The sequence below is a fragment of the Stylophora pistillata genome, chromosome 7, assembly GCF_964205215.1.
Source record: "Stylophora pistillata chromosome 7, jaStyPist1.2, whole genome shotgun sequence".
In the NCBI taxonomy this organism is placed as follows: domain Eukaryota; kingdom Metazoa; phylum Cnidaria; class Anthozoa; order Scleractinia; family Pocilloporidae; genus Stylophora; species Stylophora pistillata.
Genome location: NC_142525.1, coordinates 24,353,217 through 24,423,216, shown reverse-complemented (window position 1 = coordinate 24,423,216; position 70,000 = coordinate 24,353,217). Strand labels below are relative to the sequence as shown.

Below are 70,000 nucleotides of genomic sequence, written 5' to 3'. Positions count from 1 at the left end.
AAACATGTACAGTCGGTGTGTAGAATGATATAAGGAATACATGGTGTACCAATTATACTGTCCTGTTTGCTTATTACTTTACGTTTGAAGAAACCAATACAATAAATAGTTGCTTTCCTTGAGGATTTGGATTGGGAGGACTGACTTTCTTGATTAGCCTTTAGTAAGCCATTTTGTTCCTCTCCTGTGGAAACGAAAAAGGTAAGCTGTTCATAAAGTAAAAAAGTAGAGTAAAGTAAAATTTATTGACTGTGTTTCCACAGAGTGGCTCTTCATCTGTCACTAACTAAATACATTATAGGATCAACTAAAACCTATTTTATATTTACAGTCATAAATTTGAAATAGCTAAACATTCCAGTGTCTATACACTTAAAACTTAAACTAATTTAAAATTACTAAATGCGTGCGTTCGCACTGTTATTTAAGCATTTCAAAAAACGCGACGTAAAAAATATGCAAATCATCACAGGTTTCCAGTTCCTTTGGTAGATTATTAAATAAAACGGCCGAGGTGTCTTGAAAAGTCCCCTTTTCTAAAGGAACCTATAGTCTAATACAGTCTGATGAGCGCAGCTCTCTACGTATAGGGAATCGTTGTAACTTCAAATATGTTGGCGACTGTTTAAAATAAAGCGCTTTAAAGGTCAATTTCAGCAAATGCTTCATGTGCAGCTGTATCAACTAGCAGTGAACATTCACAGGTGAACCATAGAAACATCGATATTTGCCAAGAAATGAAATGAAAAATGACGAGTTACCTATAGGGGAGAGTTGTGTATTGGTATTCTGTTTAATTCGTTTTTTGGTAAGCTTCTAGTGCCTCCGTTCTTCCCACTGTAAGGAAACTAGGAGGTAAGTGAGGCGGGAGCCTTAGAGGAGTATCGTGTGAATTTCTCCTTCATCACAGCCCTCGACAACAAAACCTGAAATCAATAAATTCTTCTGCACTTGGCGATAACAGTGTCTCTGGTTGGTAAGGAACCTTTTATGAGCACTCTTCTAAAATTTGAGGCGACCATACCCTCCAGAATTGACCGATTATGCGTAAAACAACTTTCCTCGAAGTGAGCTGAACACAAGGACGTGTACTTCTTCACAGGCTTGCCGAAATCAACTCAATATTTCTGCACAAAGCGAACCCACTGTGCTCTGACTACCGAATCAACGTGAAACTGGTGCATCGTAATTTCCTCTGTGTGTGAATTATTCCCACAGCTCGTTTGAATCGGTGCGCCAGCGACGCAGCGTCTTCCTCCTTTCGGTTTCTTTCCCTTTTCCGCCATATTTGATGTTGCATTGATGTACACAATGTGACGTCACGTTACGATATCACGAGTGATTTTGGCCGCGCGATGACCGGGACAAATTTGAAGGCAAACCACATGTATTTTGAAAGCAAAATGAATGCTTTTTAGATTTTTCCAGCACTTTTAAGGCTTCGAAACGTTTTCTGTAGATATCCAACTACAAGAAACAAGAGAAAAAAAATTATTGTCATATGCACTTTAAGGGAGAAGTAAGGGAAGAAATGAAATGGAAAAGTTAAAACAATTCAACGTTTTTAAATTCTGATAGATATAAAACACAGTCCAGCTGATTGAGTATGCAGATGGCCTTTCGGTTAGTCGCAGGAGCAACGCAAGGTTAGCTAATTAATTATGAAAAAATACAGGAAATGGGGTTTTCCCAGGCGGACCCAATACTCCCAGCAAATGAAACATTTTGACCCGTTATTTTCACGCACTTGTTAACTTACGCTATTTAGCATTTGTGCCAAGTTTGAGCCAATCAGTGGTTTTCTCGCTCTTAAGAAGCTTTCTTACGCAATCAAAATTAGTTGAAATTTTACCATTAGTAGAATACTATTGCCATAAAGTCTTCTGCCCGTTGACTTGAGTTCGAGTTCTTCGAAAATCTCCATTCGGTTTTAAAGAAATACCTTAACTACATGAAACCGACTTGAGGACTATTTGATCAAAGAACCACAGTGGTTTGGGTAAGCTATCATACTTGAGATATTCACCTGCTAAGGGAACAACATAATCCCTGTCTTCAATACTTTTCATTCTTGTCTCCAGTTTTGAAAGGACATTGCCCTCGCGTGTAGCGTCCAGGCCCCGTATTTCCCTCTCTACTTCAGCGTAATAGTTCGGAAGGGCTAACGACTTTTCCTTGTCCATTGATCGTGCCTCTGAAATCACCTTAAAGGCCTGAAACATTCGGAAATATAAAATGGGTTAAGAAGCAAAGAAGTACACTTAGACTAACTGTTATATTTATACTAGAACAGAAGAAAGAGAATATTACCGCTGGGCAATTCACAATAAATTCAGAAAGGTTAACGTGGGCTTGTTTAAATGTAGTGCCGAGTTTCAGGGGGTATTATATTAGTTCCATTTCTTATTTCTATTCGCAACTGAGAAACGATAAATTTATGCTGTGTAGCTCGAACTGTGAGCCGAGTGTTTGATGCCGTCGGCGTGAGTACAGAAATATGAGCTCAAGTATGTAACTTGATATGACAAGGCCCATCGAAGCATAGTTTACAACACTTGGATTAGGCAAACGTGCATCCGCCTGATACGAAAACCCAAAATTCCATAGAATGGGAACGTATTCATTTCCCGTCCAAATGCTGGTGCTGGCTGACCTTTGAGGGTTAAAGGTAAAGTAAACAATTAATATGCAGCACCGGGAAACAGTGTGACTACGTGCTAGTTCCGTGTAACATTCCAAGCGATCCGAATAAATCGTGAACAAGCGTTGAACGAGCGACGATGTCCCGAACCAATCAGAAGCATGAGGCGAGGAATATCGGGTAAAACGCTACTGCAAAATGTACCGTGAACCGATGAAATGACGCCTGTGATTAGTGCTACTACAGGTAGGAATGGGGTAAATTTGGCCCACCATACCTCTTACACAAGAACGGTGATATATCTCTTTTACTGTATTTTTTAAGCAGATATTGTTAGGAAACATTTAAGGAAAACTGTTCGATACCATTTTTCTGTGGCTTACACGAATTTTTAAAAACACTATGTCCTGATCCTAGATATTTCTTCCGGGATTTGTCACGGTGGACAGAGCGCTTGTCACTTGGTTTACTATCGTCGAGGATACGTAAGTTTCAAAACTTCAGAGAGCGACCTATTTGTATACATGGGTGCAACACGTTGTCGAAGATTGTTTTTTATTTAGTTATTCGTTCATTTTTGTTGCTTAGATTCCACACGCCGGCTTTCCTACAGTCGGCTTGTGTTCTAAGTGCGGAATACTGCAAGGAGTCTTTTATTCACCAACATTGAAACAAGTCGTTGGACGATACAAAAAGTGAAATGAAGTACTGTTTTGGTTTACCCAATTTATTAACCGCTAAAAATTCACGTGAATTAGTGGTGCTGTCACGTTTCACGTAAGTCTTTTACCGGAACGTTTTTTATCCTGATTTTGTGTTCATACCATATGCTCAGTAGGAAAATAGTTTAACCAGTCTTATTAGTATTTGCTTAAATACCATTTTTAGCCAATGAGTGAAAATAGGACTTTTTTTGCCATTTGAAAATCAAACACTGATGTTGACTAGAAAATTGATATGACGGTCTTTTCAAATGAAATTATTCTTTCGTGTTTACATAGCTAAACCGATTCACAAAACTCTAACAACTGACCTGAAACTGCAGTTTGTCGTTAACATAAAAATCTTGGTACTAAATGTCTGTTGTGAATGACTCCAAACTTTGAGGAAGTAATATGTTGAAATTCAGTAACAAAGTGGTTTCAGTTGTATTAAAATAAGAATAGGAGCCTAGTAGTTTAATGTTATAACCGAAATATGATAAGTAGTATGTTTTCCAAGTAATACCCAGAATTATTCAGACCTTAGCATTTGAAGACTTCCTGTAAGTAACTTCTAAATTCTCTTCATAATGCTTCAGATAAGCACTGATATTTAAACTTGGTAGCAATACAAGTGTATTAGGCCTTTATTTGGTAGACTGTAACTCCTTTCTAGTTACTTGTTTGATTTTGGTTAATTCATCACAATACTGATATACATGAAATACACTCTTGATTAGCTGAAGACAGCTAGGTGCCTTTTTCGTGTATCACTACTGCAAAAGTAATAGCTCAAGTACAAAGCTAAACTAGGCTCAGCAACAATTCGCCATTTTCACGTTGAGCGGGGAATAAGTCGAGTCATTAGGCGCAAGGCACGCTGGGGCGACTTTAGGGGACGCGTTTCAAGATGGCGGCGAAGAAGGACAGCGATGGTGACACAATGACGCTTACTGAACAAGATATTCCTGGAGCAGAGCTCCCGAAGCCCCCTGAAAATTGCACTCTGGCAATATTAAAACGTTGGTTGACCTGCAGAGGAGCGAAAGTTTCGGGTAAAAGGAACGAATTGATGAAAAGGTCAGCATTTTTTCGAACTACTATATATGCCGAAAATGTAGTGAATTCTAGTACAAAACTCTCTTTCATTTTCAGAGTAAACGATTTCATATGCTCTGGTTTGGATTCCAAAAACCTCATCGATCCTGATGGTGGCATAAATATTCGAAACAAGCGCAAAAAACTTGGATCACAAGAGGAGCAAGAGACAACTCTTATTGACTTTCCCAGCAAGGAATTTGTTGTAGGAATCAACTCGAAGCTGAATGTTGGCTATCCCCAAATTTGGAAGTTTTGATCGACGATGTGAAGTTTAAAAAACAATTATCAGTTGAAAAACCAATCGTCAAGGGATACAATTTTTATAAATCAGGAAAAGTGGAAGCAATTTATACTAAACAGGAGGGTGAACTGTTTTACGTCAAAGACCAAGTAAAGTCATCTTATGACAAGGAAGCTGACAAGAAAAAAAACATGTACACTGTCAAAATGATCATAAATGCAAGTTCACAAGTTAAACAAGCTGTCTGCCCATGCCCCTAAGGAAATGATGGACGATGCAATCACCTAGCTGCTACTTTATTTGCTTAGGAAGACGCATGTAAGAAAGTTGCTAGCACAACCACAGAAAATGAAAGATGTTTGGGTTGTTTGTCCTCCAATCATATGTTGAAGGAATGCCCGAAAAAGAAAACATGTACGGTTGCCAACTGCACCAGGAAACATCCAACAATTCTTCATACGCTCGAGAATAGGCATGGCTGTGGTTCCAGTCAAAGTTTGGTTTAAATCCACGGGTCCCCCTGTGATTATCTACGCATTTTTGGACAGCGGTAGCTCCTCCTAATTTTGCACAGAATCTTTGATGAGACAGCTAGGGGTCAATGGTACTCGAACTCAGATTTCCCTAACAACTTTGGAAAAGAAAGACAGTCTTATTGACAGCTTCGTTGTGAAAGGTCTTGTCATCTCGGATTTGGACGAAAATGTGTTTATCGAGGTGCCAGCACTTTATACGAGACCAGAAATACCCGTTTTAAAAGAGGACATACCCACTCAGGGTGACACTGACCAGTGGCCACACTTATGTGGAGTATGCCTACCCGAAGTTGATGCCGACATAGGTCTCCTCGTAGCCTGTGATGTTCCTACAGTCTTTGATCTTTTGAAAGTGAAGCACAGTCAAAACGGCGGTCCCTATGCTTCCCGAAAAAGTATGGGATGGGTGGTTAACGGTCCTTTAGGGCGTTTTCGCAAGGGTTCACGCGCTGCCAGTTTCCTTATCAAGGCTTACCCTGAATTTCATCAGATGGTGAAGAATTTTTACGACAGTGGTTTCAGTGAATCCAGCGCTGACGACAAACCTGAAATGTCACAAGAACAGCATCGTTTCCTCAGCGGTTTGGAGCGTACCATAGTCTTGAGAGATGGTCACTATGAAATGGCGCTACCTTTGAAAGATCACATAGCACCAGCCCCGAACAACAAACCGCAGGTCAAACAACACGCTCACTCGCTAACGAGGAAACTTCAGCGTAACAAGGACTTGTACAACGACTACAAGTGATTCATGGCAGATATTATTGGCAAGGGCTAAGCTCGATAGGTTGCAGCGGATCTCCAGGACCCCAGTTGCATGAAATGGTACATTCCGTATCATGGAGTTTACCATCAGCACAAGCCCGTCAAAATACGCGTTGTCTTCGACTGCTCGGCTAAATATCAAGGCACGTCTCTCAACGACCTGCTGCTCAAGGGCCCGGATTTGACGAACAATCTATTTTGAGTCCTAACGAGATTCGATAGGAGAGGAACGCGCTCATGGCGGACATCGAATCGATGTTTTACCAAATCAGGGTATCTGAGGCGAACTGTTCCTATCTTCGCTTCCTCTGGTGGCCCGATGGCAACTTGGAGAGTAGCCTCGAGGAGTACCAAATGGTTGTACACCTGTTCGGTGCAGCCTCGTCTCCATCATGTTCGAACTTTGCCTTGCGCAAGACAGCTGAAGACAATAGCCAATATTTCCCAGAGGCAGTTCTGAGCATGGTTAAAAACAAATTTTACGTAGATGATTGTCTCACGGCCCTGCCTTCAGTCAAAGAGGCTTCACAGTACGCGAGAGACCTACGGCTACTACTCTCCAAAGGCGGGTTTAGGCTGGCAAAGTGGATCAGCACTAGTCGCAGGGTTCTCGAAACAATCCCCGAAGCCGAGTGCGCTAAAGAAGTGAAAAGTCTTGACCTTAGTAAGGATGACCTGCCAGTCGAGAGAGCTCTCGGTTTTAAATGGTGCGTGGAGACAGACACCTTTGGATTCAAAGCGGATATTAAGCTTAAACCGCCCACACGGCAAGGAATTATTTCGATTGTCGGTTCTGTTTGCGACCCGCTCGACCTCGCCGCACCCTTCGTGTTACCGGCCAAACGGTTGCTTCAGGACCTATGTCGAGTCAAGCTAGATTGAGATGATCTAATTTAGTAGCATCTCAGTCATTCATATTGAATTTGGTAGCAGCTTTGCTGAGAAAATGATTGAGATAAAAGACTTCAACTTATTTTTCATAATTTCCCAATACTGATTGTCTTTAGTAATTCTTTCTATGCTCATCCCAGCACTTGTATAGACTATAAAGTCACACCAAGTTAATTCTGTAACTCCTAATTGACCTTGAACCTGTACATTAAAAGAGTTAATTAAATATTCATTCACATACCTATTGAAGTGTAAAATATATAAAATTATTTACATACACTTAGTCGCGAGAATGCTGTTATTAACAAAATAAATAAAGAATGAAATAAACATACAAGGGTAACATTTGCAAATAGTAATTCTTCAGCCTGGGTGGCTTATTTTGGTCTATTAATCACTTCTTATTTTAGATTGTAAATGTTATTTCTGCAACGTTTATTTTTCATTTGAGATTGTCTTTGCAATTAGGTGTTAGATCTATAATCAATATTAAGAAAAGGTTTGATAAATTATAGATAAACAATGATGTAATACCTGTGCATAATAATGGTGATTCTTCGAAGTGTGGGCTTTCCATCTACTTCTTCTAAATAAACAGAATCCTGGATCTGAGCATGCACCTAATGGAGACACTGAGAACTTAGATGCAGGGCACTTTATCTCCACTAGACCACATTGTTTAGTGCATTTATTGTCAATGACCAAACCATCAGGTGAAGCTCCCAAGAAAGGCACCTCTAAACAAACTATGAAACCAGACTTGAATACTTTAATGGTTGCCTAATATAGGAAACAGGTACTTCTCCAACAATGCTATTGGCTCGTATTTGTTGCCATGAACTGTGTATCTTGACTTGGCATCGAAAGATTTACCCGATTTCGAGATGTGCAGGGCGATTTCAGCTCGACTAAACATAGGTAGCCTTGATATCTTCGTTTACCATCCATCTAAAGGAGATTTCACAGCAGTAGTAGAGAATTCGTCGCGATATCACTGTTGTATACTTCAATTTTGTCCAGATCGACTATATTCCTGTCATGGCCCGAACTTATATATTCTTCGACCCTAGAGTAAAACGAATATCTGGATTAAGAAGAGGGATTAAATAAAGCAAAGAATCACAAATACAATTTATTCAGAGTATTTTAACTATACCGAAACAGCCGAATAAGATCTCTCACCTTTTCACGACTTGTGCCTTCGTTTCAAGTTTTAAGTCCCTTGCACGAATCTACACGGCACTGAAAACAGAATCTAAGTTCCTCCATCTTAAGCTGAGAGAGTATTCTACCAGCCAGAGAAGCCCCGGAAATAACATATTCTCTTAGAACAACCGTGGAATCCATATTTTTAACCCTAAGGAAAAGGACTTAACCTGAGCGAATACTGACTAACCTCGACATCACGTTTTTCGTCACCAGTCTATGCACGCGGACCGAGCTCGCCGCCATTTTTCGAATCGGTCTATAAGATAGCAATTGAAGAATCTATTGTGAAATTTGAAAATAGTTTTTAGCTCAGTGAAGACAAAAAAAGTATAACCAATACGTTCAGCGAGTCAATTAGTCTGATCATGAAAATTGAAGAAGGAAGCTAGTTTCAGTTGATGATGGGTTTGACTTTCAGACCGGAGTTTCCCCAGAAAGCGGCAATTATGAAATAAATTTTACTGAAGCCTTAATTCTGGAGGTAAATAAAATGCAAGTAGTGCGAAAAAATACGACCACGTCCTTTCGACACAAAGGTATCTTAGGGCACTTACGGCCACTTACAGCACGGACTGTCTGTGTACATCATCATCCTGACGAGTGTCTACAACTGCAAAAGGAAAGTCTATCTCAGTGAAGATAAATCAAAATGAAGCAAGGTAAATTCACCTTTACGCTTTAAGTTTCAATCGTATTCTTTAGCTAACGTCACGTTTTTTTTTGAATCAGTGGTTTAGAGAACAGATTTTTGTCTCGCGTCTGAAATGCAGTCCAAGTTATTCGTTATCGTTCTTTGATTATTGAACTTTAATTTTCAGTTTCAGTGGTAGATAAATTTGCAAACCGTTGAATAATGAAACGCATTTAAAATGTAGATCAAATTGTCAGCTTAGCTCCTCCTTATTTCTTCGCTTTACTCAGTATTTGCACTTAAACTTGTAGCAAATGTCGGAAGTGTAGTCAAATTCATTCTTATTTTCTTAGTGAATTTCTGGAAAATTGGCATTGTGTTTGACGATAATTTTGCGTTTCAAATATTTGCAGTTGCCATGAAAAGAAAAATATTCAAATTTGTCATTAAAAAAAATCGATGGTAAGATACATGAAACAATTAATTGATGGTCAAATTTTGCACGAAAATGTCATACAAATAAATCCAAATTTTGCTAACGCTGCAATTTAACAACAACGGGAAGAAATGAAAAAGAATTCAAACTAAAGGTTGTCAAGGTACTGAGATCAACAGAGAACTGTGGGCTTCAGTGCTATATCGTGGGGAAATGTGTGGAATGCTTTTTGGAAGTCAATGTGGACGACACCGACGACCTTTCTGTTGTCGAGCTGTTTTCCAGGTTTCGGTCAGGTAGATCAATAGTTCCCCAGCTGATCTGCCTTGTCGAAAACCCCACTGTTTGTCATTCAGTTGCCCGATGTCTATGATGAAGCCGTCTAGACCCTGAAACACTAGTCCCTCTAGAAATTTGCTTGGTAGACTCAGCATTTGGAGAGGCCTGTAATTTCCTCTGTCTGATTTGTTTCCCTTCTTGTGTTTGGTAAGCATTCTAGGTACTTTCCACAGGGATGGGATAGTGGACTGCACTATCAGATAGTGGACTGCACTGCAGAGGCCTTACTAATGAGGTGCAGGTCTCGTGGGGCAATCTAGTCTGAGCCACAGGCTTTTTTTGGGTTGATAGACGTGATATGTCTAACGAGGTCTGTTTTGTTCGGACTAACTCCGGAGAGGGTGGGAGTGATTCTGTAGATATGTTCTACGTCCCGACAATTTGGTATTGGGTTTAACTGCGAGGGCCAGGTTTGGTCCTACTGCCGCATAATAGTCGTTCATGGTCTCAGCCTTATTTTTATCGTCAAGAACCATGTGGCCCTGATCATCAGCAAGGGGCTAATCCTTGCTACAAGCTTCCAGAAGTCTTTGCTGCTTTCTGTGTTGTTCAATTCTTGTCTCCAGCAGTTAGCCTCTGCTTCTCTAAGAAGCTTAGTAACTTCGTCCATAGTTAAATGAAACGTTTCTCAGCTTCTAGCTAGTTTCTAGCTCCCTAGCTATGCAAAACTCTAGTGAAATCTTCTCAGGTCAAATCTTTAGCCTCTTGAGTCTGAATTTTAAATTATTTTACGAGATAACAATAGTTCTGGAAAGGCAATGGATGAAAACACAGTCATAAAAAAAAAAAAACTTCTTGGTGAAAAACGAAGAGGGAAATATCAATATGGCCGATGGAGAAGTGCTCCTAACCGAAGTCCCAATGCTGAGAGACTGAAAACCAATGGACAGCTGAATCCTCCTGTGGATAGGATCGTGTGGGCATTACGATAAAAATATTAGATAAAATCTTACTTTGATGATGCTCCTTCCGAAGCCAAGTTAATTAGACGTGTGTTGTCGATTCGTTCTGAAGAATGGCTAACGCTTGAAAAGTCAGCTTTAGAACCTCTTTATGGTGGCCAGTTCAAACTATTAACTCAGCCTATGAAACCAAATTATCTTGTTATGCCCCCACTGACGCAGCAACACAGTTTCCACAGTGCCCTCCATAAGCGCATCAGGGATCCAGGGTTATCAATTGTCGGCACAGTTTGACTCATTTGCCTTAAATACACAAGAACAAAGGCAGGGCTGCTTATCTAGACAACTACCCTGTAAATCGTTCAATCTGCTTGTTTGACACCAATTTTTCCTAACATGACTTCATTCTTGTTTAAAAAGAAAATGCAAGCATCAAGTATTTTCTTTATTAAAGAAAATTTGCTTTTTATCAGGTTTTTGTGGCTACTGCGTCCGATAGGAGGGGAAGCCACATATGTTGTCAAATGGGTGACTGAGTGAGTTATTTGTTGCCATTTAATCATTGGTTGAATGTCAATTAGACAATGTATTCTTGAATCATCTTTCTCTTGTGGAATAGGGTACTCATAAATATGTGGGATGCAGCGTTTGGCCTTGTAGTTTAGTTTTATGCATGAAAGCAGCACAGCAACGATTGTATAAAGTTCTACTGAGAACCCTGTCAACTGTTTTAATGACCTACCATTGCAGAAAAAGAGCTTGCCTTCTTATCACCCAAACTACGGTACCTTCCACCCGTCAAAGTTTGAAAATCATTCTCTAAAGAGAATTAAGCCTTGACTCTAAAGAGAGTCAAAGCTTAATTTGATAAAAACTGCGGTCTTTCTTGATTTATGCTCACAATATTCATAGTTTCTGGTCCGAACTGTTCTTCTCGTTTCTATCTCCCTTCAGAGAAACAATACCATAGAAGATAATTGATAACCTGAAAATCCTTTTAGAATCTGGAGAAAGGTCTTCACTTATTTTTCATACTGTACATTTTGGCGTGACACGCGTTACTATAGTCATGTAATCAGCTAGTCACACGAACTGTCGTGCCTCGTGGCCCCAGAGTTGTTACAAAAACACAAACCTGAACTGGACGTTAAAAAGTCTTGTTGTAGTTTTAACCTGTAGCTCTGTGATTTTATCGTTATCGCAACTCTACATACATTGCAAAAGGGAAAGCAAATGTTGATGATGAAGTTGTAGCGCACTGTCCTAACTTAATGGAGACTGTGGTTGAAAGAGAAGTGGTGAGGATATTGAACGAGGTGATAGCTGTTAATTAGAAAAAGGGAAGGCAGAGTGAGTGAGACAGTCATGGCTGCATTTACAGAAAAGGGGAATCATATCATACTGAAATAGGAGTATCTTCTTGGAGGCCTGTTATTTTAAGAAAATGCATTAATTCAAAAAATGTACCTCATGCAATTTAACATAATCCCAGGGGCCGTCCACGATTTCTATAGTTACAATAGATTCTGGATAAGCAAACTTCTTATCAGTTAACAGATAATTAATTTATACAGGTACAGTATTCACAGTGTGAAATGTCTCCGGGATCACAATCTTCAAAAAATTAACGAAAGTCAGGTCTATTCGAATTCCTGATCAAAGATAAGAGGAAAAATTTAACGGAGTAACTAAGAGAGCAAGCCTTGAGAACTCGAGATCGGTCACTCCAACGTTTTCCCTAAAAGTACTAAATGCAAATCTTGGAGGAAAATCATTGCCATATCTGGGGGGAGGATAAAGAATAGGGGACTGAAAAATTGATGCTACATTCTTTTAAACGTTTACACCCTAATATCGTATGCATATTTTCCATACTATTCTCTATACATTCCCTTAGGAACTGATGAAAATTTATTTAACAAACAAGAGCATCTTTAGTTAGTGATCATTCTAGCTCTTTATTATTGTGACCTACATGTGTGATACAGGGGCGGGGGGATGTGTGGAGAAATTAAACGCTAGTCAAACTGAGAGTTAAGGGAAAATAGGGTCTAGAAAAAGTTGATCCCACCTAGAAGACTTTTTTCCTCGGGAGTTCGAACAGTACTGCCATTTTGTCTAGTTTGCCTTGCATTAGCTACCTTTGAAGTTTCCCTTTCTTATAACTTTCGTGGTTAGAAACACGCCATCTTGGATATTACGTCAGCTAAGACGGAGCAATAGTCAAACTTTGTTCGACGCTTTGTCCTTGATGACCTGTTTGACCCTTGTGAGAACAATTTCTAATAGTTAGAATAGGGTGAATTGTCTTGTGATTGAATGTCAAAATGCATACTAAATTTAAAGGAAAAGGTGTAAGCTTCCACAAGCTACGGAAAATGAAATATTAAAGAAAGTTTAACTGGCAAAAATAGCCCGCGAGGACGGCTTGCCAACCGCTGCAAAACCTCAAAATTGCCAAAACAAAGACTTCCAGCGAGATACGCAGGCATGTAAGTCTCCTGTTGACCTTCGCCTCGAGCTGAAAGCTCTGCTTACCTTTTCCATATTCAAAACAAATTTCAGTTATTTATTCAATACAATTTCAAACCATTTTAATGTCAGCGGGTAAACTGAAGCTCGAAATGGTAATACACCATGTGTGGTAAATTCTCAGTCCTCGCCACCCTTCAAGTTCGCTAGCGGATACGGACCCACAAATGCTGAGACAAACAAAATTTAATGCGTAACAATTAACTTCTGCCTTTTGTCTGCGTTAATTTTGGCAACTAAATGTTTCTAATCAATTTTTTTAGTGTTTACGCAAACGAAGAATAGTCCTCGAATCTATAATTCCTAACTTGTTGCGCGCCAACCGGGGCTTTTCTTATTTCTCAATGGCTCGTGTTCAGTTATAAACCGAAGCTGGGTTCCTGAAACTGCAAAAATAATTCGTTTCATTTTGAGCCGGGTAGCAATGTGAAATGAATTCATCGCGGGAACTGCAGTCTTCTTTAGTAAAATAACGATCAATCCAGAGCTAGGATTTATTATGGGAAAAGAAACCTTTGCCAATGAAGCTGAGTCGGTGTCCTGGTACATTTAATTCTTAGGATCATACATTCTCGTTTCCCGCAGGTTCCGCTTGAAAGTTGCCGCAAGAAAACCACTCATGATTTCCAAGACGTGAGCGACTTCTTGAAACTCATTTTCCTGACTGTCTCTCTCTTTGTGTCTATGCTTCGTTTGAAACATAAATGGGTTTATTACACCCATCTCAGCATGTATATAAATTAGCATGCTTGACTATAGTTACGTCATAGTTTCATCATAACAAAGATGGTGGATTTCAATTTGAAAATGTCGATTTTGGATGTTCGTAACCAAAACGCTTTTAGCTCAAATGAATAGCCAGTTAGTACAATACAAGCAAGAGACTTTTGATATAAGTAAACTTTTTCTGGACAAAGAGAATAAGGTCTATGAGTCTTTTAGACAGATATGAAGTATTTATCCCATGGGTCTACAATCTACAATATCTAATGTTTTGCACGGAATTATTTTAAGTTACATAATATCCCTAAGGACATTTTTCTATAAAAATGAACATGCGTTTCGAAAATTGTAACGGGAACACAATGTTCAAGAAAGGGAAAGGAATACAGAATTGTAAGTACAATTAGCTCAAGAACATTACGGCACAGTGCCGGAAAAGTAATCAGTGTAATTTCTTTATTTCAGTTTGACTTCACATGTTCATAAGAAAGAAGGAGTGCAGAAATAAATTTGGAAAATTTCCCGAGCTGTTAAGGTCTGAATACAAGTTCAATACATCTAATCTTTATTATTCCTTGCTGATGGTGACCTATGAACAATTAACTACCGAAATGACGCCTTGAAACCACACAAAATATCTAATCTTTATATTTCCATGCCGATAGTGAGCCTATCGTCAAGTAACCGTTGAAACTTGCTTTGAATCTAAGTGAACACATTGACCTTATTAACGCTTTCATTCGAAAAGAAACTGAATAAGAAAGCGAATGAATTTTTCTCCGTTAGTGCTATGTAAATAGAAAAAAGAAAGAGTATAGGTGGGAAGAATCCCCTTTTCTTTTAATCTACCATGAGAAAAAAAAGAAAAAAAAAACTCGACCAGGATGCCATGTTCAATGACAAAAAAATATATAACTTTAAATTCTGTTTGGACAATTTATATTAGAGACAAGAAGAAAGGAAAATTAGTATGTGTAATCAAATGGCGACGAGTGAAATTAGGAAATAATTTCACGCGCGTGTTTCATCAGAATTTTGACAAAACGCAGGTGAAATTATTTCCTAATTTCACGAGAAAACCATATGATTACCTTTTGATATCGTGGGTGACAAATTACGTCTTGTTTACATACGGAGGCGTAGAATCCGGCTCGAGTACTTTATCAGCTGCTCGGAAAGAATCATCTCCAGATTTTTCTCAAGGCTATTTTCGTCACACCTCTTCTCAAAAACTCGCACCCAGTTGCATTGTGCTCTTTCGCGTATTTAAGTTTTCGGCCACTTTTTTTAATTTCGTAACTTTTTCAAGGGTCACCTTCTAAAATCTCGACGCCATCTTGGCTCTGATCGAGATACAAGAGATGTTACCATGGCAATTTTGTAATTTCACAAGTGAAATTAAAAATCAACGCTGAAATTTCGCGCCAAAATTAAGAAGTAATTTGTCACCTATGATAATAGAAAATTAATTGCAATATGAATTTCTTTGTTCCACGCTCTAAAAGAAAAACCGATTTGCCTCAAGTTACACTGGCTACATGGAGTTACTTTCCTCTCCCTCGCCATTGACTTGCAAAAGGTTGTAAATGACCAGTCTTTATGGTTATTATTATAAACTTATACTACTGAATCGACCAATTGTTTTGTAATTTTCCGTGTCATCATAATTATAATCGGCATTGTGTAAACACACTTTCCTCATCAACTTTCGCGTAGGCGAAATACTCAGGGACATTAATATCCTGCTGAAGACATGTTTCGCTGTCATCTTTCGCTCGTTTGCGCCATTTCTGTGTCAACTCGAAACAATGGCATTTGCGCAACATTTCTGAGAGGGCCGTTTGATGCTTACTTTTCAAAGTTCTTTTTCGATTTTTGTTGTTGTTGTTGTTGAAGTACTAGTTATAAGTTTAAATTGATAAAGTTCATTTTGTTTTTGAGGTTGATGGGGTATTGCCGTAAGAAGGAAAGCGTTTTATCGCGAAACTTAGTGCGGTTTATATTATTTGTTCCAGGCATAAACGTTTTCTTATAGATTATCTTAAAGATAAAACTGTCCAATGAATTACGTAAATACAATAATAACGCAGGTGAAAGGATGTTATAAGTAAGTTAATAGCGGAAGCAAAACTCGAAATAGCATTTTTTTTTTTAATTTGAATTGCGTGGCAAGATGTTAACCTGCCGCCTTCAGCTGACGTATAGGTTTTGATGCTTATATGCGTTTATATTCCCTTTTGAAATTTCTTCCGTGGTAAAAAAGCAAGATTTCTAGAATTTTAATAAAGAAAAATTATACAGCATGATCGCAGTAACTTGACATGTGTATGGCACATTGTTTGCAGAGATATCTTGTCAAAATAAAAATTACCATTAGAAGCATTCAAACAGCTGATCCCTACTTAATTTGAATTGCGTGGCAAGACGTTAACCAGCCGCCTTCAGCTGACGTCTAGGTTTTGATGCTTATATGCGTTTATATTCCCTTTTGAAAGTTCCTCCGTGGTAAAAAGGCAAGATCTCTAGAATTTTAATAAAGACAAATTATACAGCTCGACCGCAGTAGCTTGACATGTGTATGGCACATCGTTTGCAGAGACATCTTGTCAAAATAAAAATTACCATTAAAAGCATTCAAACAGCTGATCCCTACTTGTCCCTAAATGAGGACAAGACAGGCAGTCTTCAAGAGAAAAAGGCCCATGGGTCTTTTCGCCAGAGATATGAACTATTCATCCTATGGGGTCTACAATATCTAACCTTTATAACTCCTTGCCGATGGTAAACTGTCAACAATTAACCCTCGAAATGACCCCTTCATCCCACGTGGTTTTCAATACCTAATCTTTATATTTTCTTGTCTTGAAGACAAGCAGTCTCTCAGAGAAAACTCAAAATCACACTCAATTCTTTATTTTTGAACATTTAGAAAAAGGGCTATGAGTCTTTTCGACAGATATGAAGTATTTATCCCATGGCTCTTCAATATCTAATCTTCATTATTCCTTGCCGATGGTGACCTGTCAACAATTAACCGTCGAAATGACGCCTTCATCCCGCTTGGTTTTCTATACCTAATCTTTATATTCCCATGCCGATAGTGAGCCTATCGTTAAGTAATCGCTGAAACTTGTTTCGAATGTAATTCAATATATCGGGTTTGATGACGCTTTCATTTGAAAAGGTCTTGAATGAAAAACCAAATGAATTTTTCTCAGTTAGTGCTATGGAAGAAGAAACAAACAAAAACAGAAAAGATGGGATGAATCCCCTTTTCTTTTAGTCTACCAGGAAAATAAAAAACTCTTTACTAGGATGCCATGTTAATGGCAAAGAAATACATTTTGAATATGGAATTTAAATTCCGTTTCGATAGCTTATATAAGAAACAAGAAAAAGGGAAAATCAATAAAATTAATTGAAATATGAATTGCTTTGTTCCACGCGATAAAAGAAAAAACGGTTTGCCTCAAATTACACTCGTTATATGAGGTTAGTTGTTTATAATCTCCTCTCGCACGCCATTGAATTGCGAAAGGTGGTAAATGACCATTCTTTATGGTTATTATTATAAACTTATATTAGTCAATCGACCAATTGTTTTGTAATTTTCCGTGCCATCATAATCATAATCGGCATTATGTAAACATACTTTCTTGGTCGACTGCATGGGCTACAAAAAGAAAAAGAGTCTTTTTTGTTCGAAAATTTTCGTTGTCTTTTGTTATAATCGATCAAGTTTGTACTTGAGTGAATCAGGGACACTAATCTCCTGCTGAAGACATGTTTCGCTGACATCATTCGCTCGTTTACGAAATTTCTGTGTCAACACTAAACAGATGCATTTGCATAAAACTTCTGAGAGGGCTGTTTGCTGCTGACAAAGTTCTTTTTCGATGTTGTTGTTAAAGGTGTTAATTAGAAGCTTAAATTAATCAAATGTATTCTGCTGTTTGAATTGGCACGTGTAGCTTTTCTTTGCCGTTAGTAACTTTTCTCTACCATTTTTTCGTATCATCCACCTGTGCACTTGATACGCTTTTCCGTGTGGGGTGTGTCAATAAGGTAACATTATAGGCACCGTTAGTTTCACTATTAGTTAGCAAACCTATGCTTGCGCCAATTTTTTTTTTTTTTTACGTCTCTTTTTCGTAATGGAGGTCGATTGTGTATTGCCGCCAAGAAAGTGCTGCACTGATGCGAAACTCGGTGTAGCTTATATTATTTGTTCCAGGCATAAACGTTTTCTTATTGATTGTTTTAATGATAACGCCGTCCAATGAATTACGTGAATACGACATGAAGCAGGTGACAGGATGTTATAAGTAAGTTAATAGCGGAAGAAAGACTCGAAATGATAGCATTTTGTTCAATGTGAATTGCGTGGCAAGATGTTAATCGGCTGCTTTTAGCTGACATGTAGGTTTTGATGTTTATTTTCCTTTAAATTTCCTTTTGAAAGTTCCTCCCTAATAAAGAGGGAAGATTTATAGAATTTTAAAAAAGGTAAATCATGTAGCATGATCGCAATAGCTTGACATATGTATGGCACATTGTTTATAGAGATATCTTGTCAAAATAAAGATTACCAGTAAAAAGCATTCAAATAGCTGATCCCTTCTTGCGAAGCGTTCAAGCACACTAACTATTTTTTTAATTAAAAGTACCATTTTTTCATGTCCCATTAGTTGATGTCTCATCCTCCTTCCTTCCTAAAAAAAAAAATCAGTGCCAAATGGCTGATTCATTTACTCCCGGTAACATCAAGAGTCATAAAGCCATGTTACCTCAACTTTGACCAAATTGAAAAATTACACCAATGATTAAAAATTCATAATTATCAAGCAAGCCACAAAAGCTAAGGCAACTGACGAGTGATATTTGATAACTGGTAAATTCTAGGGAGTTCGGTTTTCACAGCTATCTGCATACTCATGATGAAAAAATGTAAGTCATTATTTTTCAGAATCATTTTTTCCAAGAAGCAGAAGACGACAGGCAGGTAAACATAACAAATAAATGATATGCACCAACACAGTTGCAAGTCTTATTGTATACGTAGTACTGTATGAAAAGTGAAAAGCAACAAAGTTTGCTAAGACAGATAGAAAAACAGTATCCATACCGTACTGAACTTGTCCTCGTGCTGAATGCATCGTTATGAGAGTAGATCCATAACATACATGATGCTTTGTACACGAGCGAAAAAAAATTTAAATACTGTGTAATTTCTCGCTAACCTCAAACCACGACAAATGATAATATATCACAACTCATGTTAAGTACTCTGTAGCTCAGTTTTGTTCGTTATGTGACTGGGTATTTTAACTCCCACGAGACGGCTGCTGGGTTTTGGATATAATTTTCGCACGTTTTGCAAAGCACAATTTCCCAGCCCTTTCGATAAAATTATATTGCCAGTCACAGTCCCACCAGTTCAGTAATACTATAATAACACACATGACTTGCACAATTATTAAACATCTCAATTTTTTTCCAGATCTCCCTTCGTTTTGCGATTTTTTTTTTTTTTTTTTTGCGCTTTCCATTTGAGAAGCTGTTACCAGAGTTTAGGGAGAGCTGACAACTTGATGTTTGTGTACTGGCTTTAAAAGTTTTCTCCAGCCTGTAGGAAAACCTACTCCAGGTTTCACAGTACTCGCGTTTTTGGAAATAAAATGGAACTCCCTAGAGTCTCGATCTCTCCTAGCGTTCCATGGTATTCAAGGTATTCTGGTCGACAGCCAGATCATAAACGAAACAAAGAAACATTTTTTAACTATAATCTTTGAGACCTCCAGGAAAATTGAAAGTTAATGTTAATTCTATGAGGTAACTGACAGTTTGACGAGAGTTGTGGTAAATTTGTATTCTTCTACGAGTGGTATCTGTGGAAAAACGTTCGCCTTTTTCCTCCTAGCGAAAATAACCTAACTACAACATATACACCCACGACGTGAGACAGATCAATTTTAATGAAGGCTTTTTTTTGGCATAGCTTCTTTGTCACCTGCTTTATTAACTCGCTTCGTGGTTTTGGTGCTGTTATGTCATTAATTCGTCAGTCGGCAGTTTCGTCGAAATCTTAATTGAAATGTAGGTGGGTTGCTCCAGGTGCTTTGTTTCGTAATCATTGAATTGTAATTGTACTTAAATGGTATAAACTGGTGCACTCTGCTCCTGAACAGTCATATCCTGAAGATTCACCTGAACTGGAACTCACTGAAAACTGGTTAACTTCCCCCTTACGCAGACGGAATTGACAAGACGCTGCGCAGAATCAATCAGATATGCTGGAAAACCTCGCTAAGGTTTCAATCATATTCTCAATTAATCCCTTTCTTTTTCTATTTAAACACTCAGTTCTTGTAAATATTTTATTTTTGCCTCTCAGTTCGGTGGTTTGAGAGTCTTTGCCATTGTGCTGCTTGTGATAGCAACCCCAGAAGGAAGACAAATTTACGACAGAGCTAAAGCCGAAGAGGCGAAACGTGGCATTAAAACCTTCACACGAGACGTTGTAGAAGATTACAACCCTGAAATCCACCAAGAACATGATGACAAGAAACACGACGAAGATTCTGCGTTTAAAAGGAAATTATTACTCAAAGGTTATACTTGTTCGGTTTTAAACGAAGCCACAAAATTTTTCTCAGAACCCGTAGATAAAGAAAAAATTTGTAAGTCACATGGTGGTTGCATTTGCATGATTGACTCATACGGAGATTGCCAGGGGTGTTCTATAGCTAATGAGAGTGGACTACTCATTTGAAAAAAAAAGCGTAAAAAGCTCTGTTTATTTAAGGATCTAAAACGTTTAATGTGCTTGCCATGAGCAAAACGTACTTAATAAAGGTTTAAGTTCCTAAGGTATCCCGATTGGTTTGAGTACAAAGAGTTTGTATTAGGTTTGCAGGCATGAATGCACAACTGAAAGGCTATTACACTGATTGCAGCACAGAAGAGTGTTTTTTTTTCTTATTTCACCAACGCTTGGAAAAAATATTTTGCGTCGATGTGAGCCATTTTGCCTGAGTTTGAACTATAAATCGTCATTTGATATTTAAGCTATGTCCTGGCGAGCACCTTTGTAGATGTACTGCCATTATCAATTAAACTACTGATGCACAAACACATACAACGGTTTGTGAGAAAAATACTTTGGAAAGAAACGTATTAATTGGAGTCCCCAAAGTTGAGTACATGATTTCTCCGTTCGACACCTGTGCGACTACTCCTATACCCTCTTCACTTCAGAATCAGAACATTTTTAAGACTCTTCTTGAAATTATCTTCGTTTTACTATCTAAGACCAATTATCTACCCCCAGGATAAAAATTATTTTCATCAACTCAATGACCGTCGATAACGATCTCAGGGCAATTGGCTAACCTATGCTCACCCTGTGCACACATTAGAGAAAAAAAAGAACGAGTTAACACTTGCACAGAAATATAGTTGTACACCAAATCAATATTCGCAACCAAGTTAAACTTCATCACAGCAAACAGTTTTTGCTAATAATTACAATGCAATACTGCACTTCACGTTGTGACCGCCTTCTATTGAAACCCAATTTGTTCGGTATTAGTTAGTTTAGGTGCCCAGTTACTGCATTTTTCTACATATGTTCTAATGCGCAACTAAGTTTTTATTGAAATAAATGTTCTTGTTGAGTGTTGCTTGCTGTAATTAAATTGATGTAGGCTCGATCGTAATTTACGAATTAGGTGGTGACCTTAAAACATTTGATCAATTTTTTCTCCCAAATTTCCTTTTCGATTGACTTCGGATAGTCTATGTAACTCCTGTTTTGTAGTTCCTTCGGCAGTTTATTTCTGTCAACATCATCAAGTTTGATGACAACTAAGCTATCATCATTTTTTTCCATGAGTCGGTGGAGGGCGTAATCCAGCTCAGATCCGCAGTAGGTACTATTGAAAAAGTTAGCGGAAACAACAGCCACCGTTTTCTTGCATTTATAAACGCTGTCAACCATATTTTGCCGAATAGGTATTCCTAGAGTGAAATCTCTGTAGTGTACGCAGCACTTTAACCCATGTTTTTCCTCAAGAGTTGGAAGAAGGGTCTTTACCACCCATTCGGAGTCGTGGGAACTGTATATAACAAATGCGTCGAACTCAAATTTCAGATCTGAAAAGTTAATAAACTTTCGTAACTATTTGTGACTTGGAGTGTGCGAAGCATGCAACAAGTCTTCAGTTCCTTAGTTCACACGCAGTAGATAATACAAAGGGTTTAAATCACCTTGAGCTAGGCATGCGTTGGTTTAGTTTGGTGCAGTCTTTTTTATTATGATTTGGATATAGTTGGTGTAGTTATGTGTAGTTCAATGAGGTTTGGACTAGCACACCAACTAAGCCAAACTACAGCAACTACCAATTTGATCTGTTGGGTTAGTTTGGTGTGTGTTTTTAATTTTTTTTCTTATTTTGATAAAGTTGGTGTAGCTTGGTGTAGCTCCTTGTAGTTTGGGTTTAGTTGGTATACTACTCCAAAGTACACCAACTAAGCCAAACCACAGCAACTACACCAAAATACACCAAATCAAACTAACTACACTGAACTTTACCAATTATACCAATATCAATAACACATCAAATATCCCACACTACAGCAACTAGACAATCACACCAAATTCAAACACCGAAATTACTTTGCTCCCAGATTGTGTAGAACGTAGTCTATATTCGTGACGGTAATCATGGATCTATTAGCAAAGATCTTAGAAATCGAACTCTAGTTAAATAATGACTTTTTGGTCGTTGGTGGTGATAAAAAAAAATAAAAAAAATAAATAAACACGAAGGAGTCTTCCAAAGCCGAGCTTGTTTGAGTTGGGTTTAATCTGTCGGTCAACCCGGAGTAACCATTTGTCGGGGAAATGTAAACACATTAAACGACACAACACAAATTTCTCACCTGTCAGAGGATTGGCTAGACTGGTAGGTCGGTACATTTTGCGTCGGCGGCAGTACACAATTGCCAATAACAAAGCCATAGCAAATACACACGACGTAACTAAGGCAGCTATGAGGACCGGGGTGGTCCCGTTATCTAAAGGGGTCAAAATTATAGTCTGAAAGTTAAAACATTGGTAGATACAAGCCATGGACAGCAATTCCAGTTCAGAGAATGACTTTGTATAATCTTCAATTTTAGTTTAAAAGCTTACCAGTTTTACTTTGGTCTGAAGGCTCTGTCAGCTCTGTCGGGGCTGTAACGAAATATTGCATTCCGGTATGCAATTAAAGCCGAAACTGGCAATTTTTATGGCATTTTTACAATAACCTTCCGTTCTCGGATTAGCTTGACACCGATTTTCCAGTTAGATATTTTGGATAAAAGCTCCTAATTAAAATCTATATTTCTATGCTATCCCTATTGTAAGGTCATGATGTGGAAAGAAATAACGATAAAAGCATCCTTATCTTTTGGTTATGATTTTAGGTGTCTTAAGTCTTTACCGATTAATTGTTAGAATGTTAGAATGATTCACGAGAATTCTCAAGCTCACCTTGTCGCAAAATAGTTGTGGTAGCTAAATACAAACAATGAAAACCGACAGTTAATAATTCGAAATTCATCCTTTTTTACTTAGTTTTCCTTGAAATCACTTTCCTTGTGTTATCTGGATTGGTGTATTGGATGCTTGTCGCACCCAAATGAAATAATTGTTAAACCTCAAAATTTCTCACATGTTCATTTGAAGAACCTTAGGTAAATGATATTTTACCGCAGTTTTGCCAATAACAAAGCCATAGCAAATACACACGACGTAACTAAGGCAGCTATGAGGACCGGGATGGACCCGTTATCTAAAAGGGTCAAAAAGATAGTCTGACAGTTAAAACATTGGTAGATACAAGCCATGGACAACAATTCCGGTTCAGAGAATGACTTCGTGTAATCTTAAATTTTAATTTAAAAGCTTACCAGTTTGACTTTGGTCTGAAGGCTCTGTGAGCTCTGTTGGGGCTGCAACGAAATATTGCATTCAGGTATGTTGTTAAAGCCGAAACTGGCAATTTTTGATGGCATTTCTACAATAACCTTCCGTTCTCGGATTAGCTTGACACCGATTTTCCAGTTAGATATTTTGGATAAAGGCGTCTAAAATTTTTCTATATTTTTATGCTATCTTTATTGTAAGGTCATGATATGTAAAGAATTTGTCAGAAATAGCGTTAAAAGCATCGTTATCTTTTGGTTATGATTTAAGATGTCTTTAAAAAGTCTTTACCGATTAATTGTTAGAATGTTAGAGTGATTCCCGAGAATTCTCAAGCTCACCTTGTCGCAAAATAGTTGTGGTAGCTAAATACAAACAATGAAAACCGACAGTTAATAATTCGAAATTCGCCCTTTTTTACTTGGTTATCCTTGAAATCACTTTCCTTGTGTTATCTGGATTGGTGTATTGGATGCTTGTCGTACCCAAATGAAATAATTGTTAAACCTCAAAATTTCTCATATGTTCATCTGAAGAACCTTAGGTAAATGATTTTTTACCGCAGTTGGCAGTAAATGTCGCAATCTGATTGGTCAATTTGCCGTTGTCGTTAAGAGTACAGACGACGTCGCTCGCATAACGTGTCACGCAACGTGTCACGCACTGAGAGAATCGTGTTTATTTAACGTCGATATTGCGGACTCACTCGGCTGCGCATCGTAAGCCCACAACATTTTGGCCACTGTAATAGAGAATATCGTTGTTGATAAATATTTTTAACTTCACACAACTTCTCAACATAGCACCTGCTTGTACAAGAATTAATAAATTGATAAATTCAACTGAGTTAACTTGAATAAAGGCTGATAGTTTCGAAAGAAACTGTTTGGGGCTGCGTCGGTGGGAATAACGAAATAATTTGGATATATCAACAAAGTTGAAATGGTAAATTGGCCACCGTAACGATTACAAAAGCTGACGTTTCCAGCGTTAGCCCTTCGTCGGAGCGAATAGAAGAATTGTGGGTTGTGTGTGCTTTTAAAGGCAGAAAATGGAGCTACGTTATTGGTGGGAACATGGCAACGAGAAAAACAAGAATAAATTAGTGGAATGAAAAGCGTTCGTTGATCCCTGTGTGATTTAGACTGCCGGTTTAAAAGATGAGCTTTTGTTCAAGATTTTTACGGCTTTCCGTGCTACCTAAGCGTAAGGAAAGACCGCAGACTGCCATATGTTGCTTAGAATGATTAGGTAAATTAAAATGTCTAGCGACTGGTTTCGATGTGTCCCTGTTATTTCTTTCCACGTCTCGAAGTTGTTCTCGGAACCGGTCAGCTAGTCTTCTGCCTGTTTCGCCGATGTATATCTTTTTGCAATAAGTGCAAGTTATGAAATAGATTACATTGGCGGAGGTGCACGTGAAGTGATCGGTGATCTTAATGGATCGTTTAGTTCCCGACATTTTATCAGTGTTGTGAATGAAAGGACACGTTTTGCATCGTGCACGAGCGCAGTTAAAAGTGTCTGGTTGGTTATTAGTCTGAAAAGAACTTCTGACCAAAAAACTGCCTATGTTTTTGTCGCGTTTGAATGAAATGAGCGGAGGCTGCGAAAAGATAGTGCTTGTCTCTGGATCGTTTTGAAGTAATTTAAAGTTCTTAAGAATGATGGATTTAACTGAGAGGTTGTGAGGGTGAAACGTGAGAGTGAATGGAATCCGGTCGGAATCTTCCTTATGCGACATTTGTAGTGCTGAATATAGATCAATAAGTTGGGCGCGGTGGTAACCCGCTTGAACGACAGAAACAGGGTAACCACGTTTATCGAAAAACTGGCACATTGACTCTGATTTGTGGTGAAAATCAGAGTCATCACTACATAAACGAAGAAGTCTTAGAAACTGAGAACAAGGAATGGAATTCTTAACGTGAGATGGATGCGAAGACGAATATGACAAGTAATTATGCGAGTCTGTGGGTTTGTAATACACACTAGTGCATAAACCGTTACCTTCAATTCAAACTTTGATGTCTAAAAATGATAAAGAATTGTCAGAAATTTCCCAGGCATACTTCAGAGCCGGGTGAAAAGAATTGACTTCGGTTATCAATTGAGTGAGCTCCTCTCTGGTAGTAGTCTCCCTCGCAGCCGTTTTTTCGGATGTCACGCAACGCTCCCCCAAAAGGAACGGCTGCTGACAACCGAACTACATTCCTTTCTCAGAATTGGCCAATCACAGCTCGGGTTCCATTTTTAGGAACCTTTTCGCGCCAGACTCACCCTTTGAGGCTTGTCCAATCAGATATCGTTTTCTATCGCGATCCTCATGTGGAAAACACAAGACAAATGACGGCGCTTGAAAGAGCTTTTCGCAAAGCGTCGTCAAAGTTCAAAATTTCCGAGCTTAATGCTCACCAGAAGCTTGCAATTACAAAAATTTTAGTCGAGAAAGAAGATGTTTTTGTTAACTTGCCTACAGGATCCGGGAAATCGTTAATAGGGACTTTAAGATCCAGTACGGCGGGGCTCTGGTACGGCTGATGCAACCGAAAGAGACTGGGCCGACTACGCCGTCTCCCGCCAAACTCAAAGTGATTAAGTTTTGTGTAGTACGGCGAAGTCGAACTCGATATAAACAAATAAAACTCTGCTCCAAGTTTTTTTGTTGTATGTATGTTTGTATGTTTGTTTAGAAAAAATGGTCTCTTGGAAAGAATTGAGAGAGCTTATAATGCTCTATTATGACATGAATGTCCTCGATGACGCCGAATTTCTCTTACTATACGACCTTTACAACCCACAAAACCTGGACTTGCCGTGTGAGTTGTATCCACGTTTCGACCTCGAAAACCTGACCGAAGATGAATATTTGTCCGAATTTCGGTTCAAGAAAGCAGACATCCCAAGACTTTCTCGGGCTTTACGGATTCCTGCTGTTATAAGTTGTCACCAAGGGACAATTTGTGACGGAACCGAAGGATTGTGTATGCTTTTGAAGCGGTTGTGTTACCCTTGCCGATACAGTGACATGGTCCACTTGTTCGCTAAGCCCGTTCCTGTATTGTGCATGATAACTAATCAAGTTTTAGATTATATTTATCAAGTTCACAGTCATCGCATTCTGCAGTGGAATCATCAGCTGCTAAGCCAAGCCAATCTTGAAAGATTTGCTGAAGTTGTTCACCGAAAAGGAAGCCCACTTGATAACTGTTTTGGTTTTGTTGATGGGACAGTTCGCCCTGTTTGTAGGCCCGGCACTCTTAACCAGAGGTTGCTTTACAATGGACACAAACGTGTCCATGGAATCAAGTTTCAGTCTGTTGTTACCCCAAATGGAATGATTGCAAATATGTATGGCCCTGTTGGTAAGTTGCTTTTTCTTTAGAAAATTGAATATGGGGTCAGGGTGAGGAGGCAACTGCCAAAGTGGTTTGTTTTTCCCTTTCATCGTGGGAAATTGCATGGAATAAGACTTCTTGGAAACATACAACTGCTTTTTCATGAGAAATTAAAACACCCTCTTATAAAAACATTTCACTCTCATAGCCAAGCTGACTATTTCCAGAGAAAAGCATGTTTCCTTTAATAATTTCAATATTTCATAATATATGAATAAGCAAATGAATAGTTTGATTTTTCCCTGAATTGTCATAGTTTCAAGAAAAATGAACTATTCCTTTGAGACCCTCAATGCTTCGATATTCTTTCAAGAAAATGTTATAAGACTTTGGTTTCACTTATCTGACTGAACTTTAACAGTGCCTCCATGAATTTTGTTGCAGAGGGCAGAAAGCATGATGCAGGTATGCTGGCTGATTCTGGCCTATTGCGTGACCTCAATCAGTATGCCTTCAGCCTGGCTGGACAACCACTTTGTATTTACGGGGATCCTGCCTACCCCATTACCGTACACCTTCAATGTCCATTTAAAAATGGAGCTTTAACCCCACAGATGGAAGCTTACAATACTGCTATGAGTAGAGTGAGAACAAGTGTGGAGTGGCTGTTTGGAGACATAATAAGTTACTTCAAGTTTCTGGACTTTAAGAAGAACTTAAAGTTGGGACTGAGTAGTGTGGGGAAAATGTACATTGTTAGTGCTATTCTTAGAAATGGGCTAACATGTCTATATGGAAACACAACCTCAGATTTTTTCCTGTGTGATCCTCCTGACCTTGAAACTTATTTTGCATAAGACCCTTGAATTCATGGAAAATCTCAAAAGTACTTGAATTCAAGGTTATTTATGAAAGCAAAAGCCATATGTTTTGTGCACCCCACCTTGTTCTCACATACTTAGACTTTCCAGATAGGTGTATCTTCAGAATTGCATATGCCATGACACTATTAACCTTAGCTCTCACTAGGACATAAGCAGAGCCACTAGATTCAAGTTCTCAACAAGGGTGAATCAGCCCGAAGGAAGCACAACCCTAAAATCAATAGTTTTTATATTACTTGCCCCTACATTAGTGCATTTCAGTTACAAAAGGAAAGTGTAAGCACAAGGAGAATGCAATGTCTTAAGTTTTTTGTGCTTGTGCCCAAGCCTGAGTCACAATTTAGAGATGTCAAAGTTGGGTATTATTGCAGTTGTGCTTGCTCAACTGGTGTGAACAAGCTCTTACTCCTTGTCCCCATGAAAAGAAAATTGAACTAGTAACACAACAATTTGCATGTCCTATAGGAGAAACATTTTTTTCATTCAATTGTTTACGTAACACAGCCAGTTAACCTTTTTTTTAAAAAAAGACAAATATAAAATAAAGGCACATTCTGATTACCTTCCATGCACATCCAAACTGAACCACCTTTCAAATACAGTCCTGTACCTGCCTCCAAAACACAAATTTGCTAATAACAATCATACATGGAGTACGTGATTTCACATCCCTTTTAATCTAACACCTCTTGCTATAAAACTCAAATGCAGTGAAAGTGAACTGTTCTTAAAAAAATCCCAGACTCTTTTGAGTCACTCTTTTTGCAAGAGTTTTTCTAAGACAGAGATCAATGCCTGACTTTGCTGTGCCATTAACATCTGCATGTGTTGATTATGTTGTTGCTGTTGAGCTTGCTGTTGGGCCATTGCCTGCAAGACGGATTGCTGCTGAGTGAACATTGTTGTGAACTGAGCAGCTTTTGTCTCTTCTTCTTTTTTCCTTATCTTAAGCTCTTCCTCTCTTAAAGTCATGTCTGATTTGGCCTTCTCCTGCATAAACTGGAGAGCCTCATTACTGCTTCTCCTGGATTTTCTTTCCTTTGACTCTTGGCCATCTTCAGATTTTCGTTTCTTTGTTTGCCCCATCCGTTCCAAAGCTTGGTTTCTAATATCCTCTGCTGTGGCCTTCTCTTGACCTTTCTTTTCATTAGGTTTTGCAATACCATCTCTTTCTCTCTCTGTTATATCCTCAAGAAGTAAATCAAGCTCATCTTGTTCTGGTACAGAGATTCCAGATGCAGCCAATTCTGTCTTTTCATTTTCTTTGAATCTGCCTTGAATAAAGTTAAATCTCTCCCTGACGGCCTGCTGAGATAAATTAGATTTAAATCTGACAGTTTGGCACCCTCCAAGATTCTTGGCAATTTCATCCCACAGTCGCCCTGCTTCGTTGGTTCCCTTTTTGTGTTTGTAAACTTCTAGGGCAAGGACTTCTCAGGAAAGAAGGATATCATGCTCTCTTGTCCATTGCATTGACTTCCTAATAAAAATAATAGAATAGAAATCAAGTGCTCTTGTGAGTAGGAAAAAAGAACAGTAACCTGTGACACTGGAATTTCTGGAAAAATAAAGAATGTCATCATCTATCTGGGCATTAACCAGCACGACTTCTTTTCAAAATGAGGATTAAATTTTTAACCAAAGCTATTGGGTAAAACTGAAATAAGCATAAAGTTTTCCTCTGCTTAGATGCAAAAGTAGAATGTCTCTTCTAAGTCACAAGTGGAAATGCTGGGTTTGACATTGAGTCTGATACATTGTCAACAATTATGCGTACATTTGTTTTAGCTTTACGACTTTTTTTTTTCAGATCAGGAGAAAAACTTCCCTCACGACTTCAAGATATCCTAGAGTTTCCATCAGCTTACATATACTGGCGCCTAGATTTGCTAAAGAGTGCATCTGTAATTTCAAAGCATCCCACCAGAAGGTGAAAAATTGGTTTACGTTATCTTAAGCCCTTAAAATAAAAAATGTTCTATGAATGCTAATGTGTTCTAACAAAGTTTTTGTCATTATTCAGGAGCAAATTTCAAGAGAGAAATACTGCCTATCATCATAAAGCTCTGAAAGAGGGGCAAACTCAACAACCAAGTCAAGTGATTTCACTCAGCTGTAAGCTTGAGCTTAAATCGACAGAAAATGAACAAAATCGAAAGAAAAACAGTTTTCTCTTTCAAACCAAGTCAGCCTATATTCCAGCAGTCACCCGTTCTACACTAAGTTGCATGGAACTTCGCTTAAACGTCAGTGTTTTAGAGACTAGAAGTGAGCAAAAGTAAAAACAACTTCGAACTTACAATGCTTGCGATGTGTGCTTGTCTGACTTGTCCATCTTTCGGAACACTTCCAGCAAGTTTTTTTTGCTAAAAGAACGTCATAAAACCCATATTATTTTAAAATATAGTACAAATTAACGTTTTTATGCCCCCTTTCCATTCTAACGATAAAAGATCCGATAAAAATACAAGAGTTTACTCACGTAGTGAACACTCCGTCAACTCGCCATGTTTCCCGCATCAGACAGCCGTGCTACGGCAGGACACCTTGCTCGAACTGTAAGTAGTGACGTCACCGGAAGTAATCTTTCACACTTTTGCCGTACCAGAGCCTCGCCGTAGTGGATCTTAAAGTCCCTAATATATCAAGCACTCCCGCTCGTGTTTGACCATGTTGCCGATGAAAGTGGTCATATTGTTGTTGTTGTCTCCCCATTGATTAGTCTGATGGAAGATCAAGTGAAGTATTTGAGAAGTCTTGGCCTGTCTGCCGTAAATATCTCTTCAAACGTTGAAGTTGACCGTGCAAAGATAGAGAAAGGAGAATATTCAATTGTATATGGCTCACCTGAAGCATGGCTTATGAACGAGCGATGGCGATGTATGTTGAGTAATGATGTTTACTCGAGGAAACTTTGTGCTGTTGCTCTCGATGAAGCTCATGTTTTACGGCACTGGTAGGTCTGACATTTATTTCGATTTCCATTGTTGACACGTTAAACTTTCCAAGGAGCAGTTTCAGTCATATTTTAAACATAAATGTAAGCAAAAATGCGAAAGAAACACGCTCCTAAGCTTACATAGTTTGAATGGTGTTTGTATAGTCATTTTTTGATGGACTATTAATAAATATGGAAGCTACATAATAAACGGCATTTTAGACCCGTTTTTAAATTTGTCAAATTTTACGGACTAATAACCTGGTACTGAACTGATCCAGTCTTTAAATAGCATTAAAAAATAATTATTCCCTCTTCTCTGCTAAAATTATTGTAGATGCCATGCATGTACCGGTAAGTTCAGTATGTCTGGAAACCTAGCTTTCCTGGAAAACTTTTAAAAAATGATATACTTTGAACAGATATTCAATCTTTAAACGGGAATTAAGGAAATTGTCATTATTATTGTTGTTTTTTATTTTTATTGTTTCCTTTAATTTCTCATTCTCAAGTCACTGATCTGTTTACATTACACGGGAACATCTGAGGACAATAAAATGGCAGCATTCCGTGAGTGTTATGGCCAACTTCACGAGCTGCGCTCATTGGCACCAAATGCAAAAATGATTGCTTTGACTGCAACGGCAACAAAAGTAACTAAAGAAACTATTTTAAACATCCTTCTTATGGAGAACCCATTTGAAGTCCAAGAGGGCCCAAACAAGTCAAATGTTACTTACATTGTGCAGTGTATGCAAAAAGATACTGAGCATGAGTTCTATTTTGAGTGGCTGGTGGAAGAGTTGAATTCAAAAGGCACATTATGCGAAAGAACAATTATTTATTGCCAGACTATCAAGCAATGCAGTATTTTATACGGAATGATCAAAGGCATGCTTGGGATGGATATTTTTGGCAAATGTGAAGAGGATCCAAGTAATGCACTTGTGGAAATGCTGCACTCTTGTACACCACCTGCAAACAAAGAGAAAATTCTTCTCTCTTTCCAGTCATTATCTGGAACTATTAGATTGTTGATTGCTACTATTGCCTTTGGAATGGGGATAGATTGCAAGGGAGTGCATAGAGTCATTCACTATGGACCTGCCAAAAATGTGGAATCCTATATTCAGGAAACTGGGAGAGCAGGCAGGGATGGTACTCAAAGTGCTGTGTACATTTTATACCATGGGATCCTTCTAGTCCATGTTGATGGTCATATGAAACAATATGTGAAAACAAATCATTGCAGAAGAAAGGAATTGCTGAAGCACTTTGAATGTACCACTTGGCAGCAGGAAGTCCCCCATCTTTGCTGCGATAACTGTGCTGCTGATTGCAAATGTGGTTTTTCCTGATTGTGGAACTTTTGCATCCTATCCTGGTGCTCAAAAGAAAGAAAACAATGGTGCATCAATTGAAAAAAGGCAAGTGGATGCAGAGCAAAGGAAAACTGTTGAGGGTCTCCTGATTCAATACTACAAGACCATTCTTATCAAACTGTTGAACACGACAGCTCATGGTAATGTGAGGACACTCACAAATTTACAATTCATGCTAGGATTCTCCAAGCACCAAATCACCCAAGTTTTGGATAATTTGCATGTAATTTTCAGTTTATCAGATGTGTATCGATTTGTGGAGATATGGGATATGTGTCATGCACGGGAGATTCTGAAAGTAATCAGCAATGTTTTTAATGATGTGGGTACTAGGATGCAGCTATTTGACCCCTCTCCTTCTGAGGAGAATGACTATGATTTTGATGATGAGCTTCTTGATGAGTGGAATGAATTTCTCCAAGATGATGATTTATTTGACATGATTTTAGACAATTTGTCTCTTTCTCAAATAGACGATTCTTTATTAGAGCAGGAACCTGTTTGTAATTCCCAAGAAATTGAACTACCTTTAGCTGTACTAGCAAATGTTGAGGCCATGAATTAGGATGATCTCGTATAAATAAACTGTGTAATGGTGTTTTGTTGTAAAAAGAACAAAGGACGCCCTGGAGACAAAGATGCTACCAGAAATCAACCATCTTATTTCAAAAGTGACAAAAAATTGAGAGCATGGATTCCTGCCATCTTTAAAAAAGGGCCGGGAATCAAAAATGTAACCTGCCCATAAGTTAAAAAATACAAAAAAAAATGGCTCTTTTCTTTGTAATAATTACAAAATGTTTCTTGTCAAATTTAAGGTAAGGTAATGTTCATCTTGCCCTAATTCCCCAAGTGATGTTTTTCTTGTGCTTTTTTATCCATTGGTGCAAGCTAGACACATCCAAATTGGCAAGTCTGCCTCTCTGGAAGCCGTTGAATATTTTGTAGCTGCGTGCCTCAACTTCATTGAATATTTTGAATTCAAATGCTCTTTTGATGAGCTCATTTAAATCCCTTTCTAGACTTCCAAGAGAATGTTTGCCAGATGGCAACTGCCGTTTGATGCTATCGTCAAGGTTTTCCAGTATTGATGCTGTTGGACTTCGTGCATAAGATATTCTCTGAACAGCATTCTCAGTGACATTAGGCCCAAGGTTTCTAATGGCTTGCTTTATGGCATTGTTTTCATGTTCTGTGTCTTCATCAATTGGGATATTAGCACCTTTTTGAGCACTGTTGTTGACAGAGCGATTCCAAACAAACCGCTCAGTGTCTCTTTGTGATAATAGTCCACCCACTAGGAAAAACTGATACAAACATTCTAGTGCATACTTTGTGCTGTGTGATCCATCAGCCCTACAATATAGCATGATGTACTTGTATTGCCTCATAATCCGTGCACCATCTCCTCCTTTAATGGCATCAAGAAAATTGAAAAATAAAAAGCAATCTGTCAGAAGTGCACAGTTGTAGTTGTACACATCATCACCTGCTTTGCTCTCTTCTGGAGGGTCTGTGCATCCAGGTGAATATTGGGTCAGTAACAAAGAATCATCAAACTGAACAGGTGGATCATGGGACAGTTCATGGTTCCTTCTTGTTTTGCCATTGTACTTGAAGGACTTGTTGCACCCTGGGAATCTGCAGGGAAATCTCCCCTCGGCAGTAAGTTCTTGCTGCTGCAAAATATCCTTTTCCTCTTCGGTCAACACCCCATCCACTAGTTGTTTCAATTCTTCACCCGACTGGAATATGAAAGAATCAACCACCTTTTCAGAGATGGCATGGAAGAACTCAAGTTTCTCAGCTTTTCTCATTTTGTCCCTGTCTTTTGGTAGGGGGTAGTGTGCTGGGGCACCTGATTTGTCAGCAAATCCTAACACTGTCATTGCAGCTGTGATCACTTGTGACTGAAAAATGACATGGAGAAAGTCCCTGTTTGCTCGGTAAGAAGAATGAGGATCACCTGTTACATTCCTCCTGTTGACAAGTGTGCGGTCTGAGAAAAGGGTACAGAGATCGGAATCTGACTTGCCACTAAAGAATCTGGAGTATATTAGCTGTTGAAAAAAAAATTATGATTAGTACTTGTTGATTTGATAGGTGTCAGGTAAAGATTGGGGGAAATTCTAATAATAATCATTTATAAGTTAATATAGCAACGATCGGAATGTCCTTCATTATTTTTATCATAGTGACTGCTGTTAAGAATCTTCTCATCTTTTAAAGCCTGAGTCAAAACAATCTGGGGAGCTAGGAACCCCACTCGGAATAAACTTACTTAAAACAAGACTCTCATTTGATAAAGCTAATATAAGCTAATAATTTATTGCTCCAACTTGCTGTTAATATTTGTGGCACTTACACTGAGAACTTTCACGGCTGCATGCCAGTCACCCAACTGAAGGTTGATGCCTTCCAAACGATCCTGAGGAGTAAGACCATTTGCTACTGAGGAAATGACATTAACTGCCCTTTCGACAGTTAGTTGGTCACCGGAGAATAGCTGACCATCAACACCCCCATCATCAGTTTTTGGAAGGTAGGAAAAGAATTGCTGCAAGATGGAAACCATGTCCTTATTGACATTCTCATTTTTGAACATGATGCCGAGTGGAACCTGAAAAGTAAACAACATTCAACTTTCAAAGATAATTAAAACCTCATGCAGTTATTTTAAGAGTTGAAAACATAACTTGGGCAGTAAACAAACTACAGCACAAATATCTAATGGTGTGTAAAAGTTACTAAAACAATAATATTTTGAGTACCTATGGCCACATATCAACCATCAAGCCCTTATGAAAGAATCCCAAACCTGTTATCTAACAGTAACATTTATTACCTATCCATTTATTCCTTTATTCCCCATTTCATTCATGTTTAAATTTAATTTGCATCTTTTTTCCTCTGACATAATTTCTGAAAAATTGATTATTATAAACTAATCCTTTTTTTTTAGCCAAAGTTATTCTCCCCTTGTGTTGTGGGGTGTTTATCTAGTACATAATTGTAAGGAAAGCAAAAGAATGCATGCTTTCTAATATACAGTCAAACCTGTGTATAAGGACCCTGTATGTAGCTGTTACCCTGTGACTATTACAGTCACGTACAGAACAAATTCCCAAAAATTAGTTTGGCCTTATATTTTCTGTATATACACCTGTATATAATGGTCACCTGGTCATAAATAGCTATAGATGTTAATGTTCATGGTATATATAGGTTAGTAGTTGCATTCTTAAGGCATACTAGGTAATACTTTTACACATTAAAAAAATACCTTTTTGGTCTTCTGAGCCATCTCATTTGTGCATTTGTGGGGGATATGAAGGATGCATGCATCCTTAAGAGCAGCCAAAACATCAAAGTAGTCAACCAGGATCCGTGATGTGAGTATAATATAGTTGGACCGTTGTCGCTGTTGGTCATCGAGAGTAGGAAGAAATTTGAGGTTTGAAACTTCCTCGAGGTTTGCCTGCGGTCCTTTCCATTTCAGATGAGCCCCAGACACACGGTTCTCAATCATCTGGTGATTTACCCAGTGGTCATCCCGGTTTTGTGATTCCACTGACATATTTTTCCTTTGCAACTAAATATCCAAATTGTCAAATGAAATAACAAAACCTGGATGACTGGACTTCTCCAACTCAAATGCTTGTTCCCTCAGTACAGACAATTCTTCACTGCAGTTACATGTTGATCCAGAAGAAAGATGAGAAGAATGCACATTAGTTAAAGTTTTAATCTCCTCTTTAAGCAGGTGCAGATCTTCATTTTCCTTGGTAATCCTCTCTCTCGTCTGTTTTAAATAGCTGTCATGGTTTTCACCCAATGTATCCAGAATTCTCAAAGTTTGGCGGTTTGAGGTGGTAAACTTCAACTTGTTGAATCTGCAGAGGATAGCCTATTGGGTAAAAGGGAAGATCACAGGGTCGTAAACAATTTTTTTCACCCTACTTTTGGACAACTAAAATTCAATAATAGTAATACTATTATAATAATATTCATAATAATAGTGACATGAAGTACGCCTAAGTTTTAATGCCTCCCAAAATCAACTAGTTCGTGAGAATTTCCGCGAGAACATATTAGACACGAATAATAAAATAATGAACGGTCGGTAAGTGGTAAATGTTATCGATGGTGAATAGGAAATTAGCAGCCAAGCAACCATATCTGTCAAAGCAACATTTGCGTTTTGCCAAGAACGCATTTCATAAAGTTCAATTCATTGAAACAAATTAAAACCATACCTCCGCTGCCTTACTCTTGAGAATAACACCCATAATCGCGGAAGTGGCATTCATCTCACGGTTTCTCTGTTTTAAGAGAACAGACCCTGCAATTGCGAGGCTTCCAAACCACGTGAAGTGTTTCGTGTTCTTGTTTACAGCAGTCGTAAGAAGAAAGGAGTAAAAAACTGGAGCTCTCTCGCGCCACTCCTTACAAACATCCTCTACATCAAACTTCTCCAGATCCATTTTTCCCGTTTTTCGGAGAATCGAAGGATTTGCTTTTGAACACAGACCAGTTACTTCATTTGAGACTACTTTCATGACCTTTCTTAAAATTTGATTTCTCACCGGTGGACAATTCATCACTGCTGTCGCAATGCTTGAGGGAACCCCATGAGCGAGTGCTTTACCAACCTTCTCATAACTTCCGTGCAGAGTTTTGTTCAGGCTTTTGCTGGGATACTGCACGAATAGCCCCACTTGTTGAGTTTCCACGCGGCTGTTTCCACTGAGGTTTGCCGACGACCACAAAGGGGTTGAGCTCAAAGGGGGGCGAAGGTCTTGCGTTGTACCAACGTGCGGAAACACTCGATAATTCGGGCCGATTTCCTGTACCGGTGATAAGAAGCCACGAACAGAACTGATCGAGTTCCATCCAGCTAGCAGTGGCGGACTGGCAAATAAAGAAGTACAAGTAGTAGAGGAGACGTTGGCCGAGCTAAATTGCAGTGTTCTCGAAGCCTTCGCCCGGTTTGTTGACGGCAAGCAAGCGCTTTTTTCCTCTTGATCTCCATCTGTACGTCGAAGCAAGCGTTTAGCCCTTGGCCTAGATTGAAAGGCGTCTTGTATTTCCCTTTTAGCTTCTTCAACTTTCTCAGTTGCTCGCTGAAACTTTAACAACCGCTTGTAGCACAATGTCTTGCAAACAAACAATCTAGCGTTCGTGTCGTTGGCGTAGCAGTTGACGTCTATGTTAAGCGTAGATTTTATAATTTCAACGAAATTGTGAGAAGTTTTCCCAAAAATGTATACTCTATCTTTACCTGGGCACAAGGATGAGCATGTGAAACATTTTGGGCTCTCATCGACAAATTTCTTTGGTGTTTCTTCCCACATGATAGCTAGATCTACCACATCCCACATTTTCGCGCGAAATCTTACATCATTCAGATTTTCTGGTATGTGATTGGTGTGTTCAATAGACCGCGAACAAACCGCAAGGACAATAAGAAAGGAATGTAGTTCGGTTGTCGCAGCCGTTCTTTTTTGGGGAGCGTTGCGTGACATCCGAAAAAACGGCTGCGAGGGAGACTACTCTGGTAGAGGAGGTAGCACCGATACAGTCGTCGATGTAGCAACCGTAGAGTTCAGGTTTGGACCCGTTGTATTGGCTGAAAAACATCCTCGGAGACCCAGGGGCTGTGGGTCGATTTCAAGTTAGGGCGTGAAGAGCCCCTGGGGACATTGTCTTACAAGACAAGTTCCAAACGGTCGCAGTGGTTCTGCCATCTGATTGGTGCCAGAAAATCTTTGTTTTTCTGCCCAATCAGAGTGAAGTGTGCTTTAGAGTCCTTTCGTGTGTTTTAACACGGACATATACTACTAGCTCAGTTGCTCGCTATGTTTGTTTGGACCATGCGACGGAGATTTGCTTGAGGCGAAAAGTTTCAGTCTCGGCACACAATGTTAGAGAAATCGATCAGATTGTCAGCGAAAATCTTACCGGAAATTATACTGAATACTTTCGCAGGTATCACTAGAGGACGTGTTTTAAAGTTTGCGAGGTTTGTATACAACACGATGGTTGCAGTCATTGATATGTCGCTTTAAACGTTAAACGAGAATTAAGCTTAAATCTTTCTAGATTTTTTGCATAATTTGCTGTGACTGAAACTTTGCCAATCCCGTGAAGTTACTTCGTCGCACGGGCCACGCAGGTATGTCGAGCAACTGGTACTTGCGCAACTTTCTGTGCGTGCCAAAATCTAATCTCATCTTCGCTTGACAAAAAAAGAAAAGCTAAGTGTGGAAACTTTTGCTTATTAGATGTGGGTAGATGACCCTGTACTACTAAGCTGACATTTGCAATAAAGCAAACCCGCCCTTTCCATCCAATATTTCGTGGTCTTTGGTTTTGTTTTTCCCACTGAAAACAGCATCGGATCGATTCCCAATGATCAAAGGTATTCAACTTGGTCTTGAACAATCGACAGAAGAGGTGAAATGACAATGACCAAGGCACTAGAGGAGAATCCGTGGCCTTCCTAGCTCAAGAATTTCAACACTCTAGACAGCAGTTGAAAGATTAAACTCTTTCCAAACCCCTTCGGTAACTGCCCGAAAACATCTCTCCTCCCCACAATGTTCTCGGTAATAAGTTTTTGTTCAGATTTTAATTAGCTAACCGGAAACACAGCTAAGCTTTCTCTTAGCACTTGCTGGATGTCGTCCACTCTGCAACCTTGGCCGTATTGTGAATGACTTTACTACTAAGATTAGATTTTGGCGCGCACAGAAAGCAGATAGCTACGTTGGCGAAAGCGCCTGTTACTTGACATACCTGCGTGGCCCGTGCGAGGAAATAACTTCACGGGATTGGCAAAGTTTCAGTCACAGCAAATGATGCAAAAAATCTAGACGTTGAAAGCGACATATCAATGATTGCAACCATCGTGTTGTATACAAAACTCGCAAACTTTAAAACACGTTCTCTAGTGATACTTGCGAAAGTATTCAGTATAATTTCCGTTAAGATTTTCGCTGACAATCTGATCGATTTCTCTAACATTGTGTGCCGAGACTGAGACTTTTCACCTCAAGCAAATCTCCGTCGAACGGTCCAAACAAACATAGCGGACTCTAAAGGACTCTAAAGCACACTTCACTCTGATTGGGCAGAAAAACACAAAGATTTTCTAGCACCAATCAGATGGCAGAACCACTGCGACCGTTTGGAACTAGTCTTGTAAGACAATGTCCCCAGGGGCTCTTCACGCCCTAACTTGAAATCGACTCAGCCCGTGGGTCTCCAAGGAGGGCTGAAAAATTGATGTTCGACAAAACCTACAAAAAGATTGGCATAGCTAGGTCCCATTTTGGTGCCCATCGCCACACCATTGGTTTGTTTGAAGAAGTTGTTTCCGAATGAAAAACAATTGAGTGTGAGCACTAGTTCGCTAAGGGTAGTAGTGTTTCAGATTTAGGTTCCTTAACAGTACGTTGATCAAAATTTAAAATTTTTAAGGGCCAGAAGGCCTTCGTCATTAGGAATGACAGTGTAAAGAGACGTAATATCCATGGAGAAATTTGTTTTGGCCAAGGAAATTAAAGTCTCGAAAAATTTGTAGAGCGTGTTGGCTGTCTTTAATATATGATGGTAAAGTTTTGACGATGGAAGCCATAATTTGTCTAAATAGCTGGAGATAAGTTCGGTAGGGCAGCTGCAGGCCGAGACAATGGGCCGACCCGGGTTGTTAGGTTGGTGAGTTTTAGGTAAAAAGTAAATACGAGAGATTCTAGGAGTGGTTATGATGAGATTTTTTCCTGTGGCGGTAATTCTTATTTAGTTATGAGTTGGTTGATCGTATTCTTGACGGAGTCTTGATTGCTGGCAGTGAGGTCTTTGTCGACCTTTTGATAAAAAGAGGTGTCAGAAAGTTGCCGCAAAGCTTCTTTTTGGTAGAAGTCGGTGCGCCAAACAACGACTGAGCCGCCCTTATCGGCCGCTTTGATAACTATGTCTTTGCGTTTACTAAGAATTTTTAGAGCCAACCACTCCTCAGAAGATAGATTAAAAAATTTGGTAATACGTTTGAAATTGAGTCTGTTGATATCGTGGCGGCATTTTTTGATAAAAAAAAGTCTAATGATGCGAATTGGCTCTCTGAGGGAGTCCATTTAGACTTTTGAGTCTGAAGTGTTTCGAAAGTGTATTTGTTGGAGGTGTTAGAATCATCCTCTTTGTTGTGAAAAAAGACTTTTAATTGAACGCGGCGAAGGAATTTTTCTACGTCTTGTTTAATTGAGAATTCGTCCGTTGTTTTAGAAATGGGAACGAAATTTAAGCCCTTACTGAGGACGGATTTTTTTGAAACGGAAGATGAGAGATTTTCTGGAACGGTAACTACAGTTTTGAGATTTTCTGGTGATGAGTGGTTAGCGATTTGGGGACCGATAAGTTGGTCAAGTTTTTGGGCCTTAATTTGGTTCAAATGATTGAAAAGTTTCGAATTAGTTTCCTGAATTATGGCGCGGATAGATTGTAATAAAACTGCTGGACAGATTTTGGATTTCCACCTTCGAGAAGTGGAAAGGAATGACAGGGACACATCGAAACCAGTCGCTAGACATTTTAATTTACCTAATCATTCTAAGCAACATATGGCAGTCTGCGGTCTTTCCTTACACTTAGGTAGCACGGACAGCCATAAAAATCTTGAACAAAAGCTCACCTTTCAAACCGGCAGTCTAAATCCCACAGGGATCAACGAACGTTTTTCATTCCACTAATTTATTCTTGTTTTTCTCGTTGCCATGTTCCCACCAATAACGTAGCTCCATTTTCTGCCTTTAAAAGCACACACAACCCACAATTTCTCTATTTGCTCCGACAAACGGCTAACGCTGGAAACGTCAGCTTTTGTAATCGTTACGATGGCCAATTTACCATTTCAACTTTGTTGATATATCCAACTTATATCGAGTTAACTTGAGTTCCATTCCAGTTCTCTTTGCATTATAGGTAGGTATCTTTGAGTTCGCGAGGCGAGCCATTCCGAAAACGACGCTTGACATTTACCGCGAACAGTGTGTCTATCTGTTGGCACTTTGAGCGCCTAAGTCAGTTGGACAAAAACATCCTCTGTTCTTAACATGACCCTTGATCAGTGTTCCTCCACCCAGCAGTTCAAGCCTGAATACACGCAACGCCAAAACTCAACCTCATTCTCAGTCTATGTTCACCACATTGCTTTACGTCAATTAAAAACTGCCACGAGACGCCTATTTCCTACACAGATAGAACCAAACCGAATTTCTGATTGTGGCCCTTTTACGGCCAGAAAAAATAGTTCATATGACCGGCTCTACTTAAAACCATTCGTGAATAAAAATGACATTTGCCGAGGGCTAATATAAGTCTTACGAATGAAGAAAAAACTAGACCATGGCATCAACGCACTCGCTCTTAAGATGACCTTAACATCATGCTCACTAATTCGAAGGTCCTGACACCTTATTTTGCGCCGAAACGTCTCTGTAATTGCAATTGGGGATAACGAACCCCTTCATATCACAAGCCATTTTTGATGGTTTTCAGGAGACCCTTAACAAGATTCGACGCGCAGCTTCCCTACTGGGATTAACGAACGATTGTTAGTGACCATGATTAGCTAGGTCATCCATTTCACAATGCATCGTTCGCCAACTTGCCAAAATTACTTAGAAAGCGCAACTCCATATACTCATATATATACATATATATATATATATATACATATATATATATATATATATATATATATATATATATATATATATAAATCCTAAAACCCACTGTAGAATTTAGCATTCTCTGCATTTTATTTCAGTTCATTAGCATTCCTTCGGGAATACGTTTTGTTTTTCTTTCCCGCGTTCGGCATAATTTACATGCTGTTAATATTCTAGCTTTTTAGTTTCATCGTTGATTTCATCGAGAGAACATCTTGTCTTAAGAGAACATCTGGTTTAGAGTTGCCTTTTCGCGGCCTACAGCACCGATACAATGTTAGTTCCTAGTTATGATGTTCATCGCGTTCGCTTTAGCCGCCTTTCAGTTTTATATTTCTGCACTTTGTAAGCTTGTATTTTTTGTTGGCTCTACATCAGTTCAAACCTCTCCCTCCGATCGAGCGTTTGTAATCACTGCTGTAAGCGGCCTCGAAAAGACTCGCCTTTTGGCAGTAACAACCACCATCATTATCCCCCACTTTGCAATGTTGAAGGGTCAAAACTCCAAAAGGCTCCTTTTCAAAGCTCAAGCTGGTGATTTGTCTACCATCATTTTCTTCAAGTTGATAATCAACAATGCTCCCCCAACACATAGCCGTCTCTTGTGTAAAGGTTATGATCGGTATGAAAGAATTTTATTAACACTCCTTCAAAGCCATAATGCAAGTATACGCTGTAAGTCTTCAGTGGGAAGAAGGAGGGGGGGAGGGGGGTTTCAGGTGTTTCCTGAAAAGAAACAGCCCCCTGTACAGGATGATGTTTGGATTCATAGCATCAATTTCATTAATGAAATGTCTGGATTTTTTTTGCAAACTAAAAATTATTCTGTGAGTATAAGAGCTTGCTCCAAGTGATCAGTTTCTGGAGACGGGATAAAAGTGAGGCGTGCAGAGGGAAAAACGATAAGGGGCTTAGGGCTTTTCTCCACTTTTCTCCACTGACCGATAGCCCGGTTCGAGGTACTATTTTCACATACCAACCTGATTTCACGCTACATCCATCGATGGCTGCAGCTGGAAGTGAGCATCCTGAAAAAAGCAAACATACATTACAGAATAAAATAGGAATGAAGAATAAACGATAGAGAAATAAAGAGATGATGATATTACAAAACAACAGATATCACACGCTAAACAGTTAGAAAATTGCGTCACGTCTGCGTGACCGGAAAAATATGGGCTGTTGTCTTAGATGGAGGTAATCAATGCAAAACATTGCTCAATATTTTAAGATAAATTTGCTATCTCTTGCAAATGTGAGAAATTTGGATTGCGTTATTTTTCTCACCCTATCTTTATACTATCGAAATAGCCCACGACCCGAGAAAGGGCGTTAAGCTTGAAATCGTGTCACTTGTGTTGTAATCTTCTCTCTATATTGCTTATTGTTCCCCTTTTATTTCTTTAATTTTCTTTCCCTTTTATTATCCCCGCTGGTCTGTTATTGCGTTATAAAGGCTTTTCGTTTATTCTTGTAAAAGACACCTTGCGTGAGTAATCAAATCATGAGTCGAAAAGCGGTTGGATTCTTCAGGATTACGAGAAGGAGAACTGAATTGTGAGTGCGGGAGTGTAACAGATACAGAGATCAATGGTTACAAATGTTTATAATTGTGAAAGTGTTTCCTATCATACCGAAGACAATTTCCAACAAATAATGGAATAGTAATTTCTTATTACAATTGTTATTTTCATTTGTCGTGACTTAATTTTAAACACCATACTCCCTGCAAGAGTTACTGATCGCATCTAAGTCACAAGGAATGTATCTGTGAAATCATTATTGACACAATGATTGTATATTTTGACGATTTATATGACTCTTAAATGTTATATTGTGCTTAATTCTTGCTTCAAATTTTTTGTGTAAACTGTGTACTTATTTTTAAAGTTTGATAAAATCGTTATTATTATTTATTATTATTATTGCTGTTGTTATTGTTCTTATCATAATGATAATTGGCTGCAAGTAGGGCGGATCACATTCCCAGTAAGGACCGTTCCGGAAGTAAGCTCTAGTTAAGAGCATCAGAGCCTACTTAGACAACCTTTTAAGTGCTTACTTCCTGGAATTAGCGGTGAGCTAGACAAAGTTTGGTGTCTCTGGGCCGGACTAGACCTAACTTTATGTTGACTTGCTTAAAAACCATTTGAAGATGTCGTCAGGCATCGTGCCCGAACGTTTTCAACGCGGAACGCGTACAAAGTGGACTGAATCGATGAATGCGAAAGTCTTGTTGTGTAAAGGGAAGTCACAAGATTGGGTACGATCTGGTGACTTGCAAAGAAACCCCAATACTAAAAAGAAAGGGTATATGGCCGATATAGAGTAGCTTTGGTATAATTGCTTTGCTGCTGATCTAAATATCTCCCCACAGACTCTTGGAGATTAAGCTTCAGAGATTGAGATGTCGCTGGGACGTGATTTCTGCGAGTACAAATATGATTGAGATGCATTCAAGTGTCGGTAATTCACAAATCACCGAAAAAGCGGAGTTGACAACGACACCACCCAAGAGCAAATTTTGCATATGGGAATAAGTTTAAAGATTCCAGAAAACAACACCAATAATCAACCTTACTGCACTAATTTAAACAACGTTCTCATGTATAACTGAACGACTTGCAGTGTTTAAGCATCAACGCGCCATACCGATCAAGTTTCGTTACCTTTTTTACTTTTTCGTCAGTCGCTGGAAAAACTTGCCGTTGGCGAGAGGTTTTTTTGGCAGTTGGAGACGCCCCCTAGCGGCCGTTGCCATTGTAGAGAGGTCACCGCTGTAGATGACTTTGTGCAAGAGTGAATGTATGCACAACCCGCCAGGACCGAAAAAAGTAGCCGTTGTGGAGAGGTCGCCATTGTAGAGAGGTGGCTGTTAGTGGATGGTCGACTGTACAAGCACGAGTTTCTTCTGCTGTTCTCTGGAGACGAGTTTAATACCAAAGCTAGGTGATTTAATGAGTGACAACCAACTCCTATTACGTTCCTTAATACCAAATACAAGTAGTAAAACGTCGTTCCTCCAGTCAGGGCAATCCAGCACCTAAGGTCGTAAGGTCTGCTGCAGTGAGATCAGCGTGGAGCCGAGAAGAAATGTAATAGGACTTTCGATAACTTGATCATCGATCACATAGTCTGCAAAGATTTCCCGACGGGAATAGAAAAACCTGTGTATGGCTTGGGTCGACGCAGCCAAGGCATATGTCTCAGTGGATCACCGTTTGCTAAACGAAATGTTAGCATACACAGATTCCCCGAGTGGTTTGTAACATTGATGCAGAGGCTAGTAGCGTGATAGAACACTCATATAGTAGTGGAGACGATGAGGAGTCGACGGGTGTCGTAGATCATTTCCTCCACAAGGGTTTATCGTAAGGAGATGGTCTCGGTTCAACTCATTTCCCATTGTACCTGAATCTCATAGCGTGGAAACTGAGAGCGCTAGAAGGATACAAGATATTGAGGCCTATATCTCAGATAGTCACCCAACTGTTGTGTATTGACTACCTGGAGTCTTTTGCAGCATCGGAGAGCAAGCTGATGAGAGTCGTGAAAGTTGTAAAGGACGGAATGGAGTGCATTCGAATGAAGTGGAACGAGAAGTGTGCTGTAGCACATATGAAACTAGACGGATGAAAGTACAGAAAGAATAACCAACTAAAACCAATAAACAGCCTAGACGCTGATAGCACCTACAAGTTTCTTGGAGTCCTAGAAAATGTTAAACAGAAAGACAAGTTCGTCTTAGAGAGCGCAGCGGGTGCATACTTACAGAGAGTGTCGATCATTTTGGTCTTGCCCACTATTACACCGGTCTAAGGTAGAGGCGCAAACTAAGTACCTCGAAAGGCACAAAAACGCCCTGAAAATCCTATTTCGGCCTCGAAGTAATCACATCAATGGATCTGGTAAATACACAACGTTCTTGGTACTCCCAAGCTTAGTCCAAGCCGGTATATGAGAACGAGCGAGCTGTTGCGTTTTGGGAAGTTCAGTTATTTACGGGCAACACCCTACTCAAGGCATACAGGATCGACGTCATAAACGTGTGCACAAGGTTGAGAGGAAAACGTCACTGATTGACATGAGCTCCTCGGATCGAAAATCGCGAGAAGACAACTAAGTGAGAGCTACAGAGGAGATATATATGCAGGACAACTGGACCAGCACGATACCATCTTTGATGAGTTGCGACGATATTCAGGGGAATTAAGCAAGGCACTGAAAGATCTTGTCAGAGACGTTAGTAGATCAGTAGCTTTCTAGATTCAGAAGTCTATCTTAACACTTCATATCGATCGCTCACTCGGTAAAGGTTTTTAAACTGAGCAGTGTTTCGTTTAGTAAGTAGGCGTTGCCTTCGATGAAAGATAAATTTTAATCACACAACTCGTGATTGACATGGTAGTTTGGAAAATAGGGAATGCCGGAATTCGGAACCGGAACCGGGATACTCGGAATACCCGGAGTTCCTGGAATTCCCGGAATGACCGAAAAATAACAAATTAAAAAAGAAATAAAAGTATATAAATAAATAAATAAGAACATTGATGATTAAAAGTTAATGGTAAATTCACAATTTAATTAAACAATTTAATACGAAAATTTTCTATGAGGGTCCCGAAAAAAAAACACCTACCGGCACTGTTCATGGAGATGCACGTATTAGAATTTAAAAAAGTCTGCGTCAGGCCAGTAGCCCATACAGCCTAAGCGACGAAATATTTCTACTTTCCCTCCCCCCCTTGATGGGATGCTAGTCCATCACATGGTTACTCCCCGTTTTGAATTCGCTTCCACCCATTTACACACCTATAAGGATGTCTAGCCGGGGCGCCATAACCATTAGGCCTGCACGCTTTTCCAGCCGGAACCGTTGCAGAAGATTAAACAACTGCACATATCAAACTCACGGGGTACAAATAGTCTCTTACTGAACTTCGTGACCACGCCCACTTCATCGGCCCACTCAAATCGAGTGCGATTTTTGGATGATAAATCATCTTGCCGACTCTCTGTATAAAAAGTTAGCAATGTACCACCGAAATATTGAACTATAATATCATGACTTTCTATTTTGTGTATGTTCGTACTACAAAGTAAAGTTTTTCCCTCGTCATTTTCACCTTTCCCCGAGCGGGTCCGTCAAAATTAAGAAGGCGTTCGTGGTCAAAACAAGACCGAGCAAGGAGTCTTGGGCGATTTCTCTCTTACGCAAGCGCAAATTGAAAATGTACCGCCAAAATCAAAGAGAGGAACAAATTTCCTTTGTTTTAATATGTAAATTGTCGAACAAGGAGCTGATTAAACCTCGTAAAATGGCTAGTCAAAACAGCCACACCTTCCTCCTTTTGCTCGTTTCCTGTTTTATAAGCGTCAAAGCAGTGGGATATGAATCGGGTAGCTAGGAAAGCGCTTCGGGTATTAATTTACCATCGTTTACTTACGAGATAAACAAGTAAGATTTGTAAAGTTATTTTCCGAAAGAGTCGGAATAAATACATTTTTCTCAGGTTAGATTGCTGTTTTTACCCTAAACGTCGTCCAATAAATTTTTGTTGCAGACTACTAATCTATACAATTTCGAAGGAAATATTCAGATGCTTCACCGTCCCCGAAGGGTCTCCACTCATCGAAGCATGTGCTGTAGCCAATGTAGTGAATTTTCATTCTCTTGTTGGGTTTGTCAATCTCTGTGACTTCAACATCATACAATTTTGTATCTTTTCTCTGTGAAATGACCTTTTTAGCAGGGGTGCGTGCTGAGTATTCGTTGCAGAATCGCTTTGGTTCTCTTATCTCTCTCTTTGGCTTGTCCGCCATTTTTGAAAATTTACTCAGGAGGGCATCTGGGTTAGCGGCCGCGCCAGGCTGGAACCGACAAAAACAAATGTCCATCGCAGTGGGGAAACAGTTTGATATGATTTCCAATTAGTTTAAAAATCTTTGAACTATAACAAATTAATACTCTACCTTAAATAACTATTAAACTCACATTGGAAGCTATCAAAGCAGCCACCATTAAGACCTGTCGTCTACAGTTAAAATTGAGAGATCGTTAGTTACTCAAAACCTTTTCGCGTCTATTATACATACCTTGAATATATATCTTTAAATACATAGCTTGTACTGATGGAATCTTCTAAATAAGGTTTATATTCAAAGGTATATATTCAAGGTATTTATAATAGACGCGGAAAGATGTCGAGTAACTAACGATCTCTCAATTTTAACTGTACACGGCTGGTCTTAATGGTAGCTGCTTTGATAGCTCCCAATGTGTGGTTAATAATTATTTAAGGTAGAGTATCAGTTTGTAATAGTTGGGAGCTTTTTAAAATTGAACTATTAAACTAATTGGAAATATTGCATTTCTTTAATCTTCTGCAATGATTCCGGCTGGAAAAGCGTGGCGGCCTAATGATCATGGCACCCTAGACATCCTACAGGTGTGTAAACGGGTGGAGGCGAATTTAAAACGGGGAGAAACCATGTGATGGATTAGTATCCCATCCAGGTGGAAGGGAGAGTAGAAATATTTCTTCGCTTAGGCTGTATGGGCTACTAGCCTGACGCAGACTATTATTTACTTCTAATACGTGCACCTTCATGAACAGCACTGGTAAGTTTTCTTTTTTTTTTGGGACCCTCCGAGTTAAATTTCTTATTAAACTATTTAATTAAGTTGTAAATTTACCATCAATTTTTGATCAGCAATATTGTTATTTATTTATTAATTTACTTTAATTTTTTATAAATTTATTATTTTTCGGTCATTCCGGGACTTCCGGGTATCTCGGGTATTTCGGGTATTCCGGCTATTCCAAGTATTCCGGTTCCGGTTATGAATTTCGGCATTCCTTGTTTTCCAAACTACCGATTTGCATTAATTCCTTAAAATTATTTACAAGTGTTAGCTTATCATATTTCAAACCAGTTTTCCGAAGAATCGGTAAGAGTGAAGAAGGCGGTTTTTGATATCTGTTCGCTTACCCGAATCTGCTAACCTGAAATGAGAAACCTGTTTTTACGACCCGCGACAGAGGTAAGTTTCCAATCATGTTTTTCTCGAATTTTGCAACGAGATTAAGACTTAACTTTCGTTTTTCTGATTTCCAACTACAGATGTATTTCTCTTAGATCGAATAATTATTAACCCTTGGATAATATTATACGGTTTGTGGTGGTCGTCTGAGCTGACCAATTCCGAGTAAGGAAACAAGCAGTATTTTCAAAGTATAGAATCATACCTACAGAAAATATCTGAACAATTTTTAGTACTCCATTCACTAGGACCTTTTGTTCCCATTTTCATAACCAAGAATCCTATTAGGTCTACATAATTTTGATAAGTTAGGTTTAGGTCTCCGACACGGAGTTGGCTACGGCTCGCGCTTCCTAACTATCGCTCCTAAGATATGGGCGTCCAGAAGTTTTATACTGCCGTAACAATGCTAATAATAATGATGATGGCGTAGTGTGATCGTCCGGATGAGTGTAGTCCTGTGAAGGATTGTTACCGGTGGTGGTTACTTACATTTTAACAAACCCATGTCCACTGACGTCGCCACTGACATCAGATTATTATTATAGTCCTGCTCAGGACGATCAGACTACACTATCGCATGTTACACCCACGTTAAAACCCGTTACTGTATTAATGATGATGTAGAGATATGGACAAACAATATAAAAGCATGTGAAGGTTTAGCCTGATCGTCCGGGTGAGTGTAGTCCTGAGAAGGACTGTTGTCGGTGGTAGTGACTGACGTTTCGACAACCTGTGCAAAAGTCATCATCAGAGTCAAGTGAATGATTGTTGTCAGTAGAATGTTCTTATTCCAGTTCGTGTGAAATGATCGGTTGGTTTTGCCGTGATGTTATTGGCTGTAAGACTCAAGTGACGTAAGTCGTCGTGCTTGGTCTGTTTCGATCTGTCGGTAAAGTTAGGTCGTTCTTTATCGCTCGTTTGTGATGTTTATGTCGTGAAGTTTATGTACGAGTTTATGTACGAGTTTATGTACGAGTTTGTGTACGAGTTATTGTTGTTATGGACAAAACTGACTATCACGACAAATTGGACGCACTAGTTAACGACAAACGAACCTACGAAGAACTCAAACGTGACCCAACTCCTGCACTTCAACGTAAACTCAACAGTAAACTACTGACACTCAAGAAAACGAACGCCTTTGACACCCAACGGTACTATCGACTGAGGTTCTCGGTACCACAGCCACCGAAACTCTACTGTTTGCCGAAACTACACAAACCTGGTTTCCCGATGCGACCTATTGTTTCTTTCTGTGGCTCTCCCACATACCAACTATCCAAGTACCTGACGACAATACTGCAACCGCTAACTGACAAATCCAGACATAAACTACAATCCACTGAAGACTTCATAAACGCTACCAAGACTGTTCAGATAACTGACGACTACAAACTGGTGTCATTTGATGTGAAATCACTGTTCACAAGTATTCCACTTCAATTGGCATTACAATGCACTGAGACTGCAATCCGACAATCTACCGACCCACTACCGCTACCGTCAGACGACATCATGGACTTGCTAAACATTTGCCTAACGTCTACTTACTTTCAGTACAACGGTAAACACTGAAAACAGTTACACGGCACTGCCATGGGGTCTCCAGTTTTTGTTGTTATAGCAGAAATTGCGATGCAGAACATCGAGGAACGCGCCCTTTCGACTTGCCGACAGACGATACCGCTTTGGTTACGTTACGTTGACGACACATTCACCGCCGTTCGACAAGACGAAATTGACGCATTCCACCACCACCTTAATGAACAAAACACTGACATACAGTTTACCAGAGAAGTCGAAGAAAATTGCAAACTTCCTTTTCTAGACTGCCTGGTAAGCCACAACGACAACTCATTACGGACGACAGTTTACAGGAAACCGACACACACCGACAGATTACTGGACGAGTCATCCTACACCCCTTCATCACTCAAAGCCACAACTATTAGAACTCTAACACGACGCGCACAACTAGTATGCGACTCGACAGACAGCTTATCCGACGAGAACAAATGCCTTCACCGTGTTTTTACGAAGAACAACTACGACAACGACTTCATCCGACGAAACACTCACCGACCCACTACCACTACCGAAACAAACGACACCGCAACCCCTACGACTACAGCAACCATACCGTACATAAAAGGCATGTCTGAAAACATCTCGCGCATCTTACTACCCTTCAATATCCGCGTCGCCCACAAACCCATCACCACACTACGTCAGTTACTAACCAAAGTTAAAGACAAAGACGAACCGAGGAACAGACAGGGAAAGATTTATAAGATAAATTGTTCCGACTGCCAAGCGTCCTACATCTGTGAGACTGGCAGAAACCTCGCAACAAGACTGACTGAACACAGACGGGTGACGAGGAAAGGTGATGTCAGCAATTACATTGCTGAACACCATCGACTTACCAACCACAACATTGACTGGGACTCTGCGCAATGCCTAACCTACAGTACTGACTAATTTCAACGACTGACTCTGGAAAGCTGGTTTACTAACTTAGAACAGACTCCCCTAAAAAGATATCAACAACTACCCGCTCCATACAAATGACTCATTCACCACATAAACATCACAAACGACCGAAAAAGAACAACCTAGCTTTACCGACAGACCGAAACAGACCAATCACGACCGACTTACGTCACTTGAGTCTTACAGCCAATAACATCACGGCAAAACCAACCGATCATTTCACACGAACTGGAATAAGAACATTCTACTGACAACAATCATTCACTTGACTCTGATGATGACTTCCGCACAGGTTGTCGAAACGTCAGTCTCTACTACCGACAACAGTCCTTCTCAGGACTACACTCACCCGGACGATCAGACTACACTTTCACACGTTACCCCCGGGTTCAAGCCATTTACTGCAATATAAAAGCAATTTTGATTACCTAAAACAGATTAAGATGGTTACTCACTCAATTGACTATCCATAAATTGTTTCTCAAGGTCATTTGAGTGTGGATAGGAAACAACCTAATAAAAGTAGAAAAAGGTCAGTTTAATGAAAATATTTTATTTTCAGGGTAAGGTTCACCCCTCCAATTAAAGCTCCTGTCAAACGCTTGATAATGTTGGTACGTCAAAGTGGTTTTCAAGAGAAAATGATATTAGAAGGAAATGAAAGCAAAATATATCTGCAAAAATTGCATTATAATCATTAAAAGAAATATTGAAATCAAAATAAAATGCAAAAATAAAATGCTGTTCCAGTGAGACTGTATTTCAGAGTTTTGGGCAGAAAAAGTAAAGGAACGTACACGTTAAACAATTTTGTACTCGAACTAAATAGGTAAAACTGTTGACAATTACTTTCAAGAGCTTAATTTTACGATTTTTTTACTCGTAAACCTCACCAAAACAAATACTTCGGAATGGTTCTCTACGCCATGTGAAGAATTAGAAATGTCGTATTGCGTGACATTCTGAAAATATAATGTACATATCACACTTAGATTAACCAACTGCAAAAGATTTAAGCTAAGGTGATCATGAATCGAGCTGTATAGGGTTCCCTTCAAAAAGCAAACCAAGTAGGGTAAGGTTTAGTAACGCATTAAGAGGACAAGGTTGATGCTACTCTGATTCAAGGACGTAATGGACGAAACGGGGAAATTACCATTCATAGAACCAACGTTTTGACACTCCTGTCTGGTGCCTTCATCAGGGGTGATCTAATCGTTTCAACCAGAGGTCGTTCTTGTTTTGTGGTGCTTTATCGACTCTCTTATCAAACAATTTAATTTTAACTTTCTGAACTCACTTTTAACTTCAGTTCTGCACTCAGTTTGGAATTAATTGATTTGATCCCGACCGATGAGCATGCTGAAATGCTTTCGCGCATATCATTAGGTATAAAATGCGTGCAAGCTAATTTTTTAGACTAGAGACAATTGCTTTCATGTAATTATTTTTTTAATTACTTACACACTTATTTACAACTTCTTGCTTGTGCTTCATCTCACCTTATCAACCACCTCGCATTCTATGTTTCTCTGTTTGGGCATTCTGTAGAGGGTAACTATCTTGTATCCGGTCCAATAATCACTTACATCTCTCATGAAATAAAGAAGTTGATAAAAGAAAAAGTGAATATGCATACCAAATAGACACAAGAATAAATGGAAAAAATAATGCACATAAAGATGTAATGATTTATTTTGCACAGAGTACGATCCGGCATTTTATTCCATTGAGACTGAGACATGAGGGTGATATGTGGTAAGTTTTCTATTCTCACGAAAAAGAATAGATCCCTATATTAATTTAAAGCGAGCTCTTCAAATTAAATTTAGGTGATTAAGCAGGAATTTTAATTTCACATACTTTGTAAAGGTTTCCACGTTACTGTCCCTAGATACCTTCCAGTGTCCTCTTCTTCGTGGAACAGTATACTTAGGCCGCCAACAACCATAGCAGTCGTGTTACTGTTAGCGCTGCCATTAATACAATTTTCTCTACCTACATTAAACGTCACAAATAAATGAAAAATTAGATTTCGTTGAAATGCCAATCAGCCTGAGCCAGCCTGATGAGGCTGAACTAGCTGTTCGAAATCAAAGTCTGCAAATGCTCAATATATACAACGTACATACATTGCATTTCATGTGAATTTTTGTAATCTTTAGAGAAAGCTGTTTTTTTAAACGCTCTGAATAGGAAAGGGTGGATATGGTACACTGGAGCTACTTACAGATAAGCCAAGGGCCAGACACACAATAACGCAAATAAACGAAAAAACAAGCATTCACAATAATAAAACAGAACTATAAATAATTTATGAGAAATAAATAAGCTCCTCTGAAAATGGAATCAGTTTCTAAAAACATAAAATGGTTTATCAAAACAACATGTCATTGAACCTTACCATATCTTTTGCCAGTCATGTCCAAGGAATCTAAGAACAAAAATCAGAACAAATTCGTCGGCAAGGAAACTCTTAATGCAGCACCAATGCCAAAGTGTATTGAGATCAGTTCTTAATGAATGATTGCAACAAACTAGAGGGAAATTAGCGGAGGGAGGATTGAAGAAATTAAAGATTTAGAGGTGGAATTTCAGTCTTCGCATCTTTTTTTAACAAGTAGCATCATCTCGTGCTCAAGACATTCGAAATTCCTTGTTATTCAAACTGCTGCAGTGTGTTAATCCCTCACAAACACGTGCCAGTGAAAGAGAGATCCATTCAATAACTCACTGCGTCTGATTCGCTTCAAGAAGGACATCTGCTCTTCAGCGAAATGTCTCAGTGCATTACTTGCCGTGGTCATGTCTCCTATGATAAGATGAGAAACATAGAACATAGGATGAATAAAAAAAGTTTATTGTCTGCGTGTCTATCAGTAAGGCAGAGGCCTACCATTTCAAATTAATACTGTTCAGCCATTCTCAAGAAATTCTTCTATTATATGAAAGTTGAAGGTTTGCAAGATAGGTTTTTTTCAAACAGCTCTTCAGGCGAGCCCCTCTCCGAAAACACGGTGACTCATTTATTAAAAGAAAATCAAAAAAACTATGAAAAAAAGGTTTGGATTTCAGCTTCATTTTTAAAGTAGAACAGGTTTAGGTATTACAAAAAGTGAGAAAGGATTTGCACGCTTAACCCTCCAGTTACTCTCTAATCATCAAAATCTTTGTTTTTCCCTCTAATTATACCAATGGCTGTCAGATTTACTACTTGCAGCGTGAGGCATTATATCCTTGCTTATTTTGTTGGCTTGATTTATCACTCACGAATTTAAAAATCTGACTTATTCCTGTAACTCCTAATAGTACTAGTTTCAGGAGACTTGTTTTCTCATAATTGCCAAATTTTCTTAACAACATCTCGCCCTCCGAGTTTTTCTTCTAAAATATCTGATATTTCTAATAAGAATTATCTTATCAAGTTCGAGGGAAGAAATGATTAAATACCTTATCAAACGTTGTTGTACGTTATGAGCAAAATGCGGACTTGTTAGACTGTGTGGATTCAATTGCAAACTTACTGGTATTTTAATGCGAGGTTTCCATTATGTAAGGGTGGCTTAAATTTTTAGAACTTTACATAACCCAAACCATTGGCCGCTTCCTATCATACAATAACTCTGGACTAAATATCACTGCAGCTACCTCTGACGCTCGAGGTGTATGTATAACTAGAGAACACAATAGCATATAACCTGCTCTCTTGGTGAACGTTATCTCCCTTATTACATCCATTTTTTATTCACTTGTGATCCTTGCAATCTGATTGGCGCTCGCCAGTGCGATCTATTCACAAAACGCACCATTTTATGCTCTAAATCGCATCTTTTTTCCCGCCAATGAGACAGCTTTAGATGTAATAAAATGGTAATTGAACTTCGTGTTGTGCAATTGTGGTCTGAAATCATACTTGTGATTTTAAATCAAAGACATGCTGCACACTCCGGTTTGATTTTGAAATCGCGTGTATGATCTCAAACCAACCTGCACTCCACTTAGCTCAATTTCCATTATTAATCAGTCGGTTTAGCCTAAACAGGATCTATAGTTTAGCATCTTTACCTTCCTCACGAAGACAACTTTCGTAACAAGATCGACGACGGAAGATCTGCAAGAAAAAACAGTATCTACTACTTGGTTTTCATAACATATCTTTACATATACAGGCATCATATGTACCGTTGGTAAATCAGATTCCTAAACCAAGTTATATGTTTTATCAGGCTTTTTAATTAATCTCGCAAAGAAACAAGCTTCAAACCTGAACTGAAAAAAAAAAAAAGAGAAAATTAACCACCTTGGAATTCTTCGTTTTCTTTCAATATTCCATCCAGATCACACCCATTCACTTTATAAACACTGAAGAGATAGGTGCTGATGCCAAAAACCTTTTGCGTTCCTTTACTCGAAGATGGAATACATACATGCTAATATAAAAGTCAGCTGGCTAAGAGTAGCGCATAATCAAACAATGACAAATTTCGGAGTCAGGAGGTTGAATATGAAATGGAGTATTAAATGGCCATTGCCAAATGTCAATGACAACTAAAAAGAGCCATCAGATGTAAAAAACTGTCTTTAAAAGCAATGGCTATCATCGTTTTAAAGTGTACACCCAGTTTGATAAGTTCATTTTCAGTATTTTTATGGAAAGTTCTTTGAGAAAAAAAAAGAAAGACGAGAAATAACAAATAAAAATAAATGGCCACGGATGTCGGAAGGGTGAAAAGCAACGCAATCGTATCCAATGGATAGATTTATATCAGTTGTGGAGCGCAGTACGTTTTATAAACACCAAACACCTGTATATCGATTTACCCGTTAGACAGCGTTGTCCGACCATTTAACGACCGGTGTTGAAAAGACTGATTACAAATAAATTGGTGGAAGTTGTTAAAGAACTTGTAACAAAGACAATTACTTAATGACTTTAGTTGCCGTCGCATAATGTATGCAACCTGGCGACATTTTGTCGAATAATCTTGTTCGCAGCTAATAGGTTGGCCGACATAATGAAACAAATTCAGATTAAGACACTCGCACTCTAAATTTACCTCTATCGCATGGTGGTCGTCAAAGTTTATTTTGAGGTAATTGCGAAAGTTCAAACTGACCAAGATGACAGTCTATTTACTCGTCTCTAAATTTGGAATAAATAAGCACGACTCACAAGATTGCATAACAGTCGCCCAACAGTCGACTGACAGATATTTTGGGGAGCTGTTCTTCAATTTTACCGATAAGCTGACCTACTGACTCAGTACGATTTCAAATTTAAAATCTTTGTCCACTTCTGGCGACGTTAAAGGATCGATTATTCATGACTGTGTTACAATTGAAAGAAAAGAGTCTGAACCTCAAACAGCCACGTGATTCTGCAGAAACCGAAATATCTGCAAAGTGAAATATTCAAGAAAACATGAGGAAACTGGAGACAAGAAAGAAACAAGCTAAACAAAAGCACGAAAACAATGCTACAAATAACAGAAAAACAAAGAAGATAATCACTACAGCGTTTCCTTTGTTTTTCGTTGTCATCAGGAATCATTACATAAACAGCCCAAATACGCTTTCGTTATAATGATCAAAGAAATGGTGACATGCATGTGCTGCTTCGCGAATTGGGGAGACTTCTTATCGAATCACCGGGTTCGGGATTCGCCACCTCGGATAAGGTAGCTGGCATTAATAGATAAAATTTATCGAAGTGTCCGCTTTAAACAGGCCCTAAACTTAAGAATAGAACTTGTTTGTGAATTTTTGGTAAACACGGTTGAGTGCGCTATTGAGTTCACCTTTATGGATCGTTGCCAGAGCTTGATTTGTTCCTTCAAGATCCCACCACGGCTGTATGAAAGAGTCCATTATTTACGGTTTGGATGGACTCAACCGGAGTAATTACTGACAATTTTGAACACACGCACGTGTGCATTTGTTATTAATTGACATCGGTGACTGAAGAAAAATGTCAGTAAACAGCTCAAAGAGCCAATTTGTGCCCAGTCAACTGGACAGCTCGAATAGATAGATATAAGATAAGATAATGGCTTTATTTTAAGAGGATAGCACGTAACAGTTTAAGTACAACTGATGATCCTGTGGCCCTCTAGAAAGTAATCTAATCAATACATAAAATTAACATAAATGAAAGTAATAATAATTTGATGTATATAATTTAAAAACCTATTAAAAAGGAAAATACATATGTCTGTATACTAAAAATTTATAATAATAAAAACATGCTAAAATATCATCATCCATATTATAAAAAATTCATATCACTATTTTGTTTACTAAGTAAATTGTTTATAACTTTCTTTTTCAAAGCTTTGGCATTCTTTAGTTCTTTAAGGTCTTTATCCAGGTTATTCCATTATTTGATTGATCGTACAGTAAATTTTCGCCCACCTTCTGTTTCATTTTTGTAACGGGGACAGTTAAAATCTAAGTAACTAAAGCGGGTACTTCTATTGAGGGTGTCAGAACTCAATTTAAGGGTGTCAGAGGGTGTCAGAGCTCAATTTAAGCATTTGCTTCAGATAGACTGGCGTCTTTCCTACGATTCTCTTAAGGAGTAAAGAACGTATACATCTAATTGCATAAGATTCATGGTCAAATGGTATCCAGTTTAATGAATTGAACAGTGAAACAGAACGAGAGCGGGGTTCGGCATCCAAGATGATTCTTGCTGCTCTTTTCTGTAACTCAAAAATGCTGTTCATATCTCCTTTTGATGTTGATGTCCATATATTGGCACCATAGAGAATAACAGGCTTGATCACTGCTTTATAGTAAATTTCTCTTTGGTTTCTCTTCAAATATGGGCTAATATGCTTCAGCAGGCCAATTCGTTTTGAGATCTTTTTAGCAAGGATTTCACAATGATTTTGTGAAGTCAAGATCTTCATGAACCTCGATTCCCAGGATTTTATGTGAATGGGCATTCTCAATTGGTGAATTGTTGAGAATTATAGGCAGTTGATCTACACTGTGCTAGATGTTGCTTTTCCCTGCGTTTTCTCAGTCTCTTGCCTCTAACAAGCATTCGTTTCGTTTTCTTCTCGTTGATGATCATTTTGTTCATTATTTCCCACTGTTGGATATTTTCTAAGTCTTTTTGAATATTGTTATTCATGGGTGAGATGTTATCCCATCTTGAACTTTATATTAATGTTGCGTCATCGGCGTAGATATTCATACTTGAATTTTGGACTTAAAGTGGGACATCATTTATAAAGATGAGAAAAAGCATGGGACCAACAATGGTTCCTTGTGGAATACCTTTGTTGACTGGTAACAGAGAGGATGTACATCTGTTCACTTTCACACATTGTTGTCTGTCTGACAGATAGGAGCGAAACCATTTCACTGCTGAGTCAATGAGGCCATACATCTGAAGTTTCTGCAGCAAAGTTTCATGATTCACGAGGTCAAATGCCTTTTTGAAATCAATTGAAATCATCCCAGTTACCTTATCGTTATCCATGTTAAAGAGCAGTTTATCTGTTAACTTTATAAGGGCTGTTTCTGTAGAGTGGTTTTCTCCGAGGGCAGATTGATACTTAAAGATAAGATTGTTTTCATTTAAATAGTTTGTAAGTGACTTCGATACGTGTCTTTCAAGAATCTTGGAAAGCACTGGCAGGACTGCAATGGGCCGATAATGATTGACATCATCTCTAGGTCCATCTTTGTGCAACGGTGCAACAAGCGCAGGTTTCCACTCACTTGGAAAAACACTGCTGTCAGTTGAGATGTTCATCATTTCCCCCAGAGGGATTTTTAAGACTGCTGCAATCAATTTCAAAACTCTTGCACATGACTCGAAATTTTACCCCCCTTTTTTTCTCACATTTAAAAATATATGTTATGAGAAGTATTTCAGCGAAAAAAAAGGAAGTCACAACGTTTCAAGAACTCATTTTAAAAAGCGATTAAAGTTCGCATTTTTTCTGCAAAAAATGGGACAAGAGCCTGGGGACGAATAATAGAGCTGTCACGTTATCGGTTGTGTTGGAGATGTTGTTCCCACTGATAAAGCCGTTGTTTTGAGTTATTCTACTTGTCGTTTACGAGCTACGTGTGTCGGAAACCGATCACAGCGATCAAGAGTTCTCTTGTACATCATCTGAGAATGATGTAAAATCATTCTCAAGTTCTGAAGAAGTCAGTACAGGCATCATGAGCGAGATAGTCGCGGTTACCAAGACGAACCTTTGGCGAACTCCAATGAGAGTGACAGCAACGGACAAGAAGAGGAATGAAGAGGATGAAAATGGCTTATCTTCTGCCACTTTATCGCGAAGATTTGAGAAAACAGAACCCGCCAGCACGTGGTAAGTGTGTCTTACCTTGTTCTAATGTACCCCGTTTGTATACGCTAAAGCTAAAACGAAACATGATGGTGAAATTACAACCAACCTTAGGGATTCTCTTGCATCCGGTCTTTCAATTGCACTCGGAAAATTACCTTTCATTTTTTTTCTACTTTAGAACGAGATAAGCTCACCATGGTTTTATTTTTCATCAGGTGTTTCTTTACCCAGTGCAGTGATGCTATGCTGGTATCAGCTCGCGAGTTTAGGAGCTGCATGGAAGTGGACTGTGCACGTGGAAAACGTACATTTGATGGAAGTATTTAACGAATATCGTGCATCACACAGTCCGGAGACAGGTGGCATCGTTACCTCGGGACAGAAATGGTAAAACGTACCGCCGCAGAAATGGCACCGCAGAAAACGAATGAGTACAATTTGTTTACATAACAGCAAGATTTACAATTGATAAATAATTTTTTGTCAGCCTCTGTATTCAAGACTGTCCTGGATGTTTTTTTTCCATCTGCAAGACAAATCATGTCCATTTTCTCACAATAAATTATGTCTTCAAACCTTTATCACAGATTTCATAGAGCTACAGCCTACAGTTGGCTGGTTCGATGGATCTTCAGCTACTTGGGCTGGGAGAATAGTAGGTCATTGCCAGCATGTGTCTACCACAATATCAGATCTAAATATGGGTCCCACAGCGCAACTGGATATACATCAGCAGAAGAAAGGAACTGAGATGTAATCATTATTGTCCAATTATTTCTAATAGAATTTTACAAATAAATTAGAATTGACTTGCTCCACAATGATCTCCTTATTTTTGCTTAGCCTAGTACACTCAGTAATTTAGGCTGCAATAAATCCTTCATGGAGGGGGGGGGGGGGAGGAGTTTACTCTCCTATATGGGCTACATCATGATGCACCACTGAATAGGGTAAGGTTTTTAATCCCTCCACCCTGCACGGGGTATATGATTTCAAGCGCGGCTGTCCTAATTAGGGTCTGACAGGGTACCGCTGCAAGACTCATTGAGTATGATGTTTATCTGTATTTATTTAGAAGGCATTAAATTATTTTTCAGAACAATATTGTTGTCAGTACCTTGAAGTTGCCCTATCAGCATTATAACACAACTGCATGTTGACAGAATTACTTTCGGTACATCCTGATGGCAGGAAGAAACAATGGGTGTTTCAGGGTTTCAACAACCCAATGGCACCTTATACCTAAACATGGGTCAAGTGCCCCCTCCCCACTAGCCCTGGCCAACAATGCACAGAAGACTATTAAAGTTAGCAACTGAAAATTTTGGGTCCCTAACATTTAAATGCGAACTTTTCAAAACAATATCAAACAAGATGCCTGGTGCTCAAAAATTTGCTATGATGACAATTATTCATGCTCTTTCCATGTTAGGTATCCATTAGTGGGGGGGCAGTGGTTACATCGATGTCCTTTTTTTTTGCATTTGCTGAAAGTGTAGGTAATTTTCTTTGCTAGAGGTTCTTTTTCAGCAAGTTTATTTTGTGAAGACTGCATGTAATCTTGTTCAGGAACTAATTAAATAGAAAGTAAGAAATACTAACAAAAAAGGTGTCTGTTTGCATTTCCATCCTCATGATTTGTAATTTTGCAACGAATAATGCGTTCTTTTTTTGCCAGTTCTGCCACCAATACTAACTAGTCAAATATAAGCTAGCAATGCAGACTGCTTTATCCCTCACATCGCAATGCCAACTGAATGTCAAGCAAATAAAATCAGAGCAAATATTTCCAACAAGTAATGATCACTACACAAGTTTCACAGTCGGCGAAGGAGAACAACTGTGTTGTTGAAGACCTCTCTGAAAAAAATTATAAACTTGTGTACAGATTATTAAATAAGAGCCGTAATATCAAGATCGAATTCATTAAAGTAAACATGATCAATAGACATGTCGATTTCGATGAATTATAAATTATAGGAATATAACTTACCCTCCTCCATCCTCGATCTGCCCCTTCTGGGCCATTCTCTTACCTGACTGCGAGATTCGATCGTTGGCAATGCTCCCTTCTCAAGCCTTCGAACGCTCGGCTGATCTCTAACGCTGATCTTTCGACAAAAGCTGTCTGGCGCGAAATGCACAGAACACAACACTGAGGTCTTCGAACTTGGTCGATGTTTATGGACGAATTTCGTCCATTTCCTTCTTAAAATTTCATTAGAAGGAAAAAGATGCATTGATATGCCCGCCCGGGGTTTGACTTGAATTCGTGCAGCTGACTAACTCGGGGCCACCAGCTACACAAGATTTCTCGGAGACTCTTTGAGTTCAATTATCCGCCATGTTCCCGGGCGCAATCTACACAACTGATGACGTCGCAGAGGAAGTTTTGCCGCGCGGGAATTGTCGCACATTTTTGGGAAAGATGCTGAACTTTGAGCCGGCGGGAAAGCTAAACTAAAGCGCTTCCATGAAGGTCCTAATACCAGAATTCGATCAAGTAATACCTAAATTTTAATACCGGCGGTTTGGACTGTCTGCGACCCAGGCAAATATCGAATCTGCCTATCTCAAAAATAACGAAATTCACATTTTGGGTGATTTTTAACATCGACTACTTAAAGCAGCCTATGTATAATAACCATCAACTTTCGAAAGCGCTCAAGTCAATGCAGCTTGTGCAACTTGTAAAGTCAGTGACAAGACCAGCTAGCTCAACCTGTCTGGACCATGTTTATACCTCACATGAGCATCTTATCCCAAATTTATTTGCGCCTAATATTGGTCTAGCGGATCATCCGCCAGTTTTCACATTACGGAATCGCGCCCATTGAAAAGCGTCGCCCAGGAAAAGTGGGGTATCCATGATGCTTTGCAGGCGGAATGAGGTTGCAAAAGCTCACCGACAGTTTCGGTATCTTAAGACCTGAATTGACGAATTCTCAAACGGGAGTTGTAAAATTTCGCTTTGCGTCCGTTCCGAGACAATAAGTAAGTAAGTAAGTAACTTTATTTAGCCACATATCGCATATGAGCGAATAGCTCGTTTAAATGCAAATGTGCCATAAAAATTTGACATAATTTACATATATAAGTAATAAGTAATAGGTAAGAAATAAAAATTAATTATCTAGAATGAATAATTGCTATTTGTGACTAGACTATTTGTTTACAAAACAAACAGCTGCAGTCATACGATGAGGACAACTGTATGTCTTGCAAATTTTTCCTAAATATAGAAAGGGATTCCGACATCCTTATTTTGTCTGTCAGATTGTTCCATTGTTTGCTAGCCTGGTACGTAAAAGAATGTTGCATATAAGATGAGGTTGGTCTTGGAAGAACAACCTTAAGATGGCCACGTAGGCTGTAACCATTACTTCGCAGAGAAAACAATTCCTGAATGTAGTTCGGTGTCTGGTTATGAATACTTTTATATACAAGTATAAGTGCTTGTTCTATGCGTCGATGTTCTAAACTTTTAATATTTGCAGTTTTCAATAACTCTTCGTAAGCAGTCGACTTAGAATAATTGAGAAGAGTCCTCAGAGCGAATGCATTGGTTGACTCCAGTTTCGCAGACAGACCCTTACTTAGACCTATAAACAGTGGTGATGCATATTCGAAGTGAGGGAGAATGAAAGCTTTGTACAATTTAATCATCACATCTGAGGGTATAAATTTACGAATGCGACGGAGAATTGAAACTTTTGTATTCACTTTCCGGCAAACTTCTTTAATGTGTACGTTGAAAGAGAGTGATTTGTCGATGACTACTCCAAGAAGCTTCATATGTGTAACGTAATCCAGTTCATTACTGTCAATAACAAAGGGCGTTGGTAAAGTTGCTCTGTTGAAAACTATGGATTGAGATTTACTATGATTGATCGCCAGAAAGTTCTCACAAAACCAGGAAGCGAGTAGACCAACGTTGTTTTGTAGATTTATTTGCAAGGTAGATGGACAGAGGTTTGAAGAGTACCCAGTAGTGTCATCAGCATAAAATCTTAGAGAGCACGAAATATCTGAAAAATTCACATCGTTCATGTATATATTGAAGAGAAGGGGGCCCAAGATTGAGCCTTGAGGAACTCCACACCTCACAATTTGCCAATCCGACAAAACACCGTCAGTCTTGACATGTTGCTTACGGTCAGTCAAGTAAGAACGTAGAAGTTGTAAGGCGTCTTTAGTTACACCATAAGCTGACAGTTTTGCAAGAAGCAAATCATGATTGATAGAGTCAAATTCTTTGGAGAGATCTATGGTAATTGCTGCAGAGTGTTCGCTAGAGTCTAATTTTTTCCTAATGTCTTCGAATGTCTTGAGAAGGGCTGTCGTACACGAGTGTCCTTTCAAGAAACCAGACAAATTCCCGCTGAGAAAGTCAAGAGAAAACTCATATAACTGATCAAAGATAACTCTTTCCGCTACCTTTGAAACAGCCGATAATACAGATACAGGACGATAATTAGATTTCAAAGTCTCAGTTCCTCTTTTATAGATCGGGGAGACAATAGAGGTTTTCCAATCTGTAGGCCAGGAGCCACTAACAATGCACTGGTTAATTAATTTTGTGAGAGAACTGAAAATTCTTGGCCCAGCAAGTTTCAGCAGGCGTGGAGAGATTCCGTCAGCACCGGTGGCTTTGTTGATTTTGATAGTAGAAAGTATCCTTTTGATATAGGAGTCCTGAACAGGAGTAAATGAGAAGCTCGTTTGTCTTCCAAGCTTCCGTCTAATGGATACAACACTTGGATGTGTCTTGAACTCTTCTGGCTGTAAGTTGGGCATGTGGCTAGCCGGTCTAGGTACTGCATTAATGAAATAATCATTTAGAAGATTGGCGATATCAGTACTATCAGTGATGAGGCGCCCGTCTTCAATCAGCTGAACATGGCTGTTACCTCTGTCTTTACTTGGGAGTAAACAATGAAATTTCTTCCAAAATTCCCCGGGGTGTTTGGAGTTTGTGGATACATTAATGCAGTATGACTTGAGGGAAGAACGTTTTAAGGATGTAACAAGGTTCCGTTGTTTCCTGTAGGTCTCCCAATTTTCAGATGTTTTCTTCTCAGAGATCAATGGAGATACAATTGAAGCAATTAGTATTGTTTGAAGGTGATGAAACGAAGTGTTGTTATGGTAAAGCTGAGTTGGAACTGAGCGTGTACATACGTGGAGCAGGAATTTACAATGTATACTTAAGCTTTTCGAAAAGTAAATAGACTTTGCCGACGTGTTAACTGAAACTGACAGCAATAACGAGCTAAAAAGGAATATTTCTGTAATGTTATTTTGCTTTCATGGCGAAATTGATGGTCGAACCTCGTAAATCTGCCGCATTTCCGCTGTATTTATTCGTCTATGAGCCGAACTCAGCTATAAGCCGAAAGTCAGACCCTAAACTTCGTTCTGTTTTAATTGGATCCTTAAAACATGTGAATTGAAAATACTCGGCTATAAGCCGAGACCATATTAAGAGAATTCCATTCTCGAAAAAACTGAAATGAACGCAGAAGTTTCGAAACAGAAAAGTGTTTCAGTGCAGTATTGCCGTCGAAAACAATTCCGAGGTAACCAGAGAGTACGTTATCAGTAAGTCTATGGTCCGCCGCTGGAGGAAAGATCAAGAGAATCTCTTTAATGGAGAGCTCAAGATGTCAGCGAAACGCACAACGATGGGCCGTTACACTCCGAAATATCCGCGGCTGGATGAGAGATTACTTGACTAGTTTACAAGGCAGGGAAGCCAAGGTAAGTTTTCTTTTTACTTGTCGCAGATTTCAACACCGTAATATGTGACGAGTTTGTTTACCAATCGTGGGAATGGGCAATTCTGGTCGGTCAGTTTCGAAATTCTTAAAACACTTTCGTGAGATCTATACCTGCAGAATTTCTAACACTCTAGACGGCACTGAAGATGAAGCAATCTGCTCGGAAGAAACAGCAGAACTAGTGGATGAGGAGGAGATGGACGACGAATTCGACGCCGACACCAAGGACGAACAGTAAGCCGTATTCACTACGCACCGAAAACAACAAATCGCTCCTTTGGAAGCCACCACATAAATTAAGTCAATCACCAACTTCAACTTATTTTGTTAATTTATTTCTGCATGCAATATCTCGGCTTATAGACGAATATATCTATGTTTCCTTTTAATTTGATGTTTCGAAAGAATTATGTATGGAAAAACACTCAGCTATAAGCAGAGAATCCTTCTCTAGCTTAAATTTTCGAGATTTTGGTAAAGTTTTGTGAAAAAATCGCTCGGCTTGAATAAATAATTTTGCATGTGATCGATTTTTAAACAATATCGCCTAATCAAGATTATGGCTATTCTTCTTCGATGAATAGCGCTATGTTTCGGTTGTCTGAGCAAGAAACAATACTTGCGAACACGGCGTACACGGGGATTACATGATTGACAGTCAGATTGACAGGCCTGCATGAAGTTACGCATGCTCTCTTTCTCTTTTCTAGCTTATTTGCATTTTCCCGTGCGACGTTTTTCAATGGGCGCGATTTCGTAATGATTTGCCGTAAATATACCAAAAAAACGTATGGAACCAAATAACATTGGGATCAAGTACAAAGACATGAAAAATATGAATACTAATGAACTTCCGGCTTCGCTAAACTGTATCTCATGGGACACATGCTTCACTCACGACAATATCAATAACATTCTCACATTCTCAATGCCTTTCAAGATAAAGTAAACACAGTTTTGGATGAACACATTTCATTCAAAGCGAAGTGTGTTAAACGACAGCATCAGCCCCCTTGGTTAAATAAAGAGATAACCACTGCTATAAAAGAGCGAGACAAACTGCTCAAAATTGCCAGAAAATCAAATCAGAAAATCGAAGCAGATTGCAATCAGTTCAAACACGCTAAATGCAAAACATCAAATCTAATTAAAAAAGCAAAAAGGAATTATTTCCAGGAATCAATAGAAAAGAACAAAGGAAATACAAAAGGCATTTGGAAGACTCTAAAGACTCTCAGCGGAACGCAAATACGTGAACTTAAATAACAGAATTAAAAACAGACAATGGCACCATTGATGATCCAGTTCAAATAGCTGAATCACTCAATACGATGTTTGTCAATGTGGCTTCACGCCTAAACGTAAATAACACGCAAGATGCCATCTTTGTTCTTGTCTTAACGCACGAAACTCAGAGTTGCAGCGAATCATGGGAATGAATCCAATAGATCGCCTTACAACTTGAAACGTTGTCAGTTATATAATACCATAACGAATATTTTCAAATGAAAACGGGAACAGGCCCGTGTGGAAATGTTTGGAACACTACGGCCTTGTTATCTCGCATGCGACTGATAGGAAAACTCAAATACATTTATGTCCGAAATCTTAACGGGATCTATGCAGCCAGGCTAAACTTTCCATAACAATATTCATCTCACTAACTCCTGATGAAAAGACGCTATACAAACAAATACATACTACTACTGAAATTTCTGAGGACAATAGTACATCAACTTTAAATTAAAAATAATAATTTACATATGCAGTCGATTGAATTGTTTAACTGCGAAGGGCTCTACATGTAAATCACTGCAGGTGCAAAATACATAGCTTAGCTTCGTACCTTTTTACTCGATATTCCCTTGTCATCCGCTTGAAAGACAATGTCACATCTCCTGAAACAGAGTTCCTTATGTTCCGATAACTTTGATTCATTAAGAATTCCGAGAGTGCCCCGACATTGCACGCGCACGAACAAAATGTAGCCCCAGAAGAAGATCATGATAGGATGGAGGGATTTGATCATCGTTTATCTTGGTGCTTCCTTTGAATTCAAGGTTTTCCAAATTCTAATATCGTCTTGCGCACGCGATGGTCTCCTAATTACACGTACCAAATGAAGCATGTACCCATTCACCCACGTAGACATCGAATGAGAGGAATATTATACAATGATAAAAATATACCTTACGCACATGCATGACGCAATAATCTGAAAATTTGCCCTCAAACCTCGTTGTCATTAAAATTTTCATGAATCTCGGACGTTTTCTTTTTGTTTTTTCTGTGGGTATTTTTATGCCTCCAGTCGTGTTCTGGGAACACTTTCCTCTTGAAACTCGCGCGTCTACAAAGTGAGGCACATGGTGAAACTGGTATTCCAACGTAATCATGCCTTAGGCCGATTGTAAACGTGGCAAGAAAGAATATTATTATTAAGGTATAAATAGATAAAGAGAGTAGGAAAGTGAAGAAATATGGAGAATACGATCGTGTGGGCGTCATCTAACGACGAAACACCCATCGACAAAAAATCCAAAAAAATGTTAAGAGTTCCTTTGGCAGACGGGACGTTCTTTGCGTGATGCGTTTTAAAAGAGATAATTGCAGAAAACAGAGGCCGAAATAAGAATATGTCATATGATAGCGAAGCTATGATGTGTTGACAACGCAAATTAGTAATTCCCTTAAGATAATAAGAGATCTTGACACAGATCGAAGGATTTTTTAAATATATTAACGCCACAATTGTTCGGGGTGCGCTAGAGTATTACTGAATTGCAAACATATCTCAGAAATCGCGACCGTGTCTTTAAATGATATTGAATCTAAGGTAACCTGATGTATTTATTCTTTCCGTTCGATAATAGGTAAGGATTATTGCAATTGAGTCTTTTGAACATGTGGTAGATTTATAAACCAATAACAGATTTATTTTGAAGTAGTTTACACTTATTTCTCAATTCTGGCACTTTTTAATGCACGATTATGCATAACTAAATTCTACTAGAGTTTGCTTTCTGAAGCCATGTCAATTCTACTTCAAAGATCCCTTCACCGCTATCGGGAAAAGATGCAACGTTTAAGACCCGTTGTCTACTTGAAATCGTTTTGAAGCTTTACTGACTGAGCCTTGGAAATAATCTTTAGTGAGCTCCAAGAATGGTTTAAATCAAACCAAGAGAGGCACTTGGATCTGTCTTAATCAATATTTCGTGCAAATTCCGTTCATGTTGTATTTCCATATGAATAAAACACTTAATGAAAAACACGTTCGTATCAGTTTCACTTCTAAGTCGATTATTTTTTTCAAAACAAATTAACGAGCACCTACTGAAAAAAGGCCTTTTCTTGCTACAGTAGTTAGTCAACGAGATGACAAGTATCGTGCGTGATTGAGGCTTCGAGGGGGTTAACCGTCAGCTGTCAAAAGGCTTAAATTAAACCAAGACGGGCACTTAGATCTTTCCTGATCAAAATTATTTGCAAATTCGTACCAGTTTCACGTATAAGCTGATTATCTTTAAAAAAAAAAATTAACGGGCACAAACTGAAAAAAAGGAGTTTTGGAGGGGGTTTAACCCGTGAACTGTCAAAAGGCCTAAAATTTAACCGTGAGCAGTCAAAGAGGGTACGTTTTTACCGTCAACCGCGAAAAAAACAGCTCAATATTAAAGGTATTTCTACGATGGCCCAGAAGGCTCAACACAAACAAAAAATATACTGCAGCAAATAAAAAATATACTGCAGCAAATAAAAAATATACTGCAGCAACTAAAAAATATACTGCAACAACTAAAAAATATACTGCAGCAAATAAAAAAAATCAAAACGCAAAGAAAAAAAGTACCGCAGCAAATAAAAAAAATGCAGCGCAAACAAAAAATACTGCAGCAAATAAAATATGCAACGCAAACAAAAAAAAAGAAAACGCAAACAAAAAAATTGGAACTCAACGCCCAGGAAGACTGGGTAATAGTTTTTAGTTTCCCGCCAAAACAGCATGAACTGGAACTTGCTTTTGGTTATGGACGAAAGCGATCTGCGTAGGATTATAGAAGGATTACTTTCATCAAGGGTATGAAAATAGAGTTATTATTGATTTTGTAAAGGAGCAGCATGGTACTGTCATAAGTTCGCTGCAAACTATGGTTTCGGAAAGGCGAACAAGCAAAGGATGGAACGAGTGTCGGCGGGAGACTAAGAACTATTACCCAGACTTCCATGGCCATGGCGTTGCGTTCCAATTTCTTTTGTTTGCGTTGCATATTTTATTTGCTGCAGTATTTTTTTGTTTGCGTTGCATTTTTTATTTGCTGAGGTCCTTTTTTTGTTTGCGTTTTGATTTTAATATTTGCTGCAGTATATTTTTTAGTTGCTGCAGTATATTTTTTAGTTGCTGCAGTATATTTTTTAGTTGCTGCAGTATATTTTTTATTTGCTGCAGTATATTTTTTATTTGCT

At 38.9% G+C, this 70,000-nt stretch overlaps 6 protein-coding genes and 1 pseudogene across 6 annotated transcripts; 4 read left to right on the top strand and 3 right to left on the bottom strand.

Moving 5' to 3' along the window:
- Window positions 1-6,222: 6,222 nt before the first annotated feature.
- On the top strand, window positions 6,223-6,867 carry LOC111339575 (uncharacterized). The gene has a single exon (XM_022946251.1). It carries the CDS (start codon window positions 6,223-6,225, stop codon window positions 6,865-6,867), a length of 645 nt encoding a protein of 214 aa, XP_022801986.1.
- A 12,915-nt stretch (window positions 6,868-19,782) lies between these two features.
- Window positions 19,783-20,420, top strand: LOC111346015 (uncharacterized). Its single transcript, XM_022953300.2, has 2 exons — window positions 19,783-19,959; window positions 20,043-20,420. Exons 1-2 carry the CDS (start codon window positions 19,939-19,941, stop codon window positions 20,418-20,420), a joined length of 399 nt encoding a protein of 132 aa, XP_022809035.2. The 5' UTR covers window positions 19,783-19,938.
- On the bottom strand, window positions 20,413-67,675 carry LOC111344029 (uncharacterized). Its single transcript, XM_088726973.1, has 14 exons — window positions 67,380-67,675; window positions 55,501-55,546; window positions 54,170-54,247; window positions 53,840-53,869; window positions 53,299-53,433; window positions 52,938-53,026; window positions 52,329-52,397; window positions 51,891-51,948; window positions 42,872-42,919; window positions 23,606-23,647; window positions 23,187-23,210; window positions 22,845-22,886; window positions 22,592-22,726; window positions 20,413-21,802 (listed from the first exon to the last, which is right to left on the bottom strand). Exons 1-14 carry the CDS (start codon window positions 67,560-67,562, stop codon window positions 21,375-21,377), a joined length of 1,407 nt encoding a protein of 468 aa, XP_088583099.1. The 5' UTR covers window positions 67,563-67,675; the 3' UTR covers window positions 20,413-21,374.
- Window positions 25,968-32,743, top strand: LOC148727195 (putative ATP-dependent DNA helicase Q1; annotated as a pseudogene).
- On the top strand, window positions 26,182-27,902 carry LOC148727196 (uncharacterized). The gene is made up of 2 exons (XM_088726974.1): window positions 26,182-26,986; window positions 27,404-27,902. The coding sequence occupies exons 1-2, from the start codon at window positions 26,320-26,322 to the stop codon at window positions 27,814-27,816; spliced, it is 1,080 nt and encodes a 359-aa protein (XP_088583100.1). The 5' UTR covers window positions 26,182-26,319; the 3' UTR covers window positions 27,817-27,902.
- LOC148727194 (uncharacterized) lies at window positions 28,293-35,755 on the bottom strand. Its single transcript, XM_088726965.1, has 5 exons — window positions 35,447-35,755; window positions 34,529-34,783; window positions 30,326-34,223; window positions 30,144-30,209; window positions 28,293-29,323 (listed from the first exon to the last, which is right to left on the bottom strand). Exons 1-3 carry the CDS (start codon window positions 35,738-35,740, stop codon window positions 32,994-32,996), a joined length of 1,779 nt encoding a protein of 592 aa, XP_088583091.1. The 5' UTR covers window positions 35,741-35,755; the 3' UTR covers window positions 28,293-29,323; window positions 30,144-30,209; window positions 30,326-32,993.
- LOC148727193 (uncharacterized) lies at window positions 35,741-37,870 on the bottom strand. Its single transcript, XM_088726972.1, has 2 exons — window positions 36,420-37,870; window positions 35,741-36,070 (listed from the first exon to the last, which is right to left on the bottom strand). Exons 1-2 carry the CDS (start codon window positions 37,686-37,688, stop codon window positions 35,756-35,758), a joined length of 1,584 nt encoding a protein of 527 aa, XP_088583098.1. The 5' UTR covers window positions 37,689-37,870; the 3' UTR covers window positions 35,741-35,755.
- Window positions 67,676-70,000: the final 2,325 nt, after the last annotated feature.

Bases quoted from the DNA above. Each gene is read 5' to 3' on its own strand.
- LOC111339575 (XM_022946251.1), top strand. From the start codon at position 6,223: ATGGCGGACATCGAATCGATGTTTTACCAAATCAGGGTATCTGAGGCG.
- LOC111346015 (XM_022953300.2), top strand. From the start codon at position 19,939: ATGCTGGAAAACCTCGCTAAG. The intron at 19,960-20,042 runs GTTTCAATCATA...TTTGCCTCTCAG, and splicing joins TGCTGGAAAACCTCGCTAAG to TTCGGTGGTTTGAGAGTCTT.
- LOC148727196 (XM_088726974.1), top strand. From the start codon at position 26,320: ATGGTCTCTTGGAAAGAATTGAGAGAGCTTATAATGCTCTATTATGAC. The intron at 26,987-27,403 runs GTAAGTTGCTTT...ATTTTGTTGCAG, and splicing joins AAATATGTATGGCCCTGTTG to AGGGCAGAAAGCATGATGCA.
- LOC148727194 (XM_088726965.1), bottom strand. From the start codon at position 35,740: ATGTCAGTGGAATCACAAAACCGGGATGACCACTGGGTAAATCACCAG. The intron at 34,784-35,446 runs GTATTTTTTTAA...TTTACTTTTCAG, and splicing joins TGGCTCAGAAGACCAAAAAG to GTTCCACTCGGCATCATGTT. The intron at 34,224-34,528 runs GTAAGTGCCACA...TTTTTTCAACAG, and splicing joins CAGCCGTGAAAGTTCTCAGT to CTAATATACTCCAGATTCTT.
- LOC148727193 (XM_088726972.1), bottom strand. From the start codon at position 37,688: ATGTCACGCAACGCTCCCCAAAAAAGAACGGCTGCGACAACCGAACTA. The intron at 36,071-36,419 runs GTATGGTTTTAA...TTTACCCAATAG, and splicing joins TCAAGAGTAAGGCAGCGGAG to GCTATCCTCTGCAGATTCAA.
- LOC111344029 (XM_088726973.1), bottom strand. From the start codon at position 67,562: ATGATCAAATCCCTCCATCCTATCATGATCTTCTTCTGGGGCTACATT. The intron at 54,248-55,500 runs GTAAAGATGCTA...ATCTTATCATAG, and splicing joins AAGTTGTCTTCGTGAGGAAG to GAGACATGACCACGGCAAGT. The intron at 53,027-53,298 runs GTATGTGAAATT...ATTTCATGAGAG, and splicing joins AACGTGGAAACCTTTACAAA to ATGTAAGTGATTATTGGACC.